This window comes from Nelumbo lutea, chromosome 7, assembly GCF_056320005.1.
Source record: "Nelumbo lutea isolate HS-2025 chromosome 7, American lotus-T2T, whole genome shotgun sequence".
Lineage (NCBI taxonomy): Eukaryota > Viridiplantae > Streptophyta > Magnoliopsida > Proteales > Nelumbonaceae > Nelumbo > Nelumbo lutea.
Window position 1 is genome coordinate 54,113,238 of NC_142690.1, and position 72,089 is coordinate 54,185,326.

Here is a 72,089-nt window from a genome sequence, read left to right on the forward strand (position 1 = left end):
TATAATTTAGACGAGAACTTAATGTTTTTTACTAAAGTAGATGTTTTGTATCTATGACATGTGTTACGCTACAATGGAAATTACAATCCACAACATGCTAAGAGCTAAGAAATAAACAATGAACCAATAATGTTTTGGCTACAAGGGACTTTGATGCCGTGAGGGAGTTTATTATTACAATGGACTTTGAAACAAAACAATTCAAATGGGAGATTAATGATTTTTTTTTTAATTTTTTTCTTTTCAATTGAAACACTAATTAAAGTGAGATATTGATGATTTTTTTAACATTAATGATTTCTATACTTGAGGTGCACTATGCTACAAAGCAAATAAGCAAAACTATGCTATTCCATGATGCAATTATTAACAAGACATTAATATTTTATCCATGAGGGACTTTTGTGTTGCAACGGACTTTGGAATAAATATGAATCAAACGAGAATGCTAATGGTTTTTTTAAAACATAATTAAAATAAGATAATCATGATTTTTAGTTTAAAAGCTGATGATTTCTATACCTAGGATGTGTTATACCACAAAGCAAATTAGCAAAAACCATGCCATGTCACGATGCAATTATCAACAAAACATTGATATTTTAACTGAAGGGGCTTTAATGCCACGAGGGTCTTTGATGCTGCAAGGGACCTTGCTACCATGAGGGATTTTACAGTTACGAGACACTTTAGTGCTGTAATGGATTTTGGAACAGATGTTATTTAAATGAATGATTTTTAACTGAAGCTTGATGAAAAAGGATCCTTAACTAAAACAGTGATGTTTTCTATAACTATGAAGCATTATGCCATAGAGCAAATCAGCAAAAACCATGTTATGCCATGATGCAACTATCAACAAAACTCTCATATTTTGCCACAGAGGACTTTTATACCATAAGGGACTTTGGAACATATAGACTTTAAATGAATAATTTTTTAGCTGAAAATTGATAAGAAAATCAATAACCATTAAGTGAAACATCGATGATTTTTATTTCCGAAGGCACGACGTTTTAAAAATTGATGATTTCTAAGTCTAAAGGCAAGAGACTTTAAAAATTAATGAAACAACATCACTTTCTTTGCCACAAGGGACTTTGTTGCCACAACGGACTTTGGTGTCATGAAGGACTTTGATACTGATATGACTATCTAAAAGCTTTATGATTTCTTACTACGATGATTTCTCAAAACATAATATGATTCACTAAAAAACACAATTATTCCTATAATGAATGACATTCAAAGGGAATTTTTAAATATTAATCAATCGAGGAAACATAATGTATTTTGAAGAATGCAATACAAACAACATGACAACTTAAAAATCATTAAAAACCAAATAAAATGGAGATGTTATGCAAAGGGCCACATTTTAGGAAAATAACAAATGCTAAAAGATAGAATTCAATTGGGGACTTTTTTAGACTTGAATAAGAGACAGAAGTAATCACCTCTTTCTCAAAAGGTAATGATCTACATATTTTAAACCTCAAAAGCATAAACAAGTTGTAAAGGTACCTCCCACTAAATTTTTTGAATCCCATACCCTAATGAAAGACAAAAGTCCCTTTGAATCCCATAGTCTCACACAATAGTTTCTTGGTTCACTAGAATTTAATGAGTGAATAACTTTAGGCCCCGTTTAGCTCATGGGAATAGGGTTTGGAATCGGAATCAGAATGAACTATTTTGATTCCAATTGTTTGGTTGGATGGAATTGAAATCCCATTCTCATTCCTGCTGGAATGGTATTCCCCCATTTGAGGGAATGGCCATTCCTTGTCTCTTTCTTGAGAATGAAATCATATTCCTGCTTGTTTCAATCCCACTCCCTTTCTTGTCTGAACCAAACAAACTATGGGAATGGATCATTTCGATTATGATTCTAATTTCGATTCCAACTGCAAACCAAATGGACACTTAATTCAATACTTTCGCAAGCATTTTCCAATCTCAAACTTTTGGTCCCTAGAGCATATGTGCCTCGCATAATAGTTTCTAGGTTTTGTTACTTGTGTCACACCATCCATTTGAACATGTGTAGAATATCATTAAACCCCTCACATAATACTTTCTTGGAATTTAATGATACCCCACCTTGTTATATCTCGTATTTGAAAGGGTGCCTATGGCTTTTCTTGTAGAAATAGCCGTAGATATCTATGGCGAGCATTCTTACAACAAAAAAGTACAAATTCACGCTATAATAGTGGAAGGCCACATGTGAGCATGTTCCAACGCTCTATGTTACAACTTAATATTTAAACAGAAAGGAAATTCACGTAGCTTAAAAATGGTTTCATCACCGTAGTGTGCATCTCCCGCAAAATTAAACATGGGGTGTATTCGAGTCGGCTCGTCAAGGTAGTACAAGGCTCAAGCTAGAACCTTGAGCTCGAGTCAAAAGCTTATAAGCTCGAGCTTGACTTGAGAAAAATGTTTTATAAAAATAAAAAAATTATATATAAAAAATACTTTTTTATTTGATATTTAAAATTTAATAATTATAATAATTAGTTATTATTATATATAAAAATTAAAATATTACATATATAATATTTTTTATTATATATATTATTTTCTAAAATTATTATTATTATATATATATATATATATATATATATATATATATATATATATATATATATATATATATATGTATGTATGTATGTATGTATGTAGCTATTCGAGCCGGCTCGTGAGCCTCACGAGTTGAGCTTTATTAAGCTTGAGCTTGGCTCGAAGCTTAGTTGAAACCGAGCCAAGTCGAGCTTTTCACGAGTCAATCTCAAGTAGCTCGTGAAGATCTTGGCTCGTGGTCACCCCTAGGTGTGTGTGTGTGTGTATATATATATACCATACTAAAATAAAATTAGGGATGATCATGGACTTTGTGTTTCAATTCATCTTGAGCCATCAATCTGAATTGTGGTATAAGGAAGTAATTATATTAATGAAAAAACTCAAATAATGTATCAACTAGTGTTTTCAAACCACTGTTGACCCAGACCGTTGAACTGTTCTACCTAGAAACCAGCCCCTAATTAGGTTTTGTTTACACCATAACCTGGAATGTTAGAAAAAATTTTGAAAAGTTAATAAACTGTCAATCCATCCATTTGAACTAGTGAACCATTTGACCATGGTTTTCAAAACCGGACCAGATCGGAAAACCGGGAACTGGTTAGGTGACTTGTTTCATTTTCCCCAAAAATCAGATTTCCCCCCAAAACCGTTGATTTTGGTCAGCAAACCGCTAAACCGGGCGGTTAACCGTTTGAACTATTTGAACGGTTTTGACCATTTTTCATTTTTTTGAATTTTTTATTTTTCTGTCAAAATGGGTCGAGCATTCGGTTCGAATGGTTGAACCATTTGACCTAGTAACCGAAACCCTAACTGATTCGATCACCGGGTTGGTTTTAAAACCATGCGTTTGACCCAAATAACAATTTTGCGGGTTAATTATTAAAAATGTTTAAATGCAGATGGATACTGATTGTCTTTGTTTCTTTTAAACAACTAACTAAGAAAAATGATGATTGAATGCTGATAATCTTTCTTCTTTCAGTCATGCCAAACAAAGAAGATGAAAATGCAAAGTTTGGTGAACAAAAAGAGAGGGATTTGGAATAAAAAGAGGGATTAGACGAAGTAGCAAATTTGCCTCCTTACTTGCAATGACAACCACCCTTCCTATCGACTTTGGTGAAAGTTGTAGTTATGATAAAGCTTTCCATTTATTAATAAGAAATTTGACAAGAATGCCCTACTTTTAGTGTCACAAGATTGGGTTTAGGGCATCCAACTAACAGTTGGTCCTACCAAAGCTACACCCTTACAATTTCATAAACTATCCCTCAATTGTATACTTAAGGCAAAATCTTAATTAGCTTAGGTTGCATTGAAGGAAGCCATCTTTTATTTCTTAATGGATTTTCTAGTGGTTGCAATTTTATTTAGAAGCAAATTGACTAAAATTTTTACTCCTTGAATATTTTTTCTTCTTCAAGACAAATTATTTAATTTAATTTCATTAGAGATTAAATCCAATTGAGTTTGATTAATCAATTACATGAAAAACACACCTGCACATAACCAGTTTTCAACTTGTCCCACATTGGAGAATTACTAAACTTGTTTAAGTTTTCAAATAGGAGCTTATTTACACTCCTTAGAAATATAAGCGTATGAAGGCTTGCTACTGTACAATGCACGTGCACGCGTGTGTGTGATGCAATGAGGCCCTTTAGAAGTGCACTTTGCTCACACCTGTGTGGTCTGTGTAAGGTGATTTTGACTTTTGGTGAGAAGCTGACCATTGATGATTTCAACGATCGCGATCTAATTGGGTGTGATCAAGAGGCACTATTCAAAGTTAATAGTCATTAACTTTTCACTACCTTTTAACAGTCACAATATTTGAAATTGTGACTATTCAAAGAGCCTTTTCTGAACCAGCATCTTCCTTTTCTCCATGACTCTTTAGAAACTATTTAAGGAATGTGAATCAAGCAATTGAGCGCTGTGATCAAGAGGCACTATTCAAAGTTAATAGTCATTAACTTTTCACTACCTTTTAACAGTCACAATATTTGAAATTGTGACTATTCAAAGAGCCTTTTCTGAACCAGCATCTTCCTTTTCTCCATGACTCTTTAGAAACTATTTAAGGAATGTGAATCAAGCAATTGAGCGTTGTGATCAAGAGGCACTATTCAAAGTTAATAGTCATTAACTTTTCACTACCTTTTAACAGTCACAATATTTGAAATTGTGACTATTCAAAGAGCCTTTTCTGAACCAGCATCTTCCTTTTCTCCATGACTCTTTAGAAACTATTTAAGGAATGTGAATCAAGCAATTGAGCGTAGGTTTTTGAAAATCACTCTTGTCTCTCTTACTTTGATATACTACTGTCTCACAGAAGGTTTCTTAAGAGATTCTTCAACTTTGCTAGTTGCAGATTCTCGCCCAAGGCTTTATTGTATCTTGAGAACGAACTTGCCTATAACCCAACAACAAACTCAATAAAACTAAGTGGGGCGGGGGGGGGGGAATAACAATTTAAAGACAGTGTTTTCAAACACGTCTAAGAGCACTTCTTCTCCAAGTTTTCGTGACCCCAATTCTCAACACTTAATACATTGCATAACCCACCAACCTCTTAAATTTCTATTAAATAGGATTCAAGTGATTTAACAAATGGCATTAGACCACTAAAATTCAAGGTTAGATGAAGAATATTGTCTAAGTTCGCTAGTTAGGTGGTTGAGAATGAGTAGATTTATTGGTAAAGATCGACCATATAGAATGTTAAGGTTTTCTCTTGTTTTTTCTTTCCTTGCAAGTTGCTAACCCCTCCACCCAAAAAGAAGTATACTACACTATAGGGGTAGCCCATCCCCCAACCCCTAACTCTTCCACCCAAAAAGAAGTATACTATACTCCTTTATGAGAAGAGGGAAGACATTGAGAGAGAGTGCCGATGGTAGGGGACCCCTTGGTACATTCTATAATATTTATTGTTTATATTGTTTTATCATTAATTGGAGAGGTTTTTGGAAAGCATTGTTTTAAAGATAGACCAAACCGAACGGTTGAACCTTTTAACCCAGGAACTGATCATGTTTTTGGGTCTATTTTTAGACTAGACTGCTTTTTGTTAAAAAAACATTGATTTGGTAAAAAACCATTGACCTGAATGGTCGAACCGTTAAACTGTTCAACTTGAGCAGAAATTTACAATTTATTAACAAAGGAAAAAAATTAAGGAGATTCACACATGGGGGAGGGATTAAGAGTCTAAAACATGATCTCAGATCTGAGATCAATGGAATCTATGTGTGTGCGTGTGAGAGAGAGAGAGGCGAGATCTCAAATATGATATCTGAGAAAGAGATAAGCGAGCTAGATCCTAGATATGAGATTTGAGAATAGGTGATCATCACTGTGGCCAATAAACGTTGCCTCACCTCCTCCTCCTCCTCCTCCTTCTTCTTTACTTCCTTTTTTTTCTTTCTTTCTTATTTTCTCATCTCTCAACCATCCTAGCACCAGCTCTCTCTAAAAAGAAGAGAGAAAGAACCCTAAACCCTAATATTCCAAAGGTCAAACCACTTGAATCGTTTGACCCAAATGGTCGAACCACTGACAAAAAAACTAGTGGTCAAAGCAGTTCCGGGTTTTTGGTCGATTTTTAAAACCTTGCTAAAAATTTCATTCCACATTAGATAAAATAGACAATTGCTTGTCACTTGACATATTCTTATAGTTTTATTTTAACTAGTGCTTGGTGACCCGAGTTGGAAATTGGACCAAATTAGATAAGATGGATTAAAGTAGGTCCGTGATAGTTTGTAAGTCTATGTTCTTACAAGTATTACATACTACACAATACAGTGGATTCAAGGTGGGGCAAAGAAGGGTGTACAGTGCACTTGAGGCCCACCAGCCAAATGACCATCTCAACAACTGGTAATTGGTTGGCTTTGTTCTTACCAAACTTCAAAAGTAATATCCTCTAGAAGTCGTTTATTAGCAAAACATGAAAATCATAGATCCCCAATCAATGATGGGTGTGTCAAGGATTAATGTAGTAAGGTGTGTGAGATAACTAGATTAGTGAATCTCACTTTATTAGATTAGGATTAAACTAATGAGGACCCGTGTGATGCATAAGCTTTGTTAAAAGAATTGGAGGCAAAAAGAGCTTGGGGTGCAACATAGGTGGGTCCAACTTGAACCTAACCCGACTCAACCAAAGCTTTTGCGTAGGTTGGACTTGGGTTTTTCAAATTCAAGTTGTGCTTGGGCAAAACAACTCAGGCCTGGCCCAAATGCAAGTTGGGCTTGGGCTGAGACCTTGGGTAGCCCATGGCCCAACCTAATATGAACCCCACCCAACATTTTATAATATACATATCTACATATTATCAATATATTCTATCCAGAAATTGGGCTACAAAATCTCAACACCCCAACACGAGATGTGGTTAAGCTCAATTGGGCCTAGGTTGATAAATTTAGGCTTAACCTTGAGTTAGGTCAAGCCTAAGATCAAGGTTTTAAACTTAGGTTTGGGCTTAGGTTAACCCAAACCCAATCCTTTCCACCTAATAAGTTGCACCACAAGGAGCATTATGACATTCCTAATTGTATTATATATATATATTGATTCACGTGTTTTGATAAATTTTGTTTGACACCCATTTTTTATGGTGTAAATTTAGGTTATTATTTTATTTGATATATGGATTTGTTATTTAATTTAAGAGATTAAATAAAGCTTTATTTCTAAATAATAACCCATTTTAAGGATCATACATCATTTGAAATGAGTTTTCGTTTTGTGAAGTACCATTTAAAGCTTATACTTTTTGGGTAAATTTCTAAAACCTCCTCGGAAGTTTTTGGCCATTGTTGAAACTAGACTTGTTCATGGGCCACGCCAGGCTAAGTTCGGGCCGAGCTTTGCCTCCAACAAAAAATGTCTAGGTCTGAGGCTGAGCCTGACTTAACCTTTGGGCCTAGATCTTGAGCCCGAGCCTAACCCTTATATAAGTTCCGAAGCCCAAGCTCGAGCCCGAAGCCTGATCTGCACATAAAATGCCATATTTTTCTTGTAATTTAATAAGCTAATATTATATTAATTTGGTAATAGTTTAATAAATTAATACATTAATTCATATTTCCTGAATAGTAAATTAATTTGATTGTAAATTAATACTAATAATAACTTTATTTATATATAAATAATGTATATTTCTATTATATGTAATAGTATTGGGTCGGGCTTATTTGAGAAAGCCTAAACTCGATCCAAAAAGTAGTCGGGCCTGGTATTTAAAGCCTAAGCTCGATCCTGACCCTACGGGCTTGAAATTTTGTCCAAGCCCAAAAAACAGTTCTAGTTGAAACCTCCCCCTAAAATTTGGTAATTGCAATAACCACCCTTGAACTTTCTAACATAGATGCAAATAGACACCCTCTGTTATAATCCTTTAACAAGAGACAAAAAAATGTCCAAAATACCTATATAGCTACTATTGAGGCTGGTTTCTTTAGAAAAAATAATACAAGTTTTATGAACAAAAAAGAAAAAGGGTTTTAAGTTGCTTTTGAGCGATTGATATGAAGGGTGAATTTGAAAAATAAATCAATTTCAGAAAAGAGTTTGGAGGGATTTGGGGTAGTGATTGATATGAAGAGAAAATTTGGAAAATAAATATTTTGGTCAAAAGTAATTGCATAGATATTTTGGACATTTTTGTGCTGCTTTTTAGAAGATTCTAATAGAGGGGATCTACCTGCAATTGTATTAGAAAGTTCAAGGGAGGTGATTGTAATTACCAAACTTATGGGGACGTTTCAACAACAATCAGAAACATTTAGGGGAGGTTTTGGCATTTTACCTACTTTTTTTTTTTAAGTGGATAGAAAGACATATATCTGAGGAATGAATATTTTTGTTTGAGAGTGGAAGTAACCACTTTTGATATTTTCATTCTTGAGAAAATAAGATACCACTTGTATGAGAGAGAAACTCTTTAGTCTGAGGGCTTTGTTTTAATACGCATATAAGATGCTTACATCTTGAGCTGGTTCTATTTAATCTCTTCTAATCAAGGTTGATCAATGAATGAAATAGAACCTCTCATTTCTCACTTTCTCTAATCACTAGTATACTATGACCCAAAATATGTGATTCACTTGGGATTACCTAGAGCCATTACCAACTCCCTCATTCATGTAAACACTTGAGAGTAATTGGGATGTTAAATATTTAGGTATGACATCAAGATCAACAACTCCTTGACAGGAAAGAAAACAATACACAACATCATGATACAAGATTTAATGAGATGGTGTGTTACAAATCATTTATCAAGATCATTAGTGAAGGCTTTTAGACTGGCCAAAGCCCTCAATTTCCCTTCTTTCCCCACAGCTCTTGTCTTCAATTTGATCATCCTCTGCTGCATTTCTCCTCCCTCCTCCATTATGCTCCTCACACCCTCCTCCACATCTCTGCGGCCAATCCTGTTGAGCTTCACCCCTACCCCCCACACATCCACAATGTAAGTGCAGTTCACAAACTGGTCCCCTGAAACAGGATAGCAGAGCAGGAGCTTCCCACCTTGTATGGCTTCCATTGTGGAATTCCATCCACAGTGTGTGAGATAGCATCCAATCTCTTCACGTTGAAGCAACTCTTTCTGAGGAGCCCATGAGACTACCTTGCCTCGCTCACCCACCCTCTCCAGGAACCCAACTGGTAAACCTTTTCGCCACATAGGAGCCAGAACCAGAATGAATGGCCTCTTGGTGGCCTCAAGGCCCAAGGTCAACTCTTGAATTTTTTCATCCCTAATGGGGGCAACCCAACTTCCAAATGACACATAGATCACAGACCCTGGTTTCTGCTTGCCCAGCCAATCCAAGCAGCTCATATCCTCTTCCCAGAAGCTAGGGTGTTTGCTTTCTGTATGCTTGATCAGAGCTCCAACTGGGAAAATACTTGGACCATTGTTGTGGGTTGGCTGAAACTGTTCTCTGTATCCATCACGTTCTTCTGGAAATGAGTTGACAAGGAGCCACTTCAGGGATCTTGATCTTTCTAGTGTCCTTAACCAGAAGGCGAACCTCGACTTTCGTGCCACAGAGTTCCCTACTAACCACGGTAGATCTTCCAAGCTGAACATGGGTTGACCAGGAAGAACAAGTCCTGCACATTTTTGTTGGGGACTTCCTGCCAAAGCATCAAATAACCATTAATTTTAATTAATATACACCAAACAAGCTCTTGTAATAATCAATTAATGATCAATGCTTTAGAAGTGTTTGATGGAGATGTCAGCTGCATTTGGGCAATCTTTTGTTCAAGTTCACGAGTCAGCTCTCAAGGATTCCAGGGCAGTGTTTGGCGCAGCCTATGGGTCATGGCCTTAACCAGAACGCTAGTCCTAAGGCTGTCAATGGGTCGGATATGATACGGGTTCTGCACTAACTTCAATTCGAATCTGAACTGACTAAATACACCGACCCATATGTAATGACAACGATCAGGCTAAATTAAATAAGGATTTGCTTAACCCGAAACCGATTTAAAACCCTAATAAAAATTTATAGGGACGTGCCAGTGTGGGTTTGCCACTTGACCCGACCCACTGACATACCTACCTCAGTTCTACCCCACAGTACAGCCTCAAATAATGCTGGACACATTAAATCGACGTTGTAGGCCTGTGGCAGAGTTGTAGTTCTCTCACTGAAATCAAGTTTGGATTTGCTCCTCACTTAGATCTCACATTATGTATCAGCCACATATTGGGGACAACTCTCGTTCTTGTATGTTATTCATAGAAAATGTTCCCAATACAAGGTAGGATCAGAGATGTGGTTGTGAGGTCAGTGTGAAGGGTGAAATGTGAGATGTGAGATCCGTGTGATGAGTGAAGTCATGGTATCCATTAGGTATATGTTTAGTATAGTTACTATTTATTAAATAAATGTTTATATTTGATTTGTTTTCAAAACTAAGAAAAGTATTTGATAAATCATTTATGGACACTTAGGCGTCATTAGACATCACATCAACGAAATAATGAATAAACACTTAACTGTTGGGAGAAGCAATAAAATGAAACTTCCCTTAACAATTAATGTACACATAGATCAAAACCCAATTTTATGAATATCAATACAAACAGATGAATATAATAAAAAAAATACTAATTTAACAATAATATAACGATAGTTTTATAAATACCTATCACAAAACACCCGTACAACAAACCACATGCTAAATCTCAACAATCTCACTTCCTACCCATAAACATAAAAAAAAATAAAAATCTCAGTAACTTACTTTTGCCCAAACTAAAGGAAAGGTACCATGGGTCATTTATTAAAATATCTTCTTGTATTTGCCATTTTCCCTTTACACTCTGCACCCCATGTGTAAAAGAAAGAAGAAACTGCTTGTCACTTGGTCCATTAATACATATTAATTGCACAGTAGGGATTTTTTTTTTTTTTTTTTAATGCAGGTGGCTTCGAGTGCAGCTTGGGTTGGGACCACCCCAAATTAAGGTTGATGACTTAGAAACATGTTTACTTGCATGAATATAATAATATACATTAAATCATGCATGTGTTTGGAAATTTGATGGGTAAGATCCCAACCAGTTTTCATAATTGAATTGGGTCAATTAGAACATCTGATTAGGTGAGTTGGGATCTCTTGCCAATAAAATACATTTCAACACTCTACCACAATATGATCTAGCACAGCACATTTTATATATAATAAGTCTTACTTTTATGATGGGTCCGCATCTCATGATAAGATGTATAGTGCTAGATTATGTTGGTAGGGTGTTGAAATGTATTTTATTGGTAGGAAATCCTAACTTGATTGGATTGAGTTAGGGTTAGGATCTTAAGACATCCGATTTGATTAAAGTTAATTAGTCTCAAACCCGTGCCAATCTTACCCGAGTTGTATTCCTAAGGTGCCTGATCACATGGATTTGAGTGGCATGCATTCTTCAGGTTTGTCACTTCCTTAATGAACCCTTCAATGGGATCTGAAATGGTGAAATGGCTCATTTTCTTCTTTTTGTTACTTCTAGGCTCCATTTCAAGTTCTTTAACTTGGTGAGTTTGTTGAACAGCCATAAATTCAAAACTGTGTTACTGTGTATGATGACAATTGACATGAAAAAGGGTCTTAACCTTTGACAAAGTGGCTGTTTTCATACTTGAACCTGTTCTTATGCTTGCCAGCCCGAGAAGGAATGGAGGTCACCTGCATGCACATGTGCATATAACGTGTGAATGCATTTAAGCAAGATAAATTGTTTGATGGGAATCCTCTCTTTGATTGATGGAGCCTAGATTTCTTACTCACTTTTCCTATCCATTCTTTACAAGTCATGAATTGCAGCCACACATCTTTAAATTTATAATATAGATATGTGTCTTCAATTCACGATGAATAAAGAGTGAGTAAGAAATCTCGAATGTCTTTGATGAACTAAATCTACCCAATTGATCAGCCATTGGTTTTAAAAGGAGGAAAAGAAGGATAAAACTTGTTTATTGCCTGAAATTTTTGAGGCAATAAATGATGAAGGGAGCAGGATTAACACATATAATGACTCAATCAGAATATTCTTGTTGAATCACAGGTCACCTCACAAGGTAACAAGGTAAGTATGCCGACTTCCAACACTTAAATGTTTGCCTTATCAGGCCCATTGATTATGTTAGCCATGAAAGTTTTTTGCTTGTGTTATTTGTCAAAATTGAAAGAAAATAAATAAGGATTGGTTTCATACATGGATTGACAAGGACCAAACAAGTCGCTTATAAAAAATTAGATAAAAAAAATAAAGGAAAATCACCAAATGGGAATCAAGTGGATTGTATTATCCAGATGATCTCCCCAATCATGTAAGAACTTAACTGTACAATCTCTCTTTTATATTTTTTATTACTTTTATTTGTTTTTACCTGCAACACAAAATACAATTAGCTAACCTTTATTATGGATCTTAGACTGAGAGTGCCTTTTGGTCCAAAGAGGCTTATGAAAAAGTGACTTTTTAGAAATGGGCTTTTTCAAAAAATGTTTTTTAATGCTTGGCTGACACAAGTAGAGTGTTTTTCACATGCATTTTGAAATGGGCTTTTTTTTTTTTTTAAATGCAATAGGCCCTTTTGGACTTTCACCAGACAATCTCTCAATGGAAAAAGCCACAAAAAGCCCACTAGAAAAACACTCCCAAACGCAGCCTAGTTAATTCTAATAAGAGCAAGCTCAGAAAGAAAACTGTTTTAATGGGGCCTAAATTTCACTGCTTGTCATATATGTATGTAACTAAGAGTGTCAATGGACCGGTTTTGGATTGGACCATGTTCAATCCAAATTGATCAATTTGGACGGATTGAACGGACCAACAAGATATATTAGATTGGACCAATCCAATTTAAAACATTCATTAGATTGGATTGAACCTGGTCCGTTCATAATAAATTTTTATTGAATTGAATTGGATTAACCCAATATCTGAAAAGAATCTATATCAAAACAAATTTGAACAGATTAGACGGTCCATGCATTAAATTGGATCAGTCCAAAATAGTCTAAAATATTCATTGAATTAGATTGGACCTGGATATATGGACTCACATCGGACTAAATCGGATTGGACCAAATCCAGTCCAATTCATACCCCTATGCAACAGGTACTCATACTCTCACAATTATTTAATGATTCCTTAGTCAAGCTCGTTAAACATGGCATGTGGTTTGATACCACAGCTCCTAATAGACTTTGTTGATTTCTTATATACTTAAAATAAAATCCAAAGGGAGATGACTATACATGTTGCACATGCCCATTGATCTAAGAGCTGGGTGATGCTGCATTTCAAGACCCAAATCAAGTTTCAAATTTCAACTGGGTTTGGATAATTAGGGTTAATTCTGTATTAGTTGCTTAATTATTGTTGTTAATGGTTGCACCAAATTAACCACTATTATATATGAATATTGATATGAAACTAGAATTAATGAAAGCTGTAGCTAGCTTACCGAATTCATCGATGAGCCCAACCTTGATCATGTCCGGAATGGCCACACAGATACGATACATAGCAAGCATGGCGGGCCAGAATCCGGCCACCGGAACCCCGCAGCGGCCGGCAACTTCGATAGCCCAGGAGGCTAAGAAATCAACCACCACACAAGCCACTCTTCCATCTCGACTGAAGCTACGAATGATGCGCTCCAGATGGGCCGGCATGCTGTTCTCCATGGAAAACGCAATGGTGAAGAAGTCTCTGGGTTCGTTCTCTCTCAGGCCGTCTGGAATGGAGATGAAGGAGACGCCATAGTTGGGTTGGATGTGCGACATGATCTTGAGGTGCAGATAGTCTGGGACGACCAGCACAGGGTCGAACTCAAGGTCGCGAAGGGCCAAGGCTAGCTGGACCATGGGGGTGACATGGCCTTGTGCTGGATAGGGAACCAGAACAATCCTTGCTTTCTTCTCCATGTTCCTCTTCGTTCTTTTGCCTGCAAAGTCAACCCAACTCATGGCTGCTTCATATATTTGATCAATTAGCCTCTGGACAGGAGAGAGCTGGGGTTGATGATGACTGGTTAGTCAATTATGCACGTGCCTAGAGATGCGTGCTTTTTTTGCCCAACTTGATTGAGACCTGTTTGCAACCAAACTGGGAAAAAGTAGGGTAAAGCTCTGATCCATCCAGTAAAGGGTATTAGCCTTTCTTCTTTTTGCAGCGTGAACTGATCATGAACCATCAACAGGGGTGAGGGGTGAGGGGTCCCACCAAAATCAAATGTATCCCATCAATCAACCATCACATCAAATGGGAAAATGGAAAAGGATCTGATATGATCTATTTAAAAATATCATGGTGGGCCTCACATCCTCGATGTTAAAGCATCTGCTTGGGATGGTGGTATTTCCAGAATGCAAAGTTTAAAGTATTGACATCTATTGGCCTAAATTGGCCCATACGTATCATACTGATTGCTTTCCCATATGCCCCTATAAGGATTGTATGAGATCAGCTACCGGCTTAAAAAGGTAGTCGAGCCTTAAACTATCCCTCTAAACCAATTTAAAAAAAAATGAAAAAAAAAAAAAAAAAAAAACACTACGGATACACCCCACATATCAACCCATGTCAATATTTAATACCTTGCCAGAATTTTCACCAAACATAGATTATAAGCTGCCTGAGTAAGGTTAACCTCGGAAAGCCAAAAACTGCCATGCATCAACCCTCCCAAACGAGCAATTATTGACTTTTGAAAGATACAAAATAAGAGGCATCAGAGTTAGGCGTAAGGCACTAATAAACAAGTGTTTTGGCCCTTTTGCGCATAAAAGAAGCATGCTTAATATAATGAAAAAATGAAGATGGGTTAGTAGTTTTTTTGAGTCGGCACTCTCTGCAATTAAAAGAGGAATGACAAAGGGCCAAATTTTAACAGTGTCCTATTTAGAGCCACTTTTGCCTTTTTGGCTCAGTTTGGAAAGAGTATAAATACAAAAATGTACAGTTATATATATACATATATATATGGCTCAGTTAATAGTTTTTTGCATTTTAAGCTGTATTTGGAAATGCTGCAAATGGAGTGTAAATTTCGGTTTAGGGTAAATTTGCACTCTGATTTATTTTTTTCTGTGTTTAGCAACATTATATTTATGCATTATAAATGATATAAAACAGATTTTTCAAAGTATATTTACATTGGTAATAAGATGTAAAAGTGCATCAATAAAAAAAAAAGTAAATTTGCATTCAATTGGGCTTTTGATAAAAAAAAAGCATATATTTTATTGGAATTCGTGTTTGTATCCATTACAGTTAAAAGCCTGTTTGATAAAATGGTAAATTCGTCAATGCAAAACTAACCCAACTTTGCAATTTATATGAACCAATTTACACTCTACAAATTTACATCCACACTTATTTGCACCGTTCCCAAACGCAACCTTGTATGTTTATTCCTTCCAAACCGAGCCTTTATATCTTAAACAAATTTTTTATTTTGGACATCAATTCCAAAAATCTGGGGGTTCTTGGCACCAATGTTTTAAAATCCGACTTGGAATTGGAACCCTTCTGACCACTGGTTTTCAGGTCGATGGTTTGGCTGGCACCAATGTTTTAAAATCCGACTTGGAATTGGAACCCTTCTGACCACTGGTTTTCAGGTCGATGGTTTGGCTGTTCGGTTTGAATGGATGGCCTGTTCTGATGAAAAAATAAAAATCAAAATCAATTGAATGAATTGACGGTTTGACATTTATTTTTAATGAATAATTATTTTTTATGAACAAATTAAAATGGATGGTTGGCAAGTGTCATGTTTTTAAAACCAATTCGGAAGTAAAATTAATTTTTTATGTGATGGGTTAATGATTTAAATAAATCATAATTAAATAATAAAAATATTATAAATATAAAACCATTTTAAAGATTTACAAATAATGGTTGTTTTTTATTAATTAATAAAGTTCTAACCAATGACCCACTAATTGGGTCAAACGGTTCAATGGTTCAACCTGGCAGATTGTTGGGTCATTGACCAAATCAACATTTTTATAGGCAATCAGTTTGGTGGTGAAACGGGCTTGAAATTCTAACCAAACAACAGGTCAACCAATCCAGCTAAAACACTAGTTGTTATTAGGATATGTTTATTAGCATCTTTACTTGGGATGGGTTTGATATGCTTGTAATTAGGGTTGTAAATGAATTGAATCAAATTTGATTTGTTTATATTTGAATTCAAATCAGATCATATCCAGATTTCTATGAATGTTAGCAATTAGCATTACTAAAAGACAGAACTTTGTTTGGATGGGTCACCGTTTCTTTAGCCGTCTAATTTGTAGTTTGATTGGTCTCCTTATAGACATGAAGATATTCCATTCTGCCTTTCAAGAGCTCACCAATTAGAGGTGGCCATGAACTAAGCTCTTTATGAATTATTTGAGCTCGGCTCATAAAAAGCTTGGCTCAGCTTGGTTTATCTTTGAATCGAGTTTGGGCCCAATTTACAGGCTTATTTAATAATCGAACTGAACTCGAATAACTAATTATTATAATTCCTAATTTTTTAAATATCAAATAAAAAATATTTTTTATCTATATATTTTTTTTATAAAACATTTTTTCTCAAGTCAAATTCGAGCCGGCTCAAACTCTAGCTCAAGATCGAACTCGAGCCTTATATACCTTAGCAAACCAAGCTCAAACCTTATACTATTCTCAGCACTTGATGAGAAAGAGAATCAATGGAATGGTACCTGTAATTTAAAGCTTTATTATGGGCCTCGTAAGTAGCCCATGCTTCCGCAACATTTATTCGAGTACTGCTTATACGGTAGGCTTTTAACTTCCAAAATTCTTTCAATAGAATCTTGAGCAATAAAAGCAATGGGACAAGCTCCACTATCATTTCGTGATGCATCAAAATTTATTTTAATAGCCTCCACTATCGTATTAGCTGGACCAGCACTCTAATTATTAAATGTTTTATCATTTCGAATTTTCCAAAGGCACCAAATAATTAAGGCAGACTTCTCCTTGACTTGAGCAATTTGGTCACCAACTCCATTGTCACTAGTCATTCCTACAAAAGAGTTTTCTGTAGCCATTCTCACTTGCTTTGACAAAGGGAAAGTTGTAAAAATGTGATCCGTATCCTCTGTCTCCCCACAAAGGCTACTAAAACTTTCTTCACTTATTAAACAAGAAAAGCAAGAAAGTTTTAACTTTGGGGCAAGCCAAGTCTCCAAATTCTAAATAGTAATTTATCAACCAATTCACTACCTCTTCTAGCTATAAAGGCTTCATTGTAAGCTGATTTAACCATAAATAAATCTTTAAGCTGCGTTTGGGAACGATGCAAAGAAGTGTGAATGTAAATATGTAGAGTATAAAACCGTTCATATAAATTACAAACTTTGGTTAATTTTGCACTGATAAATTTACCTTCCTACCAAATAAAATTTTAGTTGTAATAGGTGCAAATACGAATTCCAATAAAACATATATCTTTTTTTTTTTTTATCAAAAACCCACTTGAATGCAAATTTATTTCTTTTTCATTGATGTACTATTACATCTTATTATCAATGTAAATATACATAGGAAAATGTATTTTTTGTCATTTGTCAATACATAAATGCAATGTTGCCAAATAAAATCAAAAGTGAATCAGAGTGCAAATTTACCCTGAATCGAGACTTACACTCCATTTGCATTGTTTTCAAATGCAGCCTTAGAATTAAGTCTCCTTCAAAGGGGTATTGGTTGGTCAGTACGTGATAGTTGATCTATCAACTTTTGGAAAGACACGTGGATAGACGATCTTCCTTTAAATGAGGTGGTGCCTTCTGATCTTAATTCTGAAGATCTGAGTGTTTGATGTCATCGACCATGAAAGAAAAGTATGGCGATAAGACTCTGTATTTAGGCTCCCTCTGTATCAAAATTTGAAATGGGCAAAGTTTTCAAGCTAAAGTATATTCTTGCACCATTTATGATGAAAACTTTGCATTGATTGTAAAGATCTGAAAAAAAAAAATTATAATAAAACAACAACAATAACATTCAAAGGGCCGAATTGGTTCAAGGTGGGGAATAGGATCAAACTGTTTAGGGTGGGGGTAACCCTAATCCCTTGATATTCCTAAGACCCATTTGAGAAGGTTAAGCTGAAGATTTCGGTTAAACTGGTTCAGGTTCAACAGTAAATCATTCCTAAAGACTGAAGTTGATAGCCCTTCAAATGATTGATTAATTAATAATAGGCTTGTCAGTGATACATAAAATTCTAATTATATTATGATATTTTTTATTTTAATATATAAAATTTATGTAATTATTTTTAAAATTATAAAAAAAATATTATATATAATAAATTTAGCATATTATATTTATATTAATTTATTATATATAAGAGTTAAAAAATTAAAGTTAAAATCTGATTACGAGGTCTTCAAAACCGATTAGATTTAGATACTTTTCAATAATCAATCGGAATTTGAATTTTGCTGATCAATCGATGCTATCCGAATTCAATTCATTTGCAAACTCTAATTAATAGTCAATTTGTGCTTTTCGGATTTTTTACCAAACTATCCATATGGGTCCCAGCCCCCTTTAGACTGCCCCCGACAATGTTCCACACCTTGTCTTGAAACATCTTCCGATAATAATATCAGGAATAATGATGCCATCGTCAGAAGATAATTTCAATATACGACAGAATGTGAGACGTTGTAGGGGCAGTTTTGTAGGGGACAGATTTGAACTCGACCTCCGGCCCTTTCAAAGTGACGCGTAATTTGGTAGCTTCTGCCCTCTAGACCTTACAAAGGGGCACCCCTCTAATTTGGGCTGTACCTATTATGGATGATGTTACGTACGTGGCAGTTTAACAACCAAGTTAGTTAAAGGATATAATAACCTCATTTGTATGGTGGCTTAGGCAAAGACCGAAAAAGCTACAGCATGCGGCATGCCTCGCTATTCACGCACGTTGTTTGCGTGAAGAAATGTTTGTTGGCACCAATGAATATTTTATACAGAGAAATACGGATATTACTATTTTATATCGTTGGACCATAGTTGGTAGTAGGAGAGACATCGTGCATGTGGATTAACAGTTCACTCATATTTTATTATTGTTACACCCATCTTTCTTCTTCTTCTTCTTATTATTATTATTAATGTCATAGTCCTAAAATCTCATTAAATGATAGGATAACGATTCTAAAATTGAATGGATCAGATCGAATTCGAACAGAATATAGGCCCCACTGTATTCGTGGTAAGTTGTTTACATTTATCTGAATAAGTGCTATTTGGGGAATTGTTACCCAATTAAATATATTAACTTGTGTTCTTTTGTCAAGAAATGTTAATTGGACAAATGAAACAATATCCAGATCATTAACTTTTATGTGTTGATAGGAGCATTTTAATACCACATGTTTGACCATTTTCCTCTCCATGACAAGATAATTTAGTAATTTAGATAGCCCTATCCAATCGCAGGACTCACACATGTTGGGCAGTGCGTGTTAGAGTAGAGCCAATCAGCTAATGCACTGCTTAGTTCGGCAGATTTTAAGGAACCAGTGGCACGGGGTCACTTGGCAGTCTAGGATGGCCATGCTCCCCGTGTATGAACTCAATGCCCATTGTCCAAGCTCACCTACCTCCAGGCGGTTTCAAATATAAATATGAGGTGACCCCCTCCAAGTAAATGATCGAATACTTAGCTTTCTCCCAGTACTTGAGATCCACTACTCTTTAATGACCTTGTCTGGGTGCTCGCACCTCAAACTTCTTCCACCCCACACCTCAGTACTAACTTGACCGTCGGAGTTCTCGCCTCGGGTCTTCACCCGAGACCTTTGACATTTTTCCCTCTTGCAGAACCGACGCCCAAGCCCTTGGCTACCTCAGACATAAGACATAGTGCACCTCGGACTTTGGACCTCGAATCCTCACCACCTCGATCTCTACTTCTCGGTCACCTCAGTCTTCAAACCTCTGACACCTTGATCTTGCTCGGGCTTAGGAGTGAATTGACAATATTGTCCTCAGCCTATCTGAGCATCAACATATATATATATATATATATATATATATATAGATGCAAACAAATGTGGGAACTTATTAACTTTTCCATTGACCAGCTACCCCCTCCAAACTTACCAGCAAATAATAGAGCCTAAATTCAATCTAATAAGAGTCACCGCTATGCGCTATCTAATAAATATGTACAACACAAATTCAATTTGAATTTGGTTTACATATTTGAGTATTTGGTTTGAATAAAATATGAATAAATTATAAAGTTAAAATAAACTTATAGTATTAAACATAAAAAATATATTATAAATAGAAAAAAATGAGTACGTCTAATTGCAATTCCTACTAAAATTTAAAGAATTTTAGTAGTAAAGAAACAATATTTATAATGGGATCAGACTGGATCAAGCAATTGCGGAACTCAATCTAATTAATAAATGGATCATTTTTCGGATCCGGTTCAATCAGATCATGTCTGTTGACTTAAATGAACAAAATTCAAATTTGAACCAATAATATTATTATATGTTTGTTGATATTTTTTTTGAACCATTGGTTTGAATTTGACCCTCTTGTTTGGGTTTGAATTTGGTTAAAACTGAACTCATGTCTGGCTAGCAATGGTTTGAGATTCAATTGCATTCCTTGGATTTTCATAATTGATGTGAAAAGAATGAATAGGTGCCAAGTTATAGAAATCTTAGAAGATGAGGATATCTTAGAGAGAGAGAGAGAGAGAGAGAGAGAGAGAGAGAGAGATGGTCCACGTCAACAGCCCTCCCCTCCTCCTATTCCCCCTTCTCCCATAACCCCATCCCTACTCTCTCATTGAGTATCTCCCTTGATCCCTTTCACCCTACCTAGGCCTTTCAATAGGCCACATGGAAAGAGAGTTCACAAAGCAAGAAAGAGAGATTAGTTTTTCTAACATTTAGCCAAGTGGCACCATTATTCCCCAATTTCTCTGAAATCATCTCTAATTCATATTTATCCTCTCCCTCAATTTTCATCTATATCTATCTGAAAAAACTTTGAATTAAAAAATTTTAAGAATTATTTAAATATTATAATGAAATTAGGTAATAACTTTATTAAAAACACAAAAATATTATATTAGATTTAATAATATTCATATTATTAACAATTTTATATTTTATGAAATTCATATTGAAATTATGCACTTACAATATAAATTATAATTCTATAAATTATTCAATTTAAATTTAAACAACAAAATTATTTAAATATTATTCAAATAATAAAGATTTAAAAATAAAAAAATGTTATTTATGTATTTTAAATATAAAAATATAAAAATATAAAAATAGTTAATAATTATATAACGAAATATTTAATATTACATAATAACTTAAAAAATGAATTTTAAATATTTTACATATTATTTAAATATATAAATAACTAAATATTTTAAATAATTAAATATTTAACATAATTAAATTTTAAATAGTTAAAACAATCAAATTACGTAATAAATTTAAAAAAATTCTTAAAGGTAGAAAAATAATTATAATAGATTTCATAATATTCAAATTAACAATAGTTTTGTATTATACCACATTAATATCAAAATTATGGAATAATAATGTAAATTAAAATTTTATAGATTATTAAATTCAATGAATAGCTAATAATTTAAAATTTAAATAATGATATATTTAAATAACTAAATAATATTGTAAATAACTTATTTTAAATATTTTAAATTTGTAAAAAATAACTAAATCATATTTTAAATATGATATAAAAATAAAAAATAGATTAAAGAATGAAATTATGTAATAAATTTAAGAAATTTACCAAAACCACAAAAATAATTATAATAGATTTAATAATGTTTTATAAAAAAATATAAAATAAAAATAATTTTAAAATTAAAAAAAATTGAAATAATGAAAAATATATTAATAAATTTAGAGATATTGAAGATTATAAATAACAAAAATATGTAATAACTTTAAAAAATATGTTTTTATAGATAAAAAATAGAAAACTAATTTCAATTATTAATTTACTAACAATAAAAAAATTACTTCATTTATATCAATTAATAATTCTGCAAAATAACTTTTGGAAAAATGAATTGTTATTAATATTAATTTTAAAATATTTATCTATATTTATTATATTTTTATATATGTTAAAATTTATATTTATTTTATATATACACACACACACTCACTCTTATAAAGTGGATACTTGCCTTAGTTTTAATGCAGGTCATAAAATTAAAATTGATTATGTGTGTAAACTTATATCATTTCACTTCACTTGCACATGTGCATGTACTGACACTACTAATCACTAAATAAAGCATTAACATGGTTGCATCTTCTTGATTGTATGATGAGCATTAATAAATGAGTTTCTTCTTTTTAGGCTTCAAAAAATAATAATTTTGATTGTCAAGTAGAACTTGAGGGATAATAAAAGAACTATTAGGTCCATTGTCAAAATACCAAGCTAGAGGCTTGTTAAGTAGTTGAGATTTGAGATGGTCTCTCATGTCGCTCCAAAAAAGGAGGTGTATTAATCAAACCTAATCTCTTAGTGGTATGTCTAGTGAGAGATCAGATTACCAGAATTTGATAGTTGTTTTACTTACTATAGAGCCACTCATTTTGCTCCACACTAGCCATAAAGTGCATATGACCCACAATAACTCAATCTCTTACTTGCATTTGTGGTTAGTGTAGAGCAAAATGATTGGTCCCTCAACCAGTAAAACAATAATCAAATTCAATTAAGTGCTCATTTTATTTGTAGAAATAGGAGTTTAGAATCGAAATCAACCATTCTGATACCAACTATTTTGTTTGGGAAGAATTGGAATCTCATTCCCATTCCTGGTGGAATGGCATTCTCCAATTTGAGGGAATGGTCATACTCTCCCCCTCTCTTGGGAATCAAATCCCATCTAGCTGATTTCAATTCCCAATTCAATTCCTATTTGAGCCAAAAAAAAAAAAACTATGGGAATAGACCATTCTAATTCCAATTCCAACTACAAAACCAAATGAACCCTGATCCTTTCTAGTCCAATGGGCCTAATGTGCACCTTATTCTATCCTCAATTCTCCACCCTATTCTTCTGCGATGTATACCATGTGATACCTAGATAATAATAATTAGAACAACAACAACAATAACAACAACAACAATAATAATAATAATAATTTCTTATTGGATCAGATCAAATAATCCCAAATAATAATAAGGTTAGTTCTAATAATGAAAGGACAAGATAAGCTATGGGGCACACCAAAAAGGACTTGGGTTGGGTAAAAAATATAAGAAACTATTTAAGCACTCATAATTTAAAGGGTAAATTCCACTTTAGTACCCTGAACTTTGAGGGTAGTGTCAAGTTAGTACCCGAACTTTCAAACGTGTCACTACAGCACCCAAACTTTCAAAAAGTGTTAATTTAATCCCTACCGTTAACAGTCTGTCAATTATCTTAGTGATGACATGTGCAACTTAAAATTTTTCAAAATGTCAAAGCTATTCTTGAAAACAAAACACTGTTCATTCTCTTCTACCTCAAGACTGAACCATAATAACACTGAGCCATCATGTGATATTCTCAAGACCATATTGAAGGATATTCTCCATTTCAAACAGCAACAGGAGACTACTACTACTACTACCACTACTACCACTACTACCACTACTACTACTACTGCCACTACTACCACTACTACTGCTACGGGGAAGAAAGAGAAGGATATTTGGCAAACTTAGTTTTTTCCCTTATTTAATGCCCATTATCTTATGTGTCTGGGTGATGTCTCCATGACTTGTCTATCGTCCAAAATCCCAGATCCCTCAGATTCTACCAAGACAATTGATCATCCTCCTGTAGTAACATGAAGGCATTTTGATCAGCTCGTTTTAAGTTGGATTATTTCTTCACTCTCAGAGAGTGTAATTCCCACTACTGCAACTGCTTGGAGATCACTTGCTGGAACTTATCGCTCTCCTTCTTGTGCTAGAGTCCTTCAACAGGTTGCAGCTTTAAACAATGAAGAAAGGTGCAAGCTATATTCATGAGTATGTTCAAAATGCTAAACATCTTACTAATTGCCTTTTTGCTTTCTCTGAACCAATGATGGATAAAATGATATGGTCCTCTACATTCTTGTTGGCTTAAGACCTAGATATGAGTTATTTGTCACCTCTCTCACTATGAGGATGGACACTGACTCTATCACATTAGAGGATCTCCAAGGTCTGCTCTTGAGCCATGAGATCTAGCTTCAGTAGCACTCACATTCCTCTACCTTAGACCCAACCACTCCAGCAGCCAACATGGCATGGGTAGGCAACAGACCTTCAAATCAATCTCATGGTCGTAGAACTAGTACTAGTACACGTGGATCTCACAAAAACAACATGGGTGGTCGTAGTCGTGGTCGTGATCAACATACCCCCACTAATGGACTGGTTTGTCGATTGCGTAACCGGCCAGGACATGCTATTCTTACTTGTAGACGGTGTTTAGATGCCTCCTATCATGGTGAACAGGCTTCTCCACCTATGCAAGCGTACTATGCCAATACATCACCCTTCTCTACAGGTTTTGATCCAAATTGGTACCCTGATTTGGGTGCCACTAATTACATGACACTGGATCTCAACAACTTGCAGTAACAGATGGATTATAGTGGTATAGATCAGGTGCAAGTCGGCAATGGTTTAAGTTTGGCTATTAATCATATAGGTGTTCAATTTTTACTCATAATAATCATTCTTTCCACCTCAATAATTTGCTTAATGTTCCTTTTCTTTCCCAAAATCTTTTATCTGTTTCACAATTCACCAAAGGTAACAATTTACTTTTTGAATTTCATTCTTTTCATTTTTGTTATGAAGGAACCTATCATGGGAAGGGAAGTGCTTCGAGGTCGCAATGTGAATGGTCTCTACTGTCTTCCTTCATCAATAAATGCATTAGCTACGGGTACTCATGGTTTGCCTCCTCAAACTCTCTCAAGTGTTCGTGTTAGCTCCTCTCATTGGCATGCCCGTTTGGGCCATCCGACACTTCAAGTAGTACACAAAGTTACCGCTTCCTTAGGTTTTCAATTTAATAATGATATATATAGTTCTCTTTGCTATTCATGTCAAAGGGCCAAGAGTCATCAATTGCTTTTTACTTTGTCTTCTTTTAAGGCCACTTCTCCTCTTGAACTGATAATGTTTGATGTATGGGGTCCTTCCCCTTCTCTTTCCAATAATGGGTACCAGTATTATGTTATTTTCATTGATCACTTTCCTCGTTTTACATGGTTATACCCTCTTGATTGCAAATCCAATGTTTACTTTATTTTTCTTCAATTCCAACGCAATGTTGAAAATATCTTTTCCTCCAAAATAAAATAGTTTCAAAGTGATTGGGGTGGAGAGCTTCGGCACCTTTTTAAATACTTTGCTAAATGAGGCATTTCACATAGGGTTTCATGCCCACATACACACCAACAAAATGGTGCTACTGAGTGCAAGCACCGCCACGTCATTGAAAACGCCTTGGCTCTCCTTAGCCTCACACCCTCTTTGTTTCCGGAATGATGTTGTTCATTGTGTTGTGTTTTAAATCAATCGAATTCCCTTTCCCATTCTTGGAGGTCTTTCTCCCTTTGAGAAATTATTTGGACGCCCTCCTGATTATACTATGCTTCGAACTTTTGGGTGCACTTGCTACCCACTATTAAGACCCTATAATAAATTTGCATACCGATCTAATAAGTTTATTTATTGGCTACAGTGCTATGCATAAAGGTTATCGGTGTTAACACGTCCAGATGTGATGTGGCTTATGCAGTAAACAAAGTTTGTCAATTCCTCTCAACTCCGACAACCATTCACTAGAGTGTCATTAAAGATATTTTGTATTCATGGATTATGTTTATAACCCTCTTCTCCATTCTCATTTACTGCTTATACGGATTCGGATTGGGTTGGATGCCCAGATGACCACCTAAATATGGTACATTTGGTTTGATAGAAAATAAGAGGGAAAATCAAATTGGATCATTCCCAATTAATTCTAAAGAATTTTAATAGTAAAAGAATAATATTTTGCAAATGCATCATATAATTGGATTGGGCCCATCAATGTTCCAACTCAATCTAATTTATAAATGGATCATTTTTGGATCGGATTCAATGAATCTAATTTAAATGAACAAAATTTAAATTTGAAGCAATAAGGTTATTATCTAGGACACTCCACATATGTGCCAAGTAAGCATGGTGGTTTTGCTACCTACTTTTTTTTGTTCGGTTGTGGTGGTGTTTGTAAAAATAAAAACCTATTTTAAACACCTCTTTTTGTGTGGAAGCTAGCATTGTAAGAATATCTTGCATTGGTGCATCCATTTTCTACCTTTTTGTCTATGTGGAGCTTAATGGTGTCTAATTGGCATGAATAAATAATAAAAAATGTGTACATAATCTTATATTACTTTAACGACTTTTAAAATATAAACTTTTTATGAAAAAATACCCACAGTATCAAACACCCTCTATCCCTCTCTTGATAATTTTGAACCATTGGTTTGAATTTAACCCTCTTGTTTGGGTTTGAATTTGGTTAAAATATCCATAGTTTCAATTGCATCCCATGGATTTTGATGATTGAGATGAAAGAATGAACAGATGCATGCGGGTTGTATAAATCTTAGAAGAATTTTCTTTCCTTCATAGACAAGGATAAGAAAACGACAAAAAAGAGTTGGACAAGGATTCATATTGATAACATGTAATTAAGTGCTATATTATATATAAGATGACTTAAATAAAGCACTGATATGGACTTAAAAAATAATAAAACATTGAAAAAAAGAGTTGTGTTTGATACTATTGTCACTTCTACTTGTAACATTTGGGATTGGTCAATGCAAATTTGTGTGTGTATTTTTTTCTACCTCAAACATTTTGAGTTTATCAATACAACATTTAGTACGCTGCTGCTTTTTCATCTGATGTTTTCACTATAAATGCCAATAGTCAAAATCCCATGCATATATATTTCTATTGGAACTAGGCCAAGTGGCTAAATTATGTGACTTGACAAGATGGATAAGTTCTCAAAAATTTTTAATTGATAAAACCTAAACATGTGATGTAGAAATGGTAATGGTATCAAATACAACCTTAGTTTATCTAAACAGGGGGTGCTTAGAAATCAACCATTTTGGTCAAACCTAATCATGATTTTCCTTGTTAGTAAGGCTCAATTTGGAAAGAGTATAAATATAAATATGCACAGTGCAAATGCATACAAAATAATAAAAAATACAATGTTTTGTACTCTACATATTTGTATTTGTACACCTTTCAAACTGAGCCTAATCAAATAAATAAAATAGTATAAAGCATCAACATTTCAACAAAGAAAAGAGCACATGCATTGACATGTATATCTATCAATAAATCGAAAAATATTTAATGGGACTTATATATCATGCTAAGAATATGATGATCACATTGGCATGATATAAGTAACTACAACTTTAAGTCAATAAAATGCCAAATATTCGCACAATTAAAACCTTGGATGTAGGGGTGTCAATGACCGGTTTTGGGTTGGACTCTATCTAAATCAAAATCAATTTGGATGGTTCAATAAGCTATATTGAATTGGACCAATCCAGACTGTAATGATTTTATATTGGATTGGATTGGACCTAGTCCATCTGTAATGATTTTATATTGGATTGGGTTGGATTGAGCCAATATCTGGTCCATGGATAGAAGATAAGAATGAATGTGTCGATGGACTAGGTTTGAGTAGGAACCAATCTAAATTAAAACAAATTTGAACAGATTGGGCGATTCAGACATTGAATTGGACTGGTCCAAAATGGTCCAAAACATTCATTAGACTGGGTTGGACCAGATCCATTTGTAATGAACTCACATTGGATTGGATCGGATTAGACCAAATCCAGTCCAATTGACACCTCTACTTGGATGGAAGAGTGTATGTATGATATGATCATGAATGAATCAAAGAATTGTGCGAATTAGGGGTTTAACTCAGGTAGGCCCGAGTTAGCATTTTTCATTGTTTTGGATGGGGACTTTTGGTCAAATCTATTCAAACTTTGACAAAAGCCTAATCCAAACCTACCCAAATTGCATTCCTATATAGGACATTTAACCCATTTAAGTTTAGGTTTTGTTCAACCTGAATCCAATTTAAAGTACCATTGGCCCTAACTCCAACCCAAACTCAATTAAAAAACAGTCAAATACCTGACCCTACTAATCGCATATATGATATACCTAATCCAAATATAGGAGGCACATAATCAATAACCTAGTTTTTTTATGATATGTTCAATGGCCAATGGGCCTAATGTGCACCTTACTCCATCCCCACCCTGAGTCTCCTCTGATGTACACCATGTGATACCAACAATGCAAAGTCTTATAGGGTCAGACCAAATAAGTCCAATTAATTATAAGGTTGGTTATAATAATTACAACTTGAAGAGTCTAGAAGAAGTATAAGCTGAGCAAAAATGACTTGCTAGAAGTAATAAGAAATAATTTAAGCGCCCATAATTTAACAACACAATGATGTAACAAACTTCATCTAACCAACCCCTTATAGTTTGGATAAGGCTGAGATGAAGATAATAATGTTGTCCAGACCCAATGCATTTACAGCCCTAGTAAGAGGTAGGGGAAACTTAAAAGTAAAATTAAAAATAAAATGAGCTGAATGAAGGAAACTAATAGAGGAATTTTATACTTTTTATATGCAAAGGATATATAACTAAGAACCACATATAGGTGGACACATATCCAAATGATCACCCACATAGGCTATGTTTGTTTTGATAGAAAATAAGAGAAACACCAAGTTGGGGATGAATTCCTAAAGAGTTAGGTTACTAGATTAGTTAGAATATGATACCCAAAAAGGCATGATACCAAAAAAGCTTATAACTAATCAACTGGTGTGATAAAAGCGGTAATCAATCATGGGAGGTTTCAATTGGATAAAGCTCTTCCCGCTAGTATCATACCTAGGCATCATAGATTAACCATAAAGAGTTTTGTGAAATCTCTTAAGAACTCCCCCCCCCCCCCCCAAAGTTTTCTTTCTAACCAAAACACAGTCCTAGGGTATCCAAACCCACTCCAAAGAGGACAGGGTCAGGATGATTATCCACATGCAATGAACCATGAGCCATCAAGTGGATAAAAGAGGGCACACCAACAAAATGATCCAGACATGTCCGCAAGATGAAGTTGCCTAAGAGAATTTGGGGTCTCTTTCTGCTTTCTTTTTCCCTTGTGATGCCTTTTATCTATTTAGTTGGAATGAGTGATAAAGTACAACCATTATTATGACTAATTTTCTCAAAGAAACATCCAAGGAACAATCCATTACAGCAAAGTGTAAACCAAAGAGGAAAAAAAAAGGGTGGCAAAGTGTATCCCAGAAACTGATACTCTAACCTAGAGAAATGGTACATAAGAATAGTGTTAAGCCAGTCCTGACTCCCAAGGCCACCACTTGGGGCTGATCCCTAGCACTTTGGACATCCAAAGTATGCCATAGGCCATAGCAAATCCACTTCTGAACCAAGTCCATTCATGGTTCTAAGTTTCTTCAAATTCAGTTTCTATGAGTTGTTGAATATAAGGCTCAGTTTTTAAAGTAATTTGAATATAAATATGTAGAGTATAAAACCTTGTATTTTGTATGTATTTGCATTGTACACATTTGTATTTTTGTATGTATTTGTATTTGTACTCCTTCCAAACTAAGCCTAAGTTTCAAAGAATTGATACACCACGATATCAGGGTTTTGCACCACTCACTCCATTCCTTTTTAATTTTTTTCTCAAAATCTTCTAGGGGCCTTTCTTAATTAGCTAGGCTCACCTACCCCGTGGAAATGAGAGATTTTGGAAATGCCTCTAAAAGGGCATATTAGCCACCTACCAATATGATTTTTGTATGTCTGATAAGGGGCATATCATAGTGAACATTTGAACCTATGTTATTCATAACTATTTTTGCCAAAATTTTAAAATTTTGGAATGATTTTAAATATTTCTAATGGAAATTATAAAATGCTTAGAAATTTTCTTGATCCTTCATAATCACTGAAATTTTGATCAACCAGTTTCCAATATTAACTCTTCAAAATAATGGCCATAACCAAGTGTTGGTTCCTGCGAGGTCTTGGAAGGAGGAAACTGGATACAAACCTAACCCTTGACTTTTTATCCTCTCTCAAACTCAAACCCATTCGGATTAGTTGAACGCTTTAGCTATTCGACGAACTGTGGAACTAATGACGAGGTTTCATGCCATTAATAAATTCATGGGCCTCACTATAAAAGGCATGGGCCCCATGTATTTATTATTGGCATGGAACCTTTGGCCCTAACTCCAACTCAACATAATTAAAAAAAGGTCAAATACCCAACCCAACTAATCACATATATGATATACCAAATCCAAATCTAGGAGGCACGTAATCAATAACCTAGTTTTTTTATGATATGTCCAATGGCCAATGGACCTAATCTGCACCTTGCTCCAACCCCACCCTGTCTCCTCTGATGTACACCATGTGATACCAACAAAGTAACAACAACAACAATAGTGAAGTCTTATAGGGTCAGACCAAATAACTCCAATTAATTATAAGGTTGGTTATAATAATTACAACTTGAAGGGTCTAGAAGAGGTATAGGTAGAATAAAAAGGACTTGGTAGAAGTAATAAGAAATAATTTAAACGCCCATAATTTAATAACGAAATGATGTAACAAGCTTCATGTATCCAACCCCATATAATTTGGATAAGGCTTAGATGATGATAATAATGTTGTCCCAGACCCAATGCATTTACATCCCTACTAAGGCCCCGTTCGCATTTCAGTAAGTTACCCAGGTAATTGTTTCCTAGGAAAGATTTACCCGGATAAGTGCATTTACCTACACTACAAGAAAATTGGTCTAAGTCGGACCGTCGGCTCTTGGTCTAAGGCTGCGATCATGAGTCCACCCCCTAAACCACTGCCTAGGTCAAGATCGCCGGCTTAGACAGAAAAGACCGCTGCCTTTGAGGACCGGTCCAATGCGGTTCAGTCATTCCTAAGCCAGCGGTATGTCAAGACCGCCGGCTTAGAGCTCCTTGGACCACCAGCTTAGGTCTGTCTAAATGTTGCTTCCCTTTTTAAGGTGGTGGTCAGGAGGACCGTTGCCTTAGAGTTCTTTGGACCTCCGCCTGTGCGTCGAGCATTTTTAGGTGGCGGGCAGGACCGCCGCCTTAGAACTCTTTTATGTCTAAGGCGACGGTTGTATGACCGTTGGCTTTGATTTTTTTATTTTTTATTATTTATATCAATTTGATTTCAACATTTTTTTGGCACCCATTAAATACAAATCTCATGATAGATAATGCATAAAAATCAATTTAAATAAAAAAACTTTTAATTAAATTATCCAATTAACATAAAAACAATACAAAAAACAATATAAATGCAATTTAAAAGATCTATTTCCATTCAAAACTCTTTACAAACTGTATTTGTATTCTTAAGGTTCGGTTTGGAAGGAGTACAAATACAAATATGTAGAGTTCAAAACCTTGTATTTAAATTATAAAATACTTAGAAATGTTTTTGATCCTTCATGATCACTGGAATTTTGATCAACTGATTTCCAATATTAACTCTTCAACATAATGGCCATCACCTAGTGTTGGTTCCTGCTATTTGGGGTTTTAGGAGGAGGAAACTGGATACAAACCTAACCCCTAACTTTTTATCCGCTCTCAAGCTCAAACCCATTCGGATTAGCTGAATGCTTTGGCTGTTTAGTGGGCTGTGGAACCAATGATGAGGTTCCACGCCATTAGTAAATTCATGGGCCCCACTGTAAAAGGTGTGGGCCCCATGTATTTATTACTGGCAGGGAACCTTATCATTGGTTGATTTGGTTCCACAACCTGCTTAACAGCCAAAGCGTTCAGCTAAACCTTGCTCACATTTTACGCTTTTGGTCCAAGATTTTACCGTTCTACCAAGCAATGACTTTATCTTTAAAATTAAGGCATTTTAGAATAGTTTTTGACTGAAATAATTAGATTTTGATTTATATCTGATTAGAATGACCAAAAAAAAAAATAAACAAAAGTTTTAACTAAAAGAAACAAAAACTTGATGTAAGAGTATCTTGAATTCTTGATGATGCCCAAAATGATTATATTGAGATAAACCCAAGGAAAAATGGGTTAGATTGTTGATAATGGTTCCTAGATTTTGGTTTTATCAACTTCAAAGTCAACCATGCCTCACTATAGGCTCGGAAAGAGTACAAATACAAATATGTAAAGTGTAAATACATACAAAATACAAGGATTTGTACTTTATATATTTGTATTTGTATTTGGAAGGAGTACAAATACAAATATGTAGAATGCAAAACCTTATATTTTGTATTGTTTTGTATGTATTTGTATTGTACATATTTGTATTTGCGCTCTTTCCAAACTGAGCCATAGGAAAAAAAACGTTTATTCATAACATTTCACAAACGCCACCATAAATGGCATAGACATTATTAGAAAAAATTTCTTGAAATTTGCATGAAATGTAATGTGACAAAAACTTTCATAACGTTTGTTTTAGTTAATAATGATTTTTGATAAATGTCACTAAAGTGTTTCCAAGAATCTTCTATCCAAAGAAATGGGAGTCCGGATCACCTGTCAACAAAAGATGTTCCAACACCCTCCCAACATGATCTGACATCGCACATCTCATTTATCACATGTCTCCCTTTTGTGATAGGTCCCAATCTCATGTTGAGATGTGCAGTGTCAGATTAGGTTGGGAGAGTGTTGGAACGTGGCCATCTTTTGGGGGTAGGTGATCCCAACCTAAGAAATGGTGGTGTTTATTATTATTTTTTGTAAAAGATCATATCCATTGTTCACAAGACCATGTTCACACCATTCTCACAACCTTTTAGAACCGTGCATTGAGAATATCTACGTACTTGTACACTTTTTTCATGGGGAGATATTCCCAATGCAGGGCTGTAAGGAATTGAACAAATGTTGTGAGCATCAATATCCGATTTCTTTTTATAGCATTAGCAAAATATCACCAAAAGTCCTACTTTTTTGCGACTTTGTTAAAATGTCACAAAAAAAAATTACTAAATTAACTATCACATAGGAAATGGCAATGCTTTAAAAAATGTCATTAAAACATAAGAGAGAGAGAGAGAGAGAGAGAGAGAGATTGTGTAATTTCTTGGCAACCATTCAATAGATAAAATAAAGGGATTTTTAGACTGCAATCCCCCTCAGAAATCTGAATTGCAGACCCCTCCTACTCTACTAGTAGCCCCCTCCCCTATAAACCGCATCCTGCCAGTGAATTTGGCATCAATCGACGGTCAGGATTCAGTCCACCCTGCCCTAGAATGGAGCTCTAGATTTCTAGGGTGGACTGACCTATAAAAACCCCTAAAATAATAAATCCTTTAAAGACCAAGATTCAATATAAAATAATACCATTAAAACTACAAACCTTACAACAGAGATGAGATCCATTCTTGATGCCATTTTACATTGTAAGGACTATCAATTTACATCGGTGATTATGGAGAGCGACTCCTTAGTAGCCAGTAACATTCTACACATGCATGAAGCTCCATGGATCTACCTCTCTTGGGACAATCGCACCAAACACAGCCTCAATGACTAGTATATATATGAATACAATCTTCGATAACATTTTTGCATGCATGAAGGCAACAAGGCTATATAGATAATCTTGCTAATTAATATTGCATGTAACTCTCTCACTAGTACACCTCATGAAATTTAGACCTACTTCAACTTGATTGATTATTGCTTGGTGTCTATTGATCAGAGACTTTGTTTATGAGCTTCTAGTCACTTTGTATAGATTTTTAGAGGGGTAAGGCTTTTATATATGGGAGTAAATTTTGGGGTTTAAACAAATTGATGCTCAAAATAATAGTCCTTCTAAAGGTGTTAAGCTCTAGGACATGACTCTGTTTGGTGTGCCTTTTCACGCGGGCTGTCGGTTTTTTAGAAGTCCGACAGCCCGCATTTTGTTCTTTTTCCATTTGGTTGGGAAAAGATCTAGCCATTGAAAGCCACAATCTCAAAAGGATACAGAAAGCCCATTTTGGTTTATTTTCGGAAAGTTCCAAATGAGGATTTTCACCTTTTTCTCAACTCATCTTCACATGGAAAGACGTGCGAATAGACGCTCCTTAACCAAATGGTGTTCAAACTGTTAAGATCTTGATACAAAAGCTCACATCGTCTTTTGACTGTCAGAGCTTCCAGAAAATCTTCCAAAATAGACTTGCCAAACGGCCCCAAGTGTTTTTAGCCAAGAAACTTGAGATTCAATTTACTTTCATTAAACATGATGGAAATGCGGCCATTCATGTTGCATCTAAAAGAGGTTTTCCGAAGGGGGTGTCTTCATTCTTCATCCTCCTCAATGGCTGGTTTCTAGCCTTCAAATTAAACAATCTTCTATCTCTAATCTCTCATGTTGACTTACTATTGTTTATTAACCTGGCTTGCTGCCAAAATCTCCTGCTGGTTGCAGAGAAGACATGGGACTAGATTTGGCTTTTAATCCATTTGGCTGAAACATCATCCCTAGGACTGGCCTAGAAAATTTCCTTATTAAAGGGTTAATACCAACTATTCCCTATCATATATTGGGTTGCTCAAACCATTTTTTTTTCAAACATGGTTCAAAAGTAGTGGTTGTACATAGGATTTACGTTCACATGTGTGTGAAAAACTCTCTATCATGACTGATTGCTTTTAGCATATGTTCCATAAAGGTACAACTTGGCTGGGCTAAACAAAGCCCATCATGGCCTAACTTAACCTTTTGCTCAGTTTGGGCTCGGAGCCTTGAGAATCAGTATAGGCCTGTTTGAAAAACTAAGATCATCCATGAGTATTTAACAGTTATGTAGCCAAGGAACCATATTTCAGCTCTTATTATGAATAAAAAAATCTAATCGGCTCAAATGACACCCAACATATTTCTGCTACATGAAGGCATGACATGACCAATCCAGGCCGTCAACCAAGGGTTCTTTTTGATTGGCCACTTATTCAATGTTGCAATCCATATTCATAAGCATATAAAATGCCCATCAGTAGAGAGTTTCGATCTAATCACATGATAAGGGTTTTGGGGCTGAAATTTGGCCAATCAATAGAGGATAGGAGGAACAAGTGGTTCTATCATAGGCCCCAAACCAAATTTTCACATGGAAAATTCTTGGTTATTCAGCCTTTCTTCACTAAGGTTGTGTTTGGTTTGAAGGAAAAAGTAAGGAAAGGAGGGAAACGTAGGAAAATCTTTTACAAACCTTGTATAGGTTTCCTTACTTTTCCCTTCCTTTCCCTACCTTTTCCTTCAAACCAAACATAGCCTAAATGATAACAGCCCATCAGTTACTTTTATTCAACCATTTTAATCTATAATCTTTTCCTCATGTACATTAGTTTACATTTCATTTCAATAAAGAAAATAATACTAGCATTATCATTTTTCATGGCATTTCCAAGAGTTCAAATTGTGAGACTCATAGCATCTATGGAGCTTTATCAAAAGACAGGCTATAAAACCCACTTATTTGATGTAGAGGTGTTAATTGGACTGAATTTGGTCCAACACGATCCAGTCCAATGTAAGTCCACTTACAAATGGACTGGACCCAATACAGTCAAAATCCAATCCAATCCATTAAAATGTAAAGGGACTGGATTGGATCCAATCCAAGCTGAAAGAAATATCAAAAATTGTATAAAAAACAGAAAATATAAAATATTACAAAAATATATTAAAATGAAGAAAATCTGAAAATTATAAAAATATACCCTTTTGGCATTGAAAAAACACTTTTGTAAAAGTGCTTTCATGAAAGTACTTTGATAAAAGTTCTTTTGTAAAAGCACTTTTATGAAAATATTTTCGTAAAAGTACTCTTGTAGAAGTGATTTTATAAAAGTTATTTTGTAAAAATGCTTTTGTAGAAGTACTTTTACAAAAGTACTTTCATACAAGTGCTTTGTAAAAGTGCTTTCGTAAAAGTTCTTTCATAAAATTGCTTTTATAAAAGTGTTTTTATAAAAGTACTTTCATAAAAGTGCTTTTGTAGAAGTATTTTTATAGAACTACTTCCATAAAAGTGCTTTTATAAATGTACTTCCATAAAAGTTCTTTTGCAAAAGTGCTTTTGTGTAAAGTACTCTTATAGAAGTGCTTTCGTGTAAAAATACTTTTATAGAAGTGCTTTCGTAAAAGTAATTTGTAGAAGTGCTTTTGTAAAAGTACTTTTGTAGAAGTGCTTTTACTAAAGCACTTTCGTAAAAGTGCTTTTATAAAACAACTATTATAAAAGTGCTTTTATAAAACTACTACTATAAAAGTGCTTTCATAAAGTACTTTTGTAAAAGTGCTTTCGTAATACTATTTTTGTAAAAGTACTTTTCATAAAATTACAGTTTTGATCATTTTCAAATTGGACAAGGTTTGGCCTTATTATCATATTATTGGAAATTTGGTTTAGGTCCAATTCAAACCAATAAGAATATGGACCAATTTATTTTGGATTGGCCCAATCCAATAATTATATTGGATTGTCCAAATCCAAATTGATAAGTTTTGGATCAGATTGGAACCAATACAAAACTGGTCGATTGACACTCCTAATTTGATGGTAAGAAGCCTTTTGATTTGGACTCTTTGTCAATTTTACTACTAAGATTTGGTGGCATAACCAATTCATAGCACTCCTTGTCTCTTTAAAGTTTGGCATGAGTTCCTAAGACCCAAATTATCTATATGCGTCTCCAATATGTTTTTTTATGAATAAAATGAGTTTTTTTTAAATCTTTGTTTTCATATTATGGGAGATTTGCACATCTTATGTGTTTTGATAATATTCCAAACTCATTGAGAGTATAAATGGTGCGCCAAGTATATAGTTAACTTGAGTAAAACTTCTTTGAACCAATATTGTGTTAAAGCAAACTTGCTAATGAAGATGAAGAAGTATAAATATTGCTTGATCCAATCTCTCCAATGAAAATGTTTCAAGCAATTTCAAACATAGAAAGGCTACAACAACAACTTAAGGACTTTGGATCTGCTCAAGAAGTTCAATTCTACAACAGCTCATCAAGGAGGAAGACTAATTAAGTTGTTTAAAAGAGTCATATCTTTAGGTTCTTGATATAATCAATTGCTTATAATTCAGTTTTTATGATGCTCAATACCAAACTTGATTTAGTCAACCTTAGAGACCAACAGCTAAAATATGCCTAAGTGTTGGGTGCATAAATAAAAGTTTCCAACTTGATTCAAGACAAGAAAGAAAAGAAGACAACTTGTTTTTCTAGAAAACAAGTTAGCAAGAGTCTTTGTCTTTCTTTGAAGAGATCTCTAACATTCAATAGTATTTAGAGGTGAGTAAACCTTAGAAGCCAAAGGGATCATATAGTCCCACCCATCTACTTAGAATCTCTTAAATCTGAGCATCTCAAGTTGTACTATTGCCACCGATTTTTTTTGTGTTGTATTTGTTATATCTGTCTATTTGAGAGATTTTGTACCGGGTACTTTATGCTATACTAGTAATATTGTTAAGTGTAGGGGGTGTATTAGGTTGAATACCATAAGGTTTGGTAGATACCTATGAGCTCTACCAAGTTAGGTTGGGTAGACTCTTATAACTTCTACCAAGTTAGGTTGGTAGGAACCCGTAAGCTCTACCAAGGTATTGCAAGCACTCAAAATCTTGTTAGTTAAAAGGCTTTGCTAGCACTCAAAAGTCCAATTAATTTGGTTAGTGAAAATTCTTAGAGGATGTTTGAGGTAGGATGTAGGCAGGGATTTTTGTTGAAACCTCTATAAAAATCTTGTGTGCCTCCTCTTTATGATTTTCTTGTTCTATCTTTCTTTACTCTTCAAATTTCTTAGTATTGTGCTACTAACACTTATTAACTCTTCTACTAACTACTTAAACTTGAATATTTGTTTATCTTGCAATTATTGCATATTACTTGATTTATTTTCTTTAGAATTGCAAGATACATATTTCTTGGTGCAATTACTAAGCTATTGATTGTTAACCATATGTGTTTTGATGATAACAAACTCATTGAGAGTACTAATGGTGTGATCAAGTGTGCAGCAACACCACATCAGAAAACCCCAAGCATGTAATGAACCCATCAACATTGTACATCACCTCTTCATTTAAGACACTAGTGCGACCAAACACCCAAAAGGCTATCCAATGCTGCCAATGCAATGAAATGGGATATAGTGCCGATAACTACAAGCTTAAGCATGCAATGTTCGATGAAGAGGATCCCCAACCAAATGACTCCCAAGAAGGATGGTTCTTTGTAGATGTGAGCGTCAGAAATGGCTCACTCGGGTAGAGATGGAGTCGTCACCCATCAGTTATGAAAATGGAGGTGATGGTACCTTCGAGAATGATTCTCAAAAACATTTTGTCTTAATAATGACTCCAATAGCCCGACGCATTAGCTACACTAGTCCAAGAAAGTCTTGGATGGGAGAGAGAAGGGGTTGGACACCCCTCTCTGAGAATGATTCTCTTATTTTTTATTTTTCTTTTGTTTCTTCTTCTTCTTCTTCTTATTATTATTATTATTATTTCTTTTCTTTCTCTTATGTTTTGTTTACATTTTTTCTTCTTGATTTTTCTTTTTCTTTTTGTTATAAAAACTTCCTCTTTTGATTTCTAGGGTTTATTATTATATTTTTGGACTTTTTATTTGATTTTTAATTTTTTGGGGGAATTTTTATTATTTTATCTACTTTGTTATTTTATTTTTTCTAATTTTCCCTTTCCATTATATTTTCTCTTTTTCCATTTTTAATTTTTAATTTTTAATTTTTTAATTTTCTTGTATGTGTATTTGTGCTTAACTAAACATCCCTACCCCTTTTATTTCAGTTGGTTTTTCCTCTTTGTTTTTTTGTTTTACTATATTTTAATATTCTATGTTTTTAACTCTATATTTTTTTTTATTTTTTGGAGTCTTGACTTTTTATATTTTATATTTTATGTTATTATTTGATGTGGGCCCCAAAAGGGGCATACAAGCAAGCAAAGATAAGGTGCCTAACACCCTGACTGACTAGGCTAACATGTGGAGTGTGATGCATGAGGTTGGAGTGTGACACTTAGATCCATGGCTAAGGTCACTAATCTGCAAACCTCCACCATACGGGCTTCTCTGGTTGATGAATAGTTGAGAGATTTCCACTGGCCTTACCGGATTCCTAGTCCCAATGGCCCAAGTGTATCGGACTCTCTCCTAATATGATGATGGGATGCTAAATCTAAATTCCAGACGGTGTGTGCAAAGTGTGAATAAACAAACAAGCAATAACAAAATTAAATCAGTAGACAATTACGGAATACATCAGAAATAAAGCGGTTATTAATATAACAAAAAGAAATAATGTAAAAGCATGCATATATACAAAGATAACAATCAAGACAAATGGACCCCCATGTGGGCCCCACCTATGGTCCAAGAACTCTCCAGTGGAGTCGCCAATCTGTGAGCATCGAAAATGGAGGTAATGGGACCTCTGATAATGATTCTCAAAACTGTTTAATCTTAATAGTGACTCCAATAGCCCAAGGGTGAAAGATTGTTCCCTCACCCCTTTTCTTTCAGATCCTCCACCGTCGGACTCAATGGAATGGTCTGAAGACAGGAGTTCAAACCTCTAAGACTGATTCAAGCAAACATCTCAATTCGAGTACACTCAATCACTCGGTTCAATCAAGCATAAAACACCATGTTTAACCTAACCAATCACCCCTCACATCTAATTCTTATGTTAACCCTTCACTAATTTGGACCCTAGCAACTAACCTTACAGATTCAGTACCCTCCTTCTACGACTTCAAGAAATCACAATATACCACTCCATCAGGACAAATGTCATATTATTGTTAACGAGCAAACAAAGCTTAAGAAACATGGCATCCTCGGATAAACTCAAATCAATGAATTCAGCAAGTAAGAAAGGAATAATGGAGCAATCGAGAAAGGAGCAAGAATAAAACATGGAGACTAGTATTCTCATTTGAGTTAAATTCAATCCTCTCTGAGAACATAAGAGGAAATTATACAAAATGAAAAAATTGTCAAAGAAAAAGATTGTAGAATATAATGGTTAAGAAGAAATAAAAAAGTTATCCTATTTGTAGAAACCCAGAACATTCACAGTCCACTAGCATGCACTTCAGCAAGTCTGGGTTGCTTTGAAGGATTGTATAGAAGCTAGTTCAGCAAAGAGCTTAATCACCAGCTTCAATAACCTTCCATGGACTCTGGCTAATCCAAAACGGTGCACAACATACAAACAAAAAAAAAAAAAAAAAGAAATGAAAGGAATTAAAATGAAATGGGAAAATAAAATTAATAGGTCTTACCTGATTTGGATTTGGATGTCAGCCTGAAAATAACTATCGAACAGGGAGATTTACATCGGATGCAATCTCAGGCTTGCTGGCCTTCGAACAGGGATAACAGTTATATAATGTAACCAGAAGCTTGATAGAAGCAAGACTATGCTCCTGGCACGGATCATGTGGATCTTAGGATTCGGACTTCACGTTCTCGGTGTAGCCTAATACTATGGCTAGGCACTGAGAACTCTGATCACGAACGAGGGGTGATGGTTGGATGCTAGAAGTTTTGGCTAACAGGTCGGGCTGAAATAACTACAATGGCAAGGGAGGTAGGGAGAACAGAAAGACGAGAACAATGGGGTGCAAGGGAGAGAGAAAGAGGAAGAAAAGTGAGATTAAGAAAGAGAGAGTGAGAGATATATGAAGAAATCAAAGGAAGGTGAGAGGGAGAAGAGGTTGTTCTATCGTTTGAAATCACCGCTGCAACTGGTTGTAGCGACAGGAGTAACTGGGAATGGGGAGATGAGGATAATGAAGAGAGAGAGAGAGAGAGAGAGAATGTGGAAGGGGATCTAAAGAATGGGGGTAGCGTGATCGGACAAGGTAGAAGGGTCATCGTTGATTTACTATGTTCGGTGTCAAGAAGAAGGGGTGATGAATGAAGCAGAATAAAGCAAAATTTTCATATTAGAAAAAAAAGGAAGGAGGAGGAGGAGGAGGAGAGAGAGAGAGAGAGAGAAACTGGGAGTGAAGAGGCTTACTATCGAGTTGTTGCCATTGTCACCTCTGTTCGAACGAAAGAGGAGATGAACAGTGTATTCCCCTTAATTTAAAACTTCGGGGTTTAATTTATAGGCAGGGTTAGGGGCAATTTCGTAAATTTAAGGAAAGGTTTTGTCAAATTTGATTCAAAGGTCAAACGGGGGATTCAGGTTTAATGATGGGAGTTTTGGGTTGATGATCAAAGGGTTTCGATCGTCTTTTGGTATAGAGAGGGGTTTTGCATGTGCGATTTTAGATAGATGGTAAACAGAAGTATTTTTAGTTGAAATTTGGCAAAGTGGGGTTTTTAGACATTCTGAGTTGATTGGCAAGGTTAGATTGGCCCAACTAAGTTTAGATTTGGCATATTTGGAAAGGGCTTGATTCCACCGATTTGAAGCCTTAAAATGAAATCTTTGTACGATGGAGGGGCAAACAAGATTATTTTCTATTGAAATTTCACAAGTGGGTAGTTTAAGGCATCCAATATCTAGTGGTAATGTCTGATTGGTTCAATGGGGTCAAGATCGTAGGAATTTGGTTCAATGAGAGTAAAATGAAATCTTGGTGTTAATGGAAGGGTAAACATGGGGAATCTTGGGTTGAAACATTACGAGCAGGTGTTTTGATGTATATATTGGATTAGATGTGTTTGAATCAAGGGGATCTGGGTTGTGAGTGTTTTAGGCTAATGATAGTGGTCGAAGTGGAATCTTCACTTGATGAGAGGGTAAACAAAGGAATTTTGAGATGAGATTTGCTGTGTAGGTATTTCAGGGGGGTCTTGAGTCTGATGGTGTGTCTAATCTAAGGTTTGAGGTGCAAATGAGGCTTGATCGAGGGTCGCCGTGTTGGTACCGGACAAGTTTAATAGTAGGCCTGAGAGTTCTCGGGGGAAATTCAGGTTTTAGGCCTTTTAGGTGTTTCGGAGGGAATTGGAATTATCTAATTGGGAATTTGGGGTAAATTGGAGGTTCAAGCTATAGACCAAGTAAAAAATCGGGTGTTGGCAGCTGCCCCTCTTTGTTGTGAGGTTGGAAACTACGAAATAACAAAGACCCATATAAGCACCTAGAGATTTTTGCAAAGGGTAAACTTGAAAAATGGGCGAGATAAAGAAGGAAGATTAAGATGAAGAAGAAGAGTTCTTGTGCAGCACCGTCCCATCATGTATAGGCCATTTTATTCTTGGCAAAGTGACCGCTCCTTGGTATCAAGAACTTTTGGAATCAAGGTACATTTGCCATAAAGGAAAACATCAAAAATAAATTCATAATGTTTAAAAATATTTGCTTTTGGTAGAATGACCCCTCCTAAGTATCAGAAACCTTACAGAATCAGAGCATATTTATCGTTAAAGAAAGAAAACAAATAGAAATCAACGGTAAAAAGCAACTCATCATGCGAAACCAATTACTTTTAGCAAAGTGACCCCTCCTAGGTTTCAAAAACCTTACAGAATCAAGGCGTTTTTGCATCAAAGAAAATCATATAAAAAGCAATTCAAACTCTGCAAATTGCTTATATAGATAGATAGATAGATAGAAACCTTATAAAATCAGGGTGAACTTGTCTTGAAGGAAACGGGGTTAAAGAAAAATACATCAATCATCAAAACTAGCTAGGACAAAAGATTCAAACATTTGCAAAGCACAATTACAAAACACCAACAAATATTCTTCAGGTTTTTTTAGAATATTTTGAAAGATTCTAATAATATATTTTATGTTATCCATTATACTAGTTTCCACATCCGCAAGTAACGAATAGTGGTTGGAAACTGTGAAATCATAGTTTTAGCCAACTTAACCCTATCTTACAAGTCCAAGTGTCGAGACTAATTCTACCATGTGGTGAATCGATTTCTACATCCATTCATAAAAGATAAAAGATGCTGGCCATTTCGACACTGACATACATCCCCATAAGCAACAGAACTCCTATAATGGGCCTTAATGATCGAAACTTTGAAATTGCAATTTTGGTCGGTTCGACCTTTTGTGTCTTGTTTAGTTACAAGGACCAATTCTACCATTTATTACATTGGTTTTCACATACTCCGATGAATGAATGATAGTGCCCATCCAGCTACTAAAACACCCATAACGGTCCTTAATAGTTTAAACATCAAAATCACAGTTTTAGCCTACTTGACCTTGTCTTATGTGTCTAGTTGGTGAGACCAATTCTGCTATCTGTTATACAAGTTTTCACATCCAACTATAAAAGATTGTGCCCATTCGGTTGCCATAACCCCCATAATAATTGTTAACAATCAAATTTGTGACTAGCATGACCTTGCCGAGTGCGTGTAGGTGTCATGACTAGTCTTGGTGTTCCTAGGTGTTTGTAGTGCAGTGTTAAACCCTTCCAAAGATAAGTTATGACAATCAAAAGGTGAACTTGTCTTCCCATTTTTAATGAGCTAAAATTAACACGTGATCTCAATAGGGTAATTGGAGTAGTTGAACCAAACTCCACTCCTTCCAATCTTTCTTTTTCTTACACAAGTCGGATCATAAAGTTTCTAAGGCCATGTTTGGGAGTGCTTAAAAACAAGTGCTTATTTGAATAAGTACTTATTTGCATTTAACACCCAACTTAAAATAAGCATTTATTTCATATTGGACGTTTGGTAGTCTTTTATCCATTACGCACTTAAATAAACATTTGTGACTATTTTGTCCTTTATTTTCTTTCAAATTTTACGAAAGTACTTTTATGAAAGCGCTTTAATAAAAGCATTTTTATGAAATCACTTTTGTAAAAGTACTTTTATGAAAGCACTTTTTTGGAATTACTTTAACAAAAGCACTTTTGCGAAAGTATTTTTATAAAAAAGTACTTTTATAAAATTCAACTAGGGATAGTTTTATACGTGGTATTTTAAAATTCAACTAGGGATAATTTTGGAAGAAAATTGAATAAGTATTTATTGTATAAGCACTTAAAAAAGTTAAAAATTTGGGCATAAAAAAATAGTCCCTTATTTTTAAAATAAGCACTTATTTTGGGCTTATTTCCCAAACATCAATAAGTGCTTAATGGCGTGGTCCCGACCCAAATAAGCACTTATTTTTAAGCACTCTCAAGCATGGCCTAAACATGGGGAAACCCATATAACAAATGGTGGAATTGGTCCCAACACTTGGACATGCCAAACAAGGTCAAGTGGACCAATATTATGATTTCACATTTTGAACCATTAAGGACCATTACAGAGGTTTTGCACCCCAAATGGGTACCATCTTTTACCTACGTAAGTAGAAACTAGTACAACGAATAACGCAATTGGTTCCAACACTTGGAACTGTAAAACAAGGTTGGACTGGTCAAAACTATGATTTCATAGTTTTAATTGTTAAGGATTGTCACAGGGTTTTTGCCACTTATGTGGGAACCCTCTTTTACCTACATATGTAGAAACAAATATAAGGGAAAGCATAGTTGGTCTCAACATTTGGAACTGCAAAACAGAGCTAGGCCGAGCAAAATTGTGATTTCGTAGTTTCAACTGTTAAGGACTGCAATGGAGGTTTTGGCGTCTACTAGATGGACACCATATTTTACCTACAAATGTAGAACAGATAATGCAGTCGGTCTTGATATCCGGAACTACAAAGCAGGTTCAAGCTAGCCAAAATTGGGATTTTGAGCTTCAACCTTTAAGGAACCATTATGGGTTTTTAGTGCTTGGATGGGCACCATCCTAAGGATATAGAAACTCATATAATGGATAACACAGTTGGTCCATACACTTGAAAGGGCAAAACAGGGCCTGGCCAACCAAAATTATCATTTCATAATTTCAGATGTTATGTTAAGGACCATCTTTTACTTACGGATGTGGAAACTAGTATAATGGCTAATTGTAGTTATTCTCAATACTTGGAACTGCAAAACAGGGATAGGTTGGGGAAATTTATGATTTCATAGTTTATACTAATAATGCCCATTATGGGGTTTTAACGCTTGGATGGACACCATCTTTTATCTACAAATGTATAAACTAGCATAATAGATAACACAGATAGTTTCAACCCCTAGAACTACAAAGTAGGATTAGGTCGGGCAAAATTGTAATTTCAGAATAAGTAGTTTTAGTGCCCTAATAGGCACCATCTTTTACTTACTGTGATTCCACAATTTTAATTGTAATGCATCGTTATGGGGGTTTTGATAATTGAATGGGCACCATCTTTTACAAGTGAAAGTGAATGTAGAAACTTGTATGATGGACGACATGGTTTGTTCCGACATCTGAAACAACTAGACAAGTCAAAGCCAACCAAAACTATGATCTTGTATGTTCAACCATTAAAAACTGCTAAGGGGGTTCGGGTGATCAGATGAACACCATTTTTTGAATGTGAAAAGTTATACGACAGAGTGTGCAATTTGTCCCAACACCTAGAACCGCCAGATATATATTATTGGGCAAGTCAAAATTGTGATTTCATAATTTTAACTATTAACAACTATTATGGGGGTTTTAGTTTTGTGGGTGGATGTGGAACCCATATAACAGATGGTGGAATTGGTCTTGACACCTACAAGTGCAAGACAGGGCTAGGCCACCCAAAATTGCGATTTCATAGTTTAAACCATTAACAACTTATGATTTCATAGTTTCAACCGTTGTAGTGGTTTTGACAGCTGGTTAGGCATTGTATTTTACAGGCGAATGTGGAAAGTAGTTTGATGGATGAAAGAATTGTTCTCAAGACCTTGACACATCAAGAAAGGCTAGGCCAACCAAACTTGCAACTTAACACTTTCAACCATAAAAGGACCATTAAGGTAGCTTCACCAGCTAGATGGCTACAATGTTATAGTTTTGTGTGTTAATCATCATTATGGGGTTTTAGGGTTCTAGCGGTCAGATTGACATAGTCTTTTAGTAGTGGATATGGAAACCCATGTAACAGATGGAAGAATTGGGTGTTGACCCCTACACAAGCCAGGAAAAGCTAGGGCGGCCAAAATTACAAATTCAAAGTTTTGATAGTTAAGGACCATTACTTTGGTTCCAACGATCAAATGGGCACAATTCCAGCCAAAATTGCAATTTTATTTTAATCGAGAATGAATAAGAAATTTTGGTTTCAAATTCGATTTTTCCTTTCAGGCTGTGTTTAGTTTGAAATAAAAGGTGGGGAAAGGAAAGGAAAACCTTAACAAACCCGGTTTGCCTACCTTTCCCTACTTTTTTTTCTTTCAAACCAAACACAACCTTACACAACCTTAGAGAGTTTGGTTAATTCGGTTCGAATTTAAACCGAATGGGCCGAATGCTATTTTCAAATCAAAATTTCCAAAAACCGAAACCGAAACGCACTTTTGGTTTTCCGGTTCGGTTTTTTGGTTTTTAACCAAATGATGTTCACCCTTACGGCCTTACATGGACATGCCGCACTAGTCCCTGGTTTTCCAAACCCGAAAAGGCCGAAACCTCTTCTCCACAGTCCACACTCTTTCCGTGGTCCGTTCACGGGCTCAGTCGTCTCTGCGAAAAGGCAGAAAGAAACCGCGTGTGAGAGGGAGAGAAGCGAAATGGAGAGTAGCGAAGAAGAGGAAGACTTCCCAACTCATGAGTGGATCACTCCACAGTCTAAAGTCGACGCTGTTTATCAATCAAACACAGAGAAGGTTCTTAAACCTTACTTTTATCAGTTTATCTTATTATTTTTCTCTTCCCCTTTCCTTATTTGCTTTTTAATGGTGTTAAGTCCCCATTATTAAGATCAATCCTTGAATGTAATGAAGAAATGGTGTTCATTTCGTCCCAATTTCTCCATTTCAAGTTCAACCTCCAAGAAGCTTGGTAATTGGGAATTTGGGAGCATTGTTCGTCTACGCATTTTTTTTCTTGGATTTCGTTGAAATTCCTTTTTTTTTTTTTTAAAGTTAAATATGTGAAAATCTTTTATTTTTTTTATTTTTGCTTGGGGAGGGGTTGAATGGCTTGTGGAAGATTTTCTATAGTTAAAATTATATTTGTGAAAAATCTTGTCGTGGAATATTCTCCTTATAATTGACAGCGCAGTGCGCATGGATCTTTTCTTTGAAACCAAAATGTGGGTTTCCTTTACATAAGTGGAAAAGAAGGGTGTAAATGTTAATAGAAGCTTCATTGGACAAAGCAAGTCAAATTAGCACTTTGGAACTATAGACACACTTTTAGGGAAATTGATATCATTGCAAAGCAAATAAATTCTAGTTTCAGCTGGGTGAGAAGAACTGCAAATGGGGTGGCAGATGTTCCAGCTAAGCAGGGAGTTGACAGACCTAACTTATTCTGGGAATAAATGTAAACTCATGTGTCCAGGGTGTGTTGGGAATCTCCAACAGTTGTATTAAGTTTTAATTTATCAATGGAATCCTTTTGCTAATAAAAAAAGTTAATAGAAGCTTCAATAGTCTGCTGTTCTCTCAGTTGGGGTTTGCTGCTTTTATTTATGTTTTGCATTTTCTAATTTTATATTTTTATATTTTTGGTTATGGAAACAAGTGGTTGTTTATTCCTTAATTTGATGCCAATAGGTTAGAATAGTGGAGTTTGGTGCTCTTTAAACTACTAAATACATCCATGAAAGTAGTTTTAAGGTTACATTCATTACAAGGGATAAAGTTGGGCCATTAGGTCCACCATCAATTATATACTTGTGTATTTTGGTTCAGGTGCTTAGCTATTGTTCATTTTTTGTTGTATCTATAATAAAAATTTACTTTTGGAAGGAATCCAGTGTTTTAAAAGTGAAAGGCGCAAAAAAAGCGCAAGGACTATTTTGCGTACAAGACGCAAGGCGCAAGGTGAGGTGCATTACCCTTTTGAAGCAAGGCACAAAAATGCAAAGAAATTCTAAAAAATTAAAAAAATTCCAACAAAATTAAAATAATCCAAAAAATTCAAAAAATGCAAATTATTAAAAAATTAAACAAATTATCAATTAAAAATATAAACTTAAATTTTAAAATAAATGCTTTAAAAACCTATCATCTCAAATTAAGATACATAAACATAACACGTAAAACATATTTAAAATGAAAGTTAAAAAATAAAATCTAACATAACATATAAAACATATTCAAGCATGTAAACTCTTAATCTCTTTCTTTTTTCCCAATTGCATTGCTTCAAATAGCTAATATGATGTTAAACATTATGCACTCTTGATTCTATGAGCCGCCTTTGTACCAAGCCCCTTGAAAATACTCCGCTTGAGACCTTGGTGATGCGCATACCCTAAAACGTGCCTCGCCTGTGTGTCTAAGCACACCTTTGATCTTGGAAGAAAAATATGGAAATGGTATTCATAAGGTAAAATCTAGTTCTGGGAGAGATTGTTGATATCTCTTTTTTTTTTTCATGATGATATGATGTTGTGGACCTAAAGAGGAATGCAGGAAAATCATCTCTGATCTGGACAGGGAGGAAGAAACGGTACCCCTCGATGAGGGAAAGAAAAGACAAAGATTTTTGGCCAAGGAGTATGGCAGTTTAGCCTATCAAGACGAAATCCATTGGAGGCATTGCTCCCGAGTACAACAACTTAAGGAAGGGGATAATAATTCTTCTTTCTTTCACAAGGTAGCAAATGAAAGGAGGATAACCACAATCAAGAAGTTAAGTGTCCAAGGAAGACTGATTGAAAGGGAATATGAACTTGAGAAGTCAATTATTGGCTATTACAAGAAGCTTTATGTGAACTCAGGCCAAAGTTAGATGGCCTACAGTTTAACAGAGCCTCTGAGGCTCAGGTGGCAGATTTGGAGAAGTCTTTTATACAAAAGGAAGTCAAATCAGTCCTGGATGAAATGGAGGGGGATAAAGCCCTTGGGCCAGATGGTTTTACAATTCTTTTTTCAAGAAATTTTTGGAGCTAGTTGTACAATTCCATTCTTCAGCTGCCCTGGAAAGGAGCCTTAATGCCACTTTTATCTCTCTAAATCCAAAGAAGAAAGGTGCTTCGGAGCTGAAGGGTTTCAGGCCAATTAGTTTAATTGGGAGCTTCTACAAAATCATAGCAAAGTTGTTGGCTGCAAGACTGAGGGTAGATGAGTTCAATTATCTCAATATCATAAGGGGCTTTTATCCATAATAAATACACCCAAGATGGGGTTTTGATAGCAAATGATAGACTCAAGGAGAACTAATGCAAGAAGGGTCTTGTTTGTAAAGTTGATCATGAGAAAGCCTATGACCTTGTAAACTTGGCCTTCCTAGATTACATGTTGACCAGGATGCATTTCGGGCAAAAATGGAGGAATTGGATGAAGGTTTGTGTGACTACACTCAGATTTTCAATTTTATTAAATGGTCCTGCCAAAGGAAATTTTAAGAGCTCTAGGGGACTGAGGCAAGGAGACCTCTTTTCACCACTCTTATTTCTAATTTGTGATGGAAGGCTTAAATAAGATGTTTGGGGTGCTCCTCTGTCAACACCTCAAGTGAGGGAGTTTCCCTGCACCAATTTGCTGATGATACTTTATTTGTTCTCATGCTAAAGCTGAACAAGTGTTACATCTGAGATATTTGTTAGTTTGGTTTGAGGTGGTTACAGGACTGAAGATCAACCTTTCTAAAAGTGGGATGATGGTGGTAGGGGAAGTGGAAAATCTTCATAAGCTGGCTGATTTCTTGGGTTGTGAATCTGGTTCCCTACCTTGTAAGTATTTTACCTTTGGGGGCCAAATGCACCTCAAAAAGCATATGGACTCCAGTGGTGGAGAAGGTTTGGCTTCTTGGAAAGCAAAGTACCTTTCAAAAGGGGGTAAATTGACCTTGATTAAGAGAGTATCCCAGTGTACTTTATGCCCCCTTTCTTGTGGGCCAGCTGGAAGAACTCCCAGAAATATCATTTGGTGAATTGGGATCAGATTTGCAAACCTTTTAAAGAGGGTGGGCTGGGGTATTAGGAAGCTAAAGCCTTTTAATATGGCACTCCTAGGCAGGTGGCTATAGAGATTTTTTGATGAGCCAAATGAATTGTGGAGGTCTATTATTGCACAAAAATATGGTCTTCACATTAATGGGTGGGTTGCAGCTAACTCTGATTGTCCTTATGGCTGTGTTATTTGGAGGGGAATCTACAAAGCTTATCCTTTTTTTATTAATGGGATTAAGCACAAGTCAGGGTGGGAGATAGGCTAAAGTTTCGGAAAGATATTTGGCATACAGATTGTTTAAGGCATTTTTTTAATCAAAATAATATTTAGTAATTTAATAACCCAAATAAGTGGGTTAGCTGGTCTGCTAGCCAAAATATCAAAACTATAAAAAATTGTCCCGTATGAGAGTTCCCTCTCTTTAAGTGGGAGGGACAGGTGCCCCTCATCTAGGAGGAGGAGGTAGTTACATAGCTATCCCACTCCCTATTTAAGCTCCTTAAGGAAGCTAGAAGGGGATTCTTCGGAGAAAATTGTCACAAGAGATTCTTAAGGAAAGCAAAGATAAAGAGAGAAGAAAAGAGAAGTGCTCAAGGGAAGGAAGGGAAGGAAGGGAAGGAAAAGAAGTCTCACTAATAAAGGTAGGGAAAGGAAAGTCCTCTCGGCGAATACTTCCTATATATGTCTTCTGCTAGGTATCATTCTTTCTCTCTCTTTTATTTTCAGTTTTGAGAAAGGAAATAGAGGGAAATAAACCATCTATGACCAGGTGCCTCTACTTGGTTGACTATGGTCCCTCTTCCAAGATAAAACTTGGGATTAAACCATCTAAAGTCTAATTCTCAAAGGCTGATTATGGTTCCCTTCAAATGAAAATGAAGAACAGGGGAATAAAATCATCTACAATCAAATATACAATTTGATTGACTACGGTTCCCTTCTTGTATGCAAAAATCCAAAGGATTAAGGCTGTCTACAATCGTAATTTCATTTGATTGACTACAGCTTATTGTGAAGAAAGGAGTGAGAAGGAAATCTTCTTTGTATCAAAAAGAAAAGAGAGAAATTTATTGTTGTAGAGTTTTGTTTTCTTCTCATTCTTGTACACTTGATGTAAAAGAAATGAAAAGTTCTTTTAAAGTACTATATTGTTCTTATCTTTTGTTTTGTGCATTCATTCTCCAAGTCAGAATCAAAAGGTGTTCTCTACTTTCTTGTAGATATGTAATTAAGGGGAACAATCCGTATGATTCCCTGAATGGGCCTTACCCAAAATAATAAAAACTCAATCACTTGATTGAGTGAATTATGTTGTGTGAGAATTTATTAAACTTTTCACACCAACACAGATCAACCTCTCTTAGAAGTCTATCCCGATTTGTTTTCACTGGCATGGGACAAAGAGGTTTCGGTGGCAACCTCCTATGTCATCCATGGTGACTCTATGATTTGGGCTCCTTTTAGAAGAAATTTTAATGATCATTAAATCTCTCAAGTCTCTGACTTGCTAGCCTTATTGCAAAATTAAAAAAATCCTCTACTTCCGGATCGAAGGGTATGGCTGTTGTCTAACAATGGGAGTTTCTCTGTTAAATCATTTTACTTTGGTCTGATGTCAGAATCCAGCAGCAGTTTCCCTATTAAAGCCATTTGGAGTGGGAGTGCCCCATCGAAAGTCAAGTTTTCTCTTGGTTGGCAGTGAAAGAAGGATTCCTTACAAAGGAGATGCTGGCCAGGAAGGGGCTGGTGTTAATAACCCATTTGTGCTGTGTAACCAAGAGTTGGATACTCCAAATCACTTATTTATCCACTGCATGTTCTGAGCCAGAGTATGGTCTCATTTTCTTAAAGCAATATTCCACCAAGTATGCTTCCCTGCCTCTGTCAAATCCCTTTTTGAAGGCTGGAATATTGGAGGTATGTCAAAAAACGGAAAAATCCTTTGGTCGGCCATCCCTCTGGCTGTAATTTGGGTCAATTGGACTGAGAGGAATAGGAGGATTTTTGAACAAAAGCAAAATCAAGAAGAGGTCCTGATCAATCAAATTTTTGGTAACCTTAGGGGATGGCTGAGCATCAATCCTTTGTTCAAGGATTATCTTTTGTCTTGCTCTTTTTTGGCTGTTGATTTTTTTGGGAGTTTTTAATGGTGTTCATATGTACAGAAGCTTCTTGTACAGTGCACTAACATGCTGTATACTTTCTTTTGATCATAGTGGTACAATTTTACATTGCCTTCTCAAAAAAAAAAGGACAGAACTAACTACATGTGAAATCTAGGTATGAGTTATGATAGGAATGAAGTTGCCTGTAGATAGCCATTATTATTGGTTGAGAAAAAGAACAACAGAATTTCTTAAGTAGTTTTGTTATCGAAATGACAAAATCTTTGCTACCATTTTGGCGGCTTAAGACGTCATGTTGCATGGAAGAGAAAAAAAAAGGAACTGGTGTAATAAAAGCTTTGTATGAGTGTTTTAGAGGCCATTACCTATATTACCAACTAGAAGGGAGGTTTAATTGTACACATATTAATGGGGACATATAACTAACAATGCCATTCTAGATCGATATGACTGTGTAGCCCATTTTAGATTGATAGGTCTATATGTATAGATTTACTTTAGGGCTCCTTATCCTTGTGTTATTTATGTGCATCTCCTATGAATAGAAGAGGTTATAAAGATCATGTCATTCTTTTTTTTTTTTTTTCTAAAAATCAGATTGATTTGTCACTTTACCATTTACTGATTTAATTTGTGCCTGATAGTTTATTATTAACATGCAATTATATAATACTTATGTGTGGTTTATACTCACGTCATATAATATGTATATATTTATTTATTCAACTTTGTTGCCTTGGTGATGTCTAATTCTTCCCTAGGCATTGACTTACCCTGGAAAGCCAAAACACTTCGGTGTTACTTGGCTGCTTTAACTACATCTTAGGGAGCTATGGTTTAATGACAGGTTTTAGTAAAATATTGTTGTATTTATAGTATAATAACTGCCTGATATTATTCTTCAGTAGAAACTTGGCAACTTGAATTTGAATTATGCTAAATATCTCCAATAAATATGTTGCTAATATGTTTCAAGTACCCCAAAAGACTAAAGACATGCATCTACATGTTAAATACTTCTTGCATGTCCTAGCCCTGTAGACAACTGCTATAATGTATATGATATATGCCAATTGCTGAGGCAAAGACAGCACTGCTGTTTTCTCGAATAGTTTGTTCATTTGTTCATCTCTTCTATACTTTTGAAGCCATTTGTTGAAAGCTTCATCATTGCCTTCTTAGGGAGCTTTTGTAGCAGCCTTTGTAAGTGACTATATTTCATGGCCACTTCAAAATGGGTTCCATTTCTGTTTTGGATACGATGATTTTTGGTGTAAATTCTATGTCCAACACCTTGTCCATATTATGTCCTTACTGTAACATAGGTAATTGGGCTTTTATATATTGTGAAGACAGCTAGATTTTATTAACCGTAAGTAACTTTGTTTTGCAGGGAATCAGGAAACTTTGCTGTGAGCTTTTGGACCTAAAAGATGCAGTTGAAAATTTATGTGGCAATATGCACTCAAAATATTTGGCCTTCCTCAGGTAATGATTTTTACAGTTTCCATCTTCCTTTTTTTTTTTTAATGAATGAATGGTATTTTTATTAAAAAGAGTAAGAAAGAGTACAATCACCCCAGGAAGAGGCACTATATGTTACCTTACCATAGGGATGAATCCAAAAACCAAACTCTTATCAGAATATAATTTATAAGGTATCCCAATACAAAGAAAACCAAGAAGCCCCTAGTTTAGCTAGAGAATCTGCCAAGGCATTTTCCGATCTGCTAACCCACTGAAATCTGACTGGCATATTCCTTGTAAGCCATTTAACTTTTTAAGATCTCTATAGCCCAAATATCAGTATTTGGATTCAACAACCAACCCACTATGATCTTAAAGTCTCTCTCAACTATCAAATTCTCCACTCCGAGTTGGTTGGCAATCTATAATCCTTGTATAACAGCTAGTATCTCAACCCTTGTTGAGTCTCCAACTCCCACTGGACCTGAAAATAAGGAAAGAATGCTACTATCCTTATCCCTCAAGATCCCTTCTATACCCGAAGGTCCTAGGTTGCCTTGACTACTCCAATCAAGGGTTGGCTTTACAACACCCTCCAGAGAAGATCCCTTCTATTCTTCTTGAAGTCTGTGGAAGCCACCGCTGCCCAAGCCCAACTCCTTCGAAGATCATCACAGGAATAATTCACAAAGAGATATGAAGTTTTCAACCAAAGAATTGCCCTTGTCAAGATATGCTCCTTTACTACAATAGGGCTTCTTTCCTTTTCTTGGAATATTTTGGCAATTCTTTCCTCTCAAGTAATCCATAAAAAGCTTCTTTGATGCATTTCTACATAAGCTTCCCTGTTTTCATTGGCCACCCAAAAATAGACATATCAAAAATCATATTTACTTTAGAAGGCAAGTTCCACATGCACCAAACAACATAAAAACCCAATTCCAAATATCTGCAACAAAAAAGCAAGATATCAGTAAATGGTAACAATCCTCATTCTGCATGTACACCAGTTTGGGGACAAACACAAGTAAGGTCTCTTCTTTTGCAGGTTATCTAAAGCATTAATTTTACCATAATAAAGTTCACAGTAAAAAACAACTATTTTAGGGGGAATAGGCCTTAAACAAGTTTCTTTGGCTAGGAACACCCAAGGGGACAAGGGGATAGAGTAGAGCAAAGGGACTTGAAGGAAGCACAAGTAAAGGAGCTACTCAAAACCAAAGTCCAAATTTTTCTATAAGGTTTAAGGGGGTCCAGACAAACAGAATCTAGTAGAAGTAAAAGCTCAAAGATGCAAGCAAGTTCCTCATCCCTCAAACCTCTGCGAAACCCAAAATCCCAATTTAGAGACAATGGGAGAACCGGGGGAGAAAGGAACCTAGAAACAAACTCCTTTTTATATAGGAAATAGACTAAAGGGAGGGGAAAAGTTTCTTTCAGAGGAGGAGTGCCCACCCAAACATCTTCCCAAAAGAGAACAGAATTACCAGAGCAAACATCATACCTTACCAACTTGAGGAATTTAGGGAGGATGCGAAAATTTCCTTCCAAGGTGTTGTGAGTAAAGCCTGTTGAGATACCCCAACATCCCAAATAGTTTCATAACAGCCATGGATACTAGCTGCCACCTCATGCCACAACCTCTTTCTTTCCAAAGGCCACCTCTATAGCCATTTTCTTAATAGAGCTTCATTCTTATTAACTTGGCTCTCTAACCCTAAACCCCCTTCTTCCTTATTTCAAGTCACAACCTCCCATCTAATCAAGCAATCCTTTTACTCTTCCCTCGATTCCCACAAGAAGTTTGTCATCAATTTTTCTATTCTCTTACCTTCCCTAGAAGGTATCCTAAAGATGGACAGAAAATAAATTGGTAGGTTGGTAAGTGTGGACCTGATTAAAGTTACTCTGCTCCCCAAAGAAATATAGTTCTTTTTCCAAGCCACGAACCCTTTTTCAAACTTTTCCACCACTGGATTCCAAAACTGACTCTCCTTTGGGTTAGCACTTAAGGGAAGTCCTAAATAAGTCAAGGGCCACTCAGAAATAGTGCACTCTAAATAGGCAATGATAGACTCCATCTCCCTTCCTTTCAGGTTTAGCCCCACCACACAACTCTTCTCAAAATTGGTTTTCAAATTAGAGGCACTTTCAAAGAGAATTATTAGATTCTTCAAATTTCTCACCCTCAACAAATCATATACCTTGCAAAATATTATAATATCATCTACAAATTGAAGGTGAGTTACCGGGATTTGGTTTCTTCCTATTCTCTACCCGCTAACTGACCCAACCCTATATGTTTCTGATAAAAGTCTACTAAGCAACAACAACCGGTATGAATAGGAATGGGGACAATGGATCACCTTGTCTTAGGCCCCTATAGGCTAGGAAGAAATCATGTACTATCCCATTGACTAAAACCAAGTAATGGCAGGATGTAAGGCATCCACTTATCCAATTACACCATCTATCCCTGAACCCACACTTCCATAGCACCTCCAACAAGAAACTACAAACCACTAAATCATAGGCCTTTTCAAGGTCCAATTTGCAAACAAAGCCTTGATTACCAAATCTTCTCATTTCCTCCACACATTCATTTGCTATTAAAATTTGATTATTTATTTGTCTACCATGAACAAAAGCACCTTGAGCTTGACTAATGAGGGAGTGATGTACTTTTTTGATCCTCAAAGACAAGACTTTAGCCAAAATCTTATAGATGCTAGTTACCAGACTGATTCATCTAAAACTTTTAGGATGTTTATCCTCTTTCTTCTTTGGAACCAAGGCTAGAAATGTAGCATTAACTCCACGACTAGTGACAAACCTATCGTCAAACTCTTTGAAGACCTTGAGATGATCTTCTTTAACTATATTCCAACAATCTTGGAAGAAAACCATGACAAAACCATATGGTCTTGGTGCCTTGGATCTATCCATTGAAAAAATTGCTTGCCGGATTTCATCTTTAAAATTCCTTTCCAACTAGCCTTTATTTTCTTCAAAAGGTCTCGGCCAATCCAAACCGGCCAGCTCCACTCTACTTTCTAGAGGTTTCCTCAAAACAAATTTGAAATGAGCTATAAAGTAGTTGGCTATCTCCTCTTGGGAGTCAGGTTCCATTCCATCCACTTCAAGTTTGGTCACTGAGTTTTTCCATTCCATTGGCTACTTCATTCCATCACCTTCCTTGATCCATTTGTACCTAGATTTCTGCCTCCAAGAGAATTCTTCTTGTAAAAGGGCCTTTTCTAGTTCCTTCTTCAACCTCCATCTTAATTCTCTTTCTTGTACATTCATGATTCTTTGAGATTCCTTCACATCTAGTTCCTCTATCTGGTTCATCAAAGTGAATTTCAGTTCCTCTAGAACTGATAAAAGAAATCTATCTTTACAAGTAATCATCCTATTGATTTTTTTGATAAATGGTAATCATCCTATTGATAAATACTTAATGATTTCTTAAGCAGATTGGTTTTGAGGGAAGTCGTTTTTCAGGATTCTGTTTTGAATTTTATTGTTAGGGTGGTCATCTCTATCTGGTTGGTGACCGCTGGTCACCTCCCCTGTAAAAAATATATATTTATAACATTTTTTATGGGTGTAATAAAAATGTAACAGAGGCATGGTCAATAGGAACTTGATGTTACTTTTAAGTTATAACTTGGACCATATCGGAATTCAGATCAGATCCTCTATTGGGATTCTGGATCATCTTGTACCCTCCAAAAAGGGGTAAATAGGCAACAATTATTTTGGGCGTAATTATAACATTTGTACCTTGTGGGGATTGATCGGACTTATTGTACTATCAAAATTTAGTACACTTTAATAAAATTCTCAGTTCTTTTTTCTGATAAAAAAATCATCTTGTACCCTCCCCAAGCTTTTCATTCATTTGGTATTTCCTTTTACACCTATCCCCTTTACCCTTGTTTTCAAGATTCCTTCATTTTGATTTTTTTCCTCTTTCCTTCTTGACTGTGATCACTTTTTTTTTTTTGTTTCTTTATCAGCAAGGAAAATTAACTTTATTAATAAGAGAGAAATCAAGTTACAGAATTACAGTATATCACAAGTTATCAATGAAGCGCAAAAAAGAGACTACAATGATGCCCAAAACAACTTTTTTTTTTCTTGACTGTGATTGCTTCCTTTTTAGTTCTAATGGCTTTCCATCTGTTCATAGAAGAAAAAATATTTCAATTTGGCCATCTTTCATTTTGCTGGGAATGAGATTGTCAAAATCTTGGAATTTGCTAGAGGGAATGCTTTCCTTGCTAGAGGGTGGTGAAATGGTTTTCCAGATTTGTGGAGGCCATCCTTGTTAACAAGATTAGAAAATGGAGCAAACATTCTGGGCACTTTTATTTCGTTAAGAGTAGTCAGTAGATTACATGATAGGTTGGCTATCTAGTGCAGATGGATTTTCTCAGGAAGGGTAAACAAAAACACATGCATATTAGAAGGAATGACAGACTGATAGTGGTGGTGGGATCAGATAGAAGATAACAAACATCCAGCCAAACCAATACAATTAGTGTTTTAAAGGTGAGAACTGTAACAAAAGCGCAAGGCAGTTTTGCATGGACTCTCTTAAATGGACAATGTGTTCGTGTGGAATATGCATTAGAGTCTAACGCTTCATAGATTCATGAGGGCATTCTACTTGGCATTTCCTTTCTATTTCCTAGCTTATTCGGCATAAGTGAACATCTAATTCATAAGATGAATGCCATTTTTTGTATCAAACTTTATTTTGTAACACATGCAGTAGATCTATTTCATCTGAGTTTTCTGATAAAGTTATGCTCTGGCATGTTTGTGTGGGTCATTTGTCATTTCATTCCCTGCTTCATTTGTTTCCTTCTTTGTTTTTTTCCCATTCAGATGTTGAGGTTGCAGTCTGAAAGTTGCTAGTTGGCTAAACATTGTCTCCATTTGAAATTGTTTGTTTTGATGTATGGGGGCCTTAGCAGCCTAATGTGGGTGGTTATAGATATCTCTTGCTTTTTGATGATGGTTATAGTTGCTTTGTTGGATTTCCATTTCATCTGTGGAAACAAGAAGTATTCAGTTCCATTGTGTCGTTCTGTGGATGGTGCCTAGATGGGTTCACTTTGGATCTTCACCCAATGGTCATTCTTCTCAATGGAGTGAAGTCGGAGGACATTCTCAGGAAGATGGAGGTGTTTGATGGCAAGTCTGTTATGGTTGGCTACCTCTATTGAAGCAACTCTGTGGTTGGAGGCTTGTAGGGAGGGGAAGACACAAGGGTTGAAGAAGCTATCCTTCGTGGCAGAGTTGCAGAGAGAGATTGGGTGAATTCAAATTGCTTGCAATTTTTCCAAATAGAGAGGAATACAAGAGAGGCACAACTAAAGGTGGAAGTTAGAAGGACGAGGATTTTAACCTAGGGAACTTATCAATAAAAAGATGATTTTAACCAAGGGAGAGTTGCAGAGTTGGCATGTGAAGGCCCATTTATTCAGGGTGTTAGCGGTGGAGAAAAGGGGAAATTAGGGGGAAAAAGGCTAAGTTTTTCTAGGAGCTGGAAGGTCACAGGATTGATTGGGGCTTGGTTTGGTCTAATAAAACAGAACCGGGGGTTATTGAGCCAACAAAGAATACTTTGGTAAGTCAAGTAAAAGCAGGGGTAGGTGGGCCAGATATGTTTCAAGGTGAGCTTAATATATTGTAGCTAAATACTAGGTCACATGGTGACTTAATCACGTGTGAGAGGGGAGCAGTGTTGAGCGGTGATAGATCATTGGAGGGATCTATCATTGTCTAATCCAAAGCAGCTAACACAGGAAAATGGATTTCAAAAACATCACCAGGGAAAGGGGGAAATGGGAAGAGATCCTGATTTTCACAAGTTGTTAAAGGTAAAAAGGTTGTTAGATTTAAAAAGAAAATTTCAAGGTTTCATGAGGGATTAGGTAAGAAGTCATCAAAGGTTTGGGGGTGGGTGATATCTAATTTTTCTCAGGATGAAAGATCAAACTTGTCGAGTGACCTTTTGAAGCCTGATTCTTCTAAGAGTAGGATTTCTGCAGGTGCTCTTCAGACTTAGGAGAGGGACACATCAGGGCTAGTTGATAAGAGCACAAAGGCTGATGGTCTGAGCCTAGTTGCAATAGAGTTGATGCTGTTAGTGGTTCAATCAGATCTGATTTGCTTCCTGAAATAAAAAGAAAGGGAAAAGAAGAAGGAAGAAAGAAGAAGAAGAAGAGAGAAAGAGAAGAGAAAAATCACCCTCTCAGCTGATCAGAATTAATACATACATAGATTTGCAACAATAAGTACAAAGACTTTTGTGTCCCTCTTTATGTATGGGACACTCTATTTAGCCTCGGACACCATAGACAAAACAAACAACTTTAGGTAAAGTACTATTGAAATGACTCAAATACCCCTGGACTGTTGACTCTAACAGATGTTCATTATGGTCCTCAGTTGATTGCTGATGGGGCAGAAGAAACACCAGAAGAGGGTGATGTTGAAGTTGATGCTTGTTCATTAGGTATTGTTGTTATGAGCCCTTATCTTGAACATGCACAGAAATCCTGTAGAATTTGCCCAAGTTGAATATTCTGGATGGTTAAACAAGCGATTGACGGTCATAAGGTATGTGGAGGAGGTTAGTGAAGTTTGAAGCAACAAATCTCTCATTTGAAGAGATCAGAGTTGGCGAGAAGGTGTTGTTGAAGATTAGGAGCTGACGAAGTTGTGGGTGTTTTTTTTTTTGATCAATAACAAGAAACTTTATTAATGGTATGAAACCATGTGAAGCTTAGGTACAAAGGGGAGGTAAAAAGACTTAACTCCCCACCAGAAGAATACAATGGAAAAAAGTAAAAAATTAGCCCAAAAAATCGAATCCCTATTCACCCCTTGCTTTGCTAACCCATCAACAAAAGAATTATCAGTCCTCTTCACCCAGTTGTAATGAACCTCAATATCCTTACTCAGCCATTTGAATTTATTCTTCTCATTGTTATAACTCCACAAACTGCTGTCTCCCTCCTTTAGCTACCTAATCACCACCTTCGAGTCACCTTCAATGACCAAACATCTGATGTTCAACTCCCTTGCTCTTTGGATACCTTCCAGGGCTGCAAGAATCTCAGCCCTAAGAGAGTCTCCTTCCCCAACTGGGTGTGAGAACATAGCCTTGATAGCCCCCTTCTCATTCCTGAACACTCCCACAATCCCAGAAGGCCCCGGGTTCCTTAAACAGCTACCATCGAAATTCAGTTTTATGAACACAGAGGGAGGAGGGGACCACGAAGGACTACAGGTCCTCTTATAGAGGGCAGAGGAAGCTATCTCCTTCCAATTTCTTACCAAATCAGCCATAGAATAATCTGATAACAGTTCCATAGTTTTCAACCAATGTGCCAACCTTAACAAAATTAGATCTAATAAGTTTTCACTGGTTCTTTCCTTATCTGAAAATATTCGTGAGTTTCTTTCTTCCCATAGAGACCAACACACTGCAACCCTAATGTTTCTCCACATAGTCTTCCCTCTCTTTTTCGGTCATCTGAAAAAAGGAGAGAACAAGCTTTGGACACTCCTAGTGGGTATCCAAACACACCCAAAAAGGGAAAAACCCACTCCCAAACAAATTTAGCAACTGAACAAGTAACCATAAGGTGGTAACCAGTTTCCCCGTCAGCTTTACAAAGAGTACATCTATTAGGAAGTAAACAAGAGTTGGGTCTCTTCTTCTGAAGTAGGTCATTTGTGTTAATTCTTTCTAGGAAAGTTTCCCAGCAAAAACTACCAACCCGAGGAGGAATGGGCCCACTCCAAATTTCTTTAACTGGGAAAGACAACACAATGGGATCAGAAGGCTGAGTTAAAGTTTCAAAAAGTGAATCACAAGAGAAAACACCTAAAGAGGAAGGAACCCAAAATCTGGTGTCCTCCTTATTAGGATCCAAGAATACATTTTCAAGGATGGCTAACAAAGACAAAATGTGGTCCAAGTCTGTATCCCTAATTGCCCTTCTCAGACCTCGGTTCCACCCAGACTCTGAAGGAGAGTCTGAGGGGCTTAAAAAGTTGTGGGTGTTTCTTGGTAGGGAATGAATTTGTGACCTGGTTCTAGAACTTTGTTGCTGACGCCTTGTGCAAAGATGAAAGTTTGGACTGGAAGAGTTTTAAGGAAGTGGAAGGAAGAAGATATGAAGTAGAGAGATAGTGGATCTATAGAGGTTATTTCATTGCCCTGCTTGAATTTTTTGGGAAAGGAAGAAAGCAGCTGGTTTGTTTCCCTGAAGGAAGAGGAGGATGTGTCTTAATATCTAACATTTTAAAGGGTTTCAATGAGCACCTTAAGAAAGCTTGCATAATGGTCAAAGAGATTGAGATGTCAAAAAAAAAAGGAAAATTTAATTATAGGAGAGAAGGATTTAAGGAAAACTTAATCGTGGCAATAGGAAGCTGGAAGAGTACGATTGATGTTCAAGAAGGAAAGAAGAACTGGACTAAGATGTTGGTAGCTGAGGTGAAGCAAGAGGTTTAGGATTGGAAGAGGATTGCAGAGGTGGTATGTCGACGGTTAAGGTTCAAGGGAACAATGATTTTTGCACCTTTCAAAAAATGTAAAGCTCTCATTGATTTGGCTGAAGAAGAGCTGAAGTTGGGAGGTGTAAATTTACAGTTGATTTATGGCAATATCCTGATTTCATGCTGGTCCCACCGTCCAATGCAAAGTCTTTGTCTATTGAAGATGGTGGGGGTTTGGTGAGTCAACAAGAAAATCAAGGTTTTGAAGGTTCTCATTCTCCGTTGTTGGACAATCAGTCGCCTTGTCAGCCTCCGGTAACCCCTATAACATTGTTGCTTCAGTTTTTGGTACTAATTCCTCTCCTCTTGGTTCTACAGATATGTCAGCTCCCGTCCTTGTCATGATATGCCATTGGAAGTGCCTAATGAAAAGGGGTTGGATGAAGAAGATCTTGTTGAAGAGGAAGTAGTTGGAGATAGGGAGGGAGGGTTGTTTGTCCTGGAGGCTAGAGAGAATAGGTTGTAGGAAACCAAAGAAGCAGCGGAGTTTGGTTTGGATGGGCAATTAGGGTCTATAGAGCTTCAGGCCGAGGAAAGACCAGGAGGGGAGGAACTGGGGAGGGAACTAGTTATAGAGATGGAAGGAACCAATGAGGTGGAAAGGAATACAAGAAGCGGGGAACATCAGTTTGAGAGGGATCCAGTGATGGAGCTGGCTGACAAGATGAGGTTGAAAGTGGAGAAAGATAAGGGAAGGGTACCTCAAAATAAGGAGATTAAAAATAAGGGAGGAAAGAGAAGTTAAATGAAGTGGAGAAACTTATCAATGATGTGGAAGGGGATAAGGAATTCAGTGCTAGAGGAGGTAAGAGAAAGGGGGGATTATAGGGTAGAGGGCTTGGGTTCAGTTTTTGCTGCGATTATGAAGATAAGTTGGAATTTAAGGGGGGCTAGGAAGTGCCACAAAAAGGAGAGCAGTTAAAGAGGTATTGAGGAAGGAGAGACCAGATTTTGTTTTGATCCAAGAATAAAAAAATCAGGTTGTCGATAGGAAATGGATATGAAGCATTTGGGGTGAGGTTATTTGGAGTTTTGTTCCTTCTTGGGGTGCTTCGGGGGGAATAATAACAATCTGGAAAGAAGAGGCAGTTCAATGTATGGAAGATTAGTGGGTAAGTTCTCGGTGCCTATTAAGTTGAGGAATTTGCAAGATGGGTTTGAATAGGTCCTCACAAATGTCTACTGGCCAAATTCTTATAGAGAATGGAGTAAATTGTGGGAAGAGCTAGGGGACATTAGGGGTCTTTGGGAAGGACCATGGTGTATTGGGGGTGACTTCAATGTTATAAGATTTGTGGGTGAGTCAAGTGGAGGTAGGCAAAGGATAATATCAAGCATGAGGAAGTTAAATTCTTTTATTGATGAATATGAATTGAGAGATTTTCATTTGGCACAATCTTGTCTTACTTGGTCAAACCTCCAAGAAAACCCCATCTTATCTATAAGCTTAATAGGTTATTAGTCGCTCTAGATTGGGAAAAACATTGGATTGGCCTAGCTGGGAGAACTCTACCTAGAATTACCTCAGACCACTGGGCCATTTGTTTATTTAAGAGGAGTGCTGATGGTGGCCCAATTTCTTTTAGGTTTGAAAACATGTGGGTCACTCATCCGGATTTCAAAGAGGTCAAAGTTTGGTGGAATAGCTTGGATCAATCTTCATTATGGGAGGGCCAAACTTCATAAAAAAACTTCAATTGGTGAAGAAGGGGATTAGAGAGTGGAATATGGAGAATTTTGGAAGATTGGAGGAGGAAAAAGCTGATCTGGTCTGCCAAATTAAGGCGATTGATAGCAAAGAATTGGTGGGTTCTCTTGATGAGGGTGATAGGGAGTTGAGATGGTCTCTGAAGAAGGAGCTGGGGGAAACTTTGTTAAGAGAGGAAATAAGTTGGAATAAAAAATCATGGGAGAGGTGGATCAAAGAAGGGGACAGTAATACAGAAGTTTTCCATGCCATTGCAAATAGAAGGAGAAGGAAGAGCTGGATTAGCTCCCTAATGGTGGGGGAGAGTGAGGTTATAGAGCAGACAGAGATTGCGGAGGCTTTCTCGAAGCATTTCAGATCTATCTATAGAAGGAAATTAAATGAAAAGTGGTTGGTTGAAGGGTTGGAGTGGGAGACTTCGGGTGAGGATCAACTGCATTTTTTGGAGAGAAGGTTTGAAGAGGAAGAGTCAAGGAAGCCGTTTTCTTTACGAATAGATCAAAAGCCACTGGGCCTGATGGATTCACCATGGCATTCTATCAAGATTGTTGGGATATAATCAAAGATGATCTTTTAGAGTCTTCTGTGAATTCCATAGAAGGGGGGTAATCAATGTGGGGATGAATTCTACTTTTTTAGTGTTGATTCCAAAGAAGAACAATGCTATACAGCCCAGAGACTTTAGACCTATCAGTCTAGTCACAAGCATTTAGAAGGTTATAGAAAAAGTGCTGTCTTTGAGGATTAAGAAAGTGACTCCCCATTGGTTCGAAGTCCCAAGGGGCTTTTGTGTAGGATAGGCAAATCATTGACCAAATTCTTATTGCTAATGAATGTGTGGAGGCTCAAAAAAGATTAAAGAGAAGGGGCGTGACTGTCAAATTGGACTGGGAAAAAAGCCTATGACTTGGTGGACTGGAACTTCTTAATTTATATAACGAGGTGTGGATTTGGAGAGTTGTGGTGTAAATGGATTAATGATTGCTTGCAGTCTACTCACTACTCAATTATTATTAATGGGACGGTGTATGATTTCTTTGAGGGCTTTAGGGGACTTAGGCAAGGTGACCCTCTCTCTCCTTTTTTGTTCACTTTGGCGGCTGAAGCACCAAGCAAGCTGATCTCAAGAGCAAATTGCCTGCAATTGTTTAGGGGTTGGTTTGTAGGGAGAGATAATATTTTGGTCACTCATTTGTAGTGGTCGAAGAGCTTAATGGTTGGAATCAATATCAATGAGGAACTCTTGAGGAGCTTGGTAGACTCCTTAGGTTGTGAGAAAGGTGAGTGGCCTATGAAATACTTAGGCTTACCTCTAGGAGATTTGCTGGGTGGAATAGGAATTACATCTCAATGGGGGGGGGGGGGAGGTTGACCCTTATTAAGTCTACCTTAGCAAACCTTCCAGTGTACTACATGTTAGTGCTTAGGATGCCACAGGAGGTAGTGAGGAAAATTGAAAAACTTATGAGGGATTTTCTCTAGGAGCCGGTGGAAAAAAGGACCACTTGGTCAAATGGGAAAAAGTGGTGAAATTGAAAAGAGAAGGTGGGTTGGAATTTGGTATTGTTAAAGATGAAGAGTCAAGCTTTACTCAACAGATGGTTATGGAGGTTTCCTAATGAAAATGAGAAGTTATGGCACAAGGTTGTGGCGAGTATTCATGGCATATCAAGCAATGGGTGGGATGCAGGATGTCTTCGTAGAGCTACCTTGGCTGCCCCATGGAAGGCCGTCCATGATTTTCTTCCTACCTTCTTACATTGTATCAGGTATGACTTGGCCTCTGGTCAGAAAATCAGGTTTGGGAGGATGTGTGGATTGGGGATACCCCTCTGGGTATTAAATTCCCTTCTCTCTTTGATATTTCCAGGTTTAAGGTTTTCTTGTTTGAAGGTGGCTCGGATTCTAGAATATGGGGTCCTAGTTCTATGGGGGATTTCTCTTGCAAGTCCTTTCGTTCTCTGGTTGCCACCTCTTCTTCCTATTCTTTCCCGGTCAAGGAAGTCTGGTTTTCTCCCATTCCCCCTAAAATTAGCGCCTTCTGCTGGGAAGTGTTTCATGGAAGCATTGATACCTTTGATTTACTTCAACAGAAGGGACAAAGTGGTGTTTGTCCCCCAACAGGTGTGTTCTTTGCAAATTGAATGGTGAGACTGCAATTCATCTTCTTATCTCTTGCCCGTTTATTAGCTTTCTTTGGGATTGGTTTACTTCTCTCTTTTGATGCAGGTGGTCTTCTCCTGATAGGTTGGAGGGTTTGTTTAGCCTTACTAGCATTAGCTGTACAAAAAAGAGGGTAGGACCTTGTGGAGATGCACTAGAGCAGCACTAATTTGGACTGTGTGGGAGGAAAGAAATGCAAGAATATTTGAAGAGAAGGAACGAAGCAAGGAAGCCTTGGTTGAAACTATAACATTAAGGGTAGCTCGTTGGGCAAAAAGTTTGAAGCTGTTTTTGGATTTCAAGATTAAAGATTTCTTCAGAGCTTGGGGTACCATTGCTGCATCCTCAACTACAAGACAAAGATCTGTTGAGGTTTGGTCTCCTCAAATAAATTGTTGGAAGAAACTGAATTTTGATGGGTGCTGTTTGGGTAACCCAGGGCCCTCAGGTATTGGGGGAGTCGTTAGGGATGAAGAGGGGAACATATTATAATTGCTTTATGCTCTGGCCCTGTGGAGTAGGGTGATGTGGCAAGATCAGAGTTTTTGGGGTTAAGAAGGCAAAAGAGCTGGTATTAGAAGGCTGATTATCGAGGGAGATTCTAAAACTATGATTAAGTGGCTGGCTAAAGGGGAGGGGGTGGCATGGCATTTGAGGAATGAATTCAGAAAATTCAAATGGCTGTCAAGGACATGTTAATCCAAGTGAAATGGGTGAGGAGGACTGCTAATAGCTTGGCAGATAGCTTAGCCAAGCAAGGGGTACATAGAACACATATGTTTTGGGCTCAAATGTAGTACTGATTTGGGGCAGCTTCTATATCTGGTTCCTTTCACAATTTCTTGTTGTAATCATGTTTCTCTCATAATTAATGAAAAATTTTCTGTGTTGCTGATAAAAAAAAGAAGATGGTGTCACTGTTAGATAGGTCAGACTTCCTTTCCATCTTTGGAAGCAAGAAATTTTCTTGTCAATCGCTTCAATTTGTGGAGGGGAACTAGTGGGAGTCTTCACTTTCAATCTGCATTCAGCAGCCATACTCTCAATGGTGTGAAGCCTGAAGACATACCTAGGATGGTGGAAGTCTGGACTGAATCTCTTTTACGCAGTCCTGCTTGCAACCTCCCTTGAAGTAGCCCTTTGGACGGCAGCCAGAAGAGAGGAAGACTTAGGGATTGAAGATGACTGGTTTCGTGGTAGAACAGGATTGGATCATCTCAAATTTTCTGAGGAGTTTCCCTAAAGGAGAAACCAAGGCAAGGTGCTGAAAAAGAGGGAGACAAGGAGCTTTACCTAGGATTAGGATGGGTTGCAGAGGTAGCATGCATCAGTTCTCTTCTGTATACCGTCAGCTACAAAGAAGGTGAAAAGTCTAGCACTCAAAGGATCGAAGGGCTGATGGGGAGAAATTTTTGAATCCTAGGCTGGAAGTGGAGCTGATCGGATCTAGTATTTTCGAACCAGGGTTTGTTGAACCGGTAAGACTGTAAGAGAAGCTTTAATTTGAACTAAAGCCACTGGGTCAGCTGGCACTGGGCCGGTAGCTTCGAAACCAGGAGATCTTGTTCTGGGTAGCGAGGTTGGGCCAGTTTTAACTAGTTGCGGGTCTCATGTTATTGGGCTTGATAAGTCTGAAACTGTTACAAGGTCACATGATGTGAGGGGGAGGTATTGAAGGACCTTTCTATGGGTCTGTAATCATCTTCTTCTAAACTAATTACTAGAGTGTGTTTGCAGAATAGGATCTTGTTTGAAAAGAAAGGAAGGAACTCTATATTGTTTAAAAGAAGGCCTGTAGACTAGAAATCAAAAAGCTGTCTTCAAAGAAGTTTGAAGGAGGAGATAAATTTTCTTGCAAAGAGGGTGGTTGGATGGTAGATAGTTTTTCTAGAGCTGAAGTTTCAAGCAATTTGGGTGTTGTCATGAATGAATCTCTCTCGAAGGAGAGCTAGGAGTAGGCTAAAGAGTTTCTTAGGTTAGAGTCTCTGGAGCCCATGAACAACAAACAATGTCCTGGGATTCCTGACATTTTGTTTGAGGTTAACTGTTGTGTGTCTGCTGGAGATACTTTAGGGAGGTGTAGAGAGAGGTATGAAACAACAGAACAGAACCTGAGGAGGAAATATGTCTCAAGCAGGGTTAGGGAGGAAAACCATGACACCAACATTTTACCTGAAGAGCTAAGAGCGACTTTGGCTTTGACCACCGAAGACTCAGTTTCAATCTCTGATGTCTGCAACTTGAATACAGAAAAAGAAGGAAAAGTTTGCTCCATTGACAATGAATTTCCACTGGGGTAAGGGGTCTCATCAAATCATCCCACTGCCACACAGGTTTTTATTGAAAAGTTAGGGGTGGATTTAGGAAGGAAAAGAGGGAAAATATGTTAGAAGGGAGTGTTAAACCTTGGAGGATTGAGGATGTGTCAAGAAAGCCCAAAATTCCAAACAATGGACAATTAGTTCATGTTATGAAAGTGCTTCATCGATCGAAGGAAGGCATTTTTGGGGATGGTCCTTGAAGCAAATTCAAGAGGACATATATAAATTAATGAAAAGAACTCTGCTGGAATTAGTGTCTATGATAAGTCAAAGTTTGAGGTTGAAAAGGAGGATGTGGAACTTCTTCATAAAGGTCAATTAGAAAGATCCTTGCAAAGAGAGGTGCATGGAATCTGACAAGAAGCTGGTTCAGGGGAAGACAACACAGGTGAAGAGAAAAAAGATGAGGAAAATGAGATCTCAGAGGAAGACAATTTTGATGAGGAGCAAGAAGAGGAGAGAGAGTTGTTGGACAGAGTTAGAAAGGTAGAAAAGAAAGTAGATGCGGACAAAGTAGTGAAAACTGTAGTTCAAGCAAACAAGGCTTTAGGACTTTGGGTGTTAGGAGGGGAAGAAATGACAAGGAAGCTGTTCAAGGACCTGGAGGAGAGATATCAGTTGAATGAAGAAATGTCTGAAGAGAACTTCTGAGGGGCGTGTTATTGAAAGGACTTTATTTGGGGTGGGGCCTACTAAAGGGGTTGTTGGTCTTGTGTGGGTTCTGGGATTTTTTTCGTCCTTTTGGTTTTTTGTTGTCTTCATTTCTTCTGTAACTAAAAAATAGGGATGAAGGATTGTCACTTGTTTGTTTATCTCTATTCCTTTTAATAAAAGTTTTCTTTTTTTATTTATTACCAAAAACTAATCTTGACAAGTTGGTGCAAGTAGAGAACCATGGTTCAGAGTTGGGAAGAGAAGAAGATGTGGGAGATATGGCCAAAGAGAGGGAGGTCAAGGAGTTTTTTCCTCTCTAGAAGGAGATAATTTTGACTGATGTGGAAGTGGGGAAGGAAATATAAGAAAAAGAAGGATGTGTACTCTCCAGGGGTTCCGAAAGTCTAAATGGTAATGGGAAGAGGGTGATTGATGGATTTTTTTCCCAGGTGATTGTTTGAAAGTTGGGGGTGGACTTAGGGAGGCAAAGAGTTGCCGTTGTGGTTGAAGAAACCAAAAATGGTGAGGCTCCAGTGGTAAACTTGAAAAAACCCAAAGGGTCAGATGTTGATCAATTAATTCATGTCACTAAGTTCTTTCATTGTTTGAAGGATGGGCTCGTTCGGAATGGTCCATGTATGTAGTAAATACAAGAGGTTCTACAAGAGAAAGGGGGTGAAGAATAGGATGAAATCTGAAAGCAGCACAAGAAGTAATCTTGGTTTGGACTTGTCAGAGAAAGGGATGGAGAAGAAGAAAGTGGGGGGAAATGCAGATGTTCAAGAATAAGCAACAAATTTTGTGGAACAGTTGTGGAAGAGTTTCGGAAGAGAAAGAAGGAAAGAAGGAAAATGAGGAAGTGGTGCTAGATCGAGTGGAAAAATAGAGGAAAATATGGATTTAGAAAAAATGGTAGAAATTGTAGTCCTAGTAAGTTATAGGAGTTTAGATCTTAGGAGGGGAAGAATTTGTGATAAAATGTTTTGGGAGATGGATGGGCGACACCCTTTGAATGAAGATAATATTTAAGGGAAGGCTTGAATTTTGAAAGTTTGTTATGGTTGTTGTTGCTGTGTATTCTCAAGGGTTTGTTGTTTTTTTGTGAATTTTGGGGAAGAAAAGTCTGTATCAATGGTTTGGAGATTCTTAATGGTGTGGGTTTTGGGTTATAAATTTTTGTTGGGTGATGTCTTGTCACCTTGTTGTATCTTCTTTTTTAATAATTTTTTCTTTTTATTTATTATAAAAGAAGAAAACTTTAGAGGATACTGAGAAAGCAGTCTCCCTAGACAGCTAGCTAGATCAGGAGAACAAGCCAACCAAATTTGAGGAAAAGGAGAAAGAGTGGCCAGCTAGCTAGATTAGTGATTCAGCCCTCTCTACTACATCTAGAAAAAGAGTAAAGAATCAAAGGTTCCCAATATCTATCTTACAGTTCTATAGAGTTGTCAGTATTTTATCACCTAAACAGTTGCAAGTGTCGCATAAGCATTTCTCTTTAGAAAAAAGAGAGAGGTGTATGGCCCTCATCTCATTTCTCTCCATCTTCTCTTTTCTTCTTTAAACCCTAACTGATTACTTTTGTTAATAAAAGTTGTTGCTTGTTACTATAAAAAAATTATATGCATAGGAACTGTATAATTATAGATAATAAGTCATCATATGTACAAATTTACTGAGGTTTTCTATCATTCTTGTATTGAAAAGGTTCCCTTTCCATGAAATAGAACCCACACCTATTCTTACAAAAGCTGATTCATTGTGGCCTTTAAAAATTCTCTTTTCTAGCAGCGTTGTTATGCTTATCAGAAAGGACTTGTATCACTGCCATGGTTATTTTGATTTTCTGATCTGATTGTGTTATTTTATTTGGCTTTTATGATTATCACTAATGTTCTAACTTTTTACAGGATATCAGAGGAGGTTGTTGAAATGGAACATGAACTGATTGAGCTGCAGAAGCATATATCTGCTCAAGGAATTCTTGTGCAGGATTTGATGAGTGGTGTTTGCCGTGAATTGGAAGAATGGAGTCATGCTAATGCTGACAGTGATGCAGCTGAGCAAAATTCTCAAATTTGTGAAACTCAGGATAGCTTGCTAGCTGAAACAGAGAACAAGAAGCTGATATTTTTTGAGAATATTGATGTTCTTTTGGCTGAGCATAAAGTGGAAGAAGCCTTAGAGGCTTTAGATGCTGAAGAGAAAAGTTCTTCGGAGCTGAACAGCTCGGATGATACTTCATCTACTGAAAAATTCTCATATAAGTCAGCTTTCCTGAAAAGGAAGGCAATGCTAGAGAATCAGCTTGTTGAGATCACTGAACAACCATCAGTGGGTAATGTTGAACTGAAAAAAGCGTTATCTGGTCTACTGAAATTAGGAAAAGGTCCCTTGGCACATCAGTTGCTTTTGAAAGCATATGGATCCCATCTGCGGAAGAATATTGAGGCTTTTCTTCCTTCATGTTCAATTTATCCTCAAACATACCCATCAACATTGTCCAAACTTGTGTTTTCTACCATCTCACTGGTCACAAAAGAATCTGGATTGATATTTGGTGATAATCCTTTATATACCAATAGAGTTGTGCAGTGGGCAGAGTGTGAGCTGGAGTCCTTTGTACGCCTAGTGAAGGAAAATGCCCCCTCATCTGAGACAGTTTGTGCCCTTCGTGCTGCAAGCATTTGCATTCAGGCTAGT

General features: G+C 36.4%; 2 protein-coding genes across 2 annotated transcripts in view; one reads left to right on the forward strand and one right to left on the reverse strand.

The window, feature by feature from the left end:
• Positions 1-8,752: 8,752 nt before the first annotated feature.
• On the reverse strand, positions 8,753-14,154 carry LOC148846433 (UDP-Glycosyltransferase superfamily protein). Its single transcript, XM_088953258.1, has 2 exons — positions 13,610-14,154; positions 8,753-9,757 (listed from the first exon to the last, which is right to left on the reverse strand). Exons 1-2 carry the CDS (start codon positions 14,112-14,114, stop codon positions 8,886-8,888), a joined length of 1,377 nt encoding a protein of 458 aa, XP_088809384.1. The 5' UTR covers positions 14,115-14,154; the 3' UTR covers positions 8,753-8,885.
• A 32,715-nt stretch (positions 14,155-46,869) lies between these two features.
• LOC148846434 (LOW protein: exocyst complex component-like protein) overlaps positions 46,870-72,089 on the forward strand; it is a 61,459-nt gene continuing 36,239 nt past the window's right edge. The window contains exons 1-3 of the mRNA XM_088955552.1: positions 46,870-47,121; positions 53,881-53,975; positions 71,297-72,089. The exon at positions 71,297-72,089 is cut by the window's right edge and continues 252 nt beyond it. Of these exons, the coding sequence (XP_088811678.1) occupies positions 47,026-47,121; positions 53,881-53,975; positions 71,297-72,089 (984 nt within the window). The 5' untranslated portion in view covers positions 46,870-47,025. The remainder of the gene's footprint in view (positions 47,122-53,880; positions 53,976-71,296) is intronic.

Coding starts and splice junctions, on each gene's coding strand:
- LOC148846433 (XM_088953258.1), bottom strand. CDS start 14,114: ATGAGTTGGGTTGACTTTGCAGGCAAAAGAACGAAGAGGAACATGGAG. Junction 9,758..13,609: donor TGGGCTCATCGATGAATTCG/GTAAGCTAGCTA, acceptor ATGCTTTGGCAG/GAAGTCCCCAACAAAAATGT.